Source organism: Primulina tabacum, chromosome 3, assembly GCF_025594145.1.
Source record: "Primulina tabacum isolate GXHZ01 chromosome 3, ASM2559414v2, whole genome shotgun sequence".
Classification (NCBI taxonomy): Eukaryota; Viridiplantae; Streptophyta; class Magnoliopsida; order Lamiales; family Gesneriaceae; genus Primulina; species Primulina tabacum.
In genome coordinates, this window is record NC_134552.1 from 14,375,032 (window position 1) to 14,443,127 (window position 68,096).

At 33.3% G+C, this 68,096-nt stretch overlaps 5 protein-coding genes across 8 annotated transcripts; 2 read left to right on the plus strand and 3 right to left on the minus strand.

Annotated features, from left to right (window-relative positions):
* Positions 1-12,084: 12,084 nt before the first annotated feature.
* On the minus strand, positions 12,085-13,943 carry LOC142540654 (xylan glycosyltransferase MUCI21-like). The gene is made up of 3 exons (XM_075646960.1): positions 13,618-13,943; positions 13,412-13,522; positions 12,085-13,315 (listed from the first exon to the last, which is right to left on the minus strand). The coding sequence occupies exons 1-3, from the start codon at positions 13,736-13,738 to the stop codon at positions 12,156-12,158; spliced, it is 1,392 nt and encodes a 463-aa protein (XP_075503075.1). The 5' UTR covers positions 13,739-13,943; the 3' UTR covers positions 12,085-12,155.
* A 19,674-nt stretch (positions 13,944-33,617) lies between these two features.
* Positions 33,618-34,804, plus strand: LOC142540655 (ethylene-responsive transcription factor 3-like). Its single transcript, XM_075646961.1, has one exon. It carries the CDS (start codon positions 33,861-33,863, stop codon positions 34,542-34,544), a length of 684 nt encoding a protein of 227 aa, XP_075503076.1. The 5' UTR covers positions 33,618-33,860; the 3' UTR covers positions 34,545-34,804.
* Positions 34,805-36,965: 2,161 nt separating this feature from the next.
* LOC142540656 (65-kDa microtubule-associated protein 1-like) lies at positions 36,966-41,937 on the plus strand. The gene is made up of 10 exons (XM_075646962.1): positions 36,966-37,101; positions 37,704-37,785; positions 37,900-38,103; positions 38,301-38,549; positions 38,636-38,851; positions 39,272-39,427; positions 39,516-39,824; positions 40,423-40,510; positions 41,208-41,356; positions 41,449-41,937. Exons 2-10 carry the CDS (start codon positions 37,714-37,716, stop codon positions 41,722-41,724), a joined length of 1,719 nt encoding a protein of 572 aa, XP_075503077.1. The 5' UTR covers positions 36,966-37,101; positions 37,704-37,713; the 3' UTR covers positions 41,725-41,937.
* A 3,850-nt stretch (positions 41,938-45,787) lies between these two features.
* On the minus strand, positions 45,788-47,132 carry LOC142539004 (long-chain-alcohol O-fatty-acyltransferase-like). The gene has a single exon (XM_075644302.1). It carries the CDS (start codon positions 46,935-46,937, stop codon positions 45,861-45,863), a length of 1,077 nt encoding a protein of 358 aa, XP_075500417.1. The 5' UTR covers positions 46,938-47,132; the 3' UTR covers positions 45,788-45,860.
* Positions 47,133-50,049: 2,917 nt separating this feature from the next.
* On the minus strand, positions 50,050-60,485 carry LOC142540657 (protein ENHANCED DOWNY MILDEW 2-like). Of its 4 annotated transcripts, none has more exons than XM_075646966.1 (19): positions 60,321-60,485; positions 59,332-59,744; positions 59,156-59,252; positions 58,627-58,680; positions 58,416-58,537; positions 57,282-57,378; positions 57,072-57,176; positions 56,140-56,387; positions 55,952-56,050; positions 55,673-55,864; positions 55,373-55,499; positions 55,196-55,297; positions 53,696-53,788; positions 52,828-52,869; positions 51,983-52,093; positions 51,306-51,377; positions 51,105-51,223; positions 50,948-51,011; positions 50,050-50,852 (listed from the first exon to the last, which is right to left on the minus strand). In XM_075646966.1, exons 2-19 carry the CDS (start codon positions 59,742-59,744, stop codon positions 50,502-50,504), a joined length of 2,508 nt encoding a protein of 835 aa, XP_075503081.1. In that variant the 5' UTR covers positions 60,321-60,485; the 3' UTR covers positions 50,050-50,501. The 4 variants fall into 4 exon arrangements, with proteins under 4 accessions (XP_075503081.1, XP_075503080.1, XP_075503078.1 ...); XM_075646965.1 differs by having other exon boundaries at positions 59,332-59,747; XM_075646963.1 differs by having other exon boundaries at positions 59,332-59,750.
* Between the last annotated feature and the right edge of the window lie 7,611 nt (positions 60,486-68,096).

The following is a 68,096-nucleotide window of genomic DNA, read 5'->3' on the forward strand; positions in this document are numbered from 1 at the left end:
CACTTTCTCCTTCCCCTTATTTTTATCGTCGGGTCGGATATCCACTCGCCTTTGCCTTTGTGCATCCTCAAGGTTCACGTATTTCTCAGCTCGGCTAAGGAGCTCATCATAGCTTTGAGGGGGTTTCTTGACCAAGGAATTGAAAAACTGTCCCCCGTCGGAGCCCTTGTGTGAAAGCATTTACCAGGGTTTCTGTTGCTGCAGCTGGGACCTCCAAGGCCGCACTGTTGAATCGTCTAATGAAGTCCCTCAGTGAATCTGTATCTCCTTGTTTCAAATTGAACAGGCCCAATGATGTTTTCAAGTATCTCTTACTTGTAGCATACTGGTTTATGAACAGGGTGCTGAATTCTCGGAAGCTGGTAATAGAATGCGGCGGGAGCAGATCAAACCACCTCTGGGCGGGTCCTACCAAGGTGGTAAGGAAGACCCGGCATTTGACCCCATCTGAGTATCGGTGGAGCAAAGCGGAATTATTAAACCTTCCCAGGTGTTCTTTGGGGTCAGTACTTCCATCATAATCCTTAACAGTGGGCTGGCGGAAATTAACGGGGAGGTCCTCATTTAGTATTTCGAGGGAGAGTGGACTTTCCCTATCCAACACGGGAGGTCGGCCTTCCATCTGCCTGCCAAGCCTTCTGACTTCCTCCGATATGGCTTCTAGGTGTTCAGGAGGAGGAGAAGGAGGAGGATTAGGAGGTTGTTGCGGTGGTGGTGATGGGGCTTGATTCCGACGGAGAGCCTCGTCCACAGATCTGTTAATCAACTGGGCCAGTTGGTCTAAGCTAAGGTCAGCCATTCTTCCCCCTTGACCCCCTCTAGGCCCTCGGTTATTGCCTTCGGTACCTCGGTTACCACCTTCATTGACTCGACCCCCTGCGGGGCCTGTTCTTCTGCCTGTTCGTCCCCACATGTCTACGTCTTCTCAGTTGTGTTCCCACAGACGGCGCCAATTGATATTGCTGGAATCGGCGATGCTAGCTGGGAGGTCAGTTCTTCGCTTGGGGAGCTCGGATCAAACCTTGGTACGCTGGCTGGGAGGTCGGCACGTCACCGTTGGGCTCAGATCCAGCACCTCGAAATCAAGAAACACAAACAAGAGTGTTAGAAGGGGGCCGGAAGGTTGTTCCGGCGTAGCCCCTTCGACGCTCAAGTCAGAGAATAGAAAACTGAGAGAGTAATGTATGTGCTGAGAGAATGTGAATATATGAATGAATTTAGAGTTAACGAAACCTGGTATTTATAGGTGAACAGCAGAGTCCTAGTTTTGGTAGGTTTCGATCTTCAGAATCTTCGGAAGATTTGATTAGATCTTTACCCAGATTTGACTTAGATATCGCTAGATTTAATCTAGATTTCTGATGGGCTTTACTTTTCTGGGCTTTGATCTCCGCGGGCTACGCACTTAACATCTGAGGAAGGGCTCTCGTAGGCATGAGCCCATGTGAAGCCAGGACCTTATGGGAGCTCGGCTCGGGAGCTCGGCTAACGCGTCTCCAATCGTCCCGATATCGCCCTGTAGGAGGTCGGCTCGGCTTCTTGTTGGGAGGTCGGCAAGGGAGGTCGGCATGGGACCTCGGCCGCCATCTCTAATCGACGGCCCTGCTGACATGGGAGGTCGGCTGGGATGACCTCCCGGATGACCTCCCGCGGATGACTTCAAGTGCTCCTCTGAGCGTTGGGCTTCCCTCGAGATGGGCTATCGGGAGCGGGCCGAGCCCATCCTCCATCCGGGGGTATCACTCAGATATAAATTAAATCAAAGTTTTGTCTATTGAAATGACACAGCCTTAGGTCATCTAGCCTTCCTAAGGCCAAGCTAATCATATTCGAACTTCAATTCCAGAATTTAGCAAGTGAACTTTCACTGATGGAACTGGAACCTGCAATTCGTAGAACGGTGGAGAAATCAAACCGAAAATGAAGTCAAAAAGTTGGTTGATGTGAGTAGAAAGTGAAAGGATTTCAGTTTGTTATTTCTAACTATAACAATCCTACAAACTTTGTTAATACAAAGTTTGACATATATTTGCATGTTTCGATGAGACTCGAAAAATGTAAACTCTAGTCTTGGGGAGGGGATTTGCGATGCACAAGAATAATATTGATTTGTACATGTAGGATGATCTTCGCGAAGTTCTTGGGGATATCCCAAAAGTCCACTTAAAGATGAAATAAGAGTATTTTAAAGTGTTTTAGCAATATTTTTTTATAATTATTTAGTTGATTCAATTTACATTTTGGATCAAAACTCGTAAACTAAATTCATATATTGATAATCCTTATGATCAATGTTTGAAGACATTTAAAAAGTTTTCTAAAAGTGCAAAACTGCCGATTTTGTTAGTTTCCTTAATTATTTATATACTTGTTTAAAGTTGCAAGTGTCTAAAGTAGGAACGTTGTACCTCTGAGTGTTAGGATTCGTGTGAGACAAGCATTGAGCTACAATAGGTTGGCTTTTGAAATATTAAACACCGAAAAATTAAATCAAGTTTGACTTTTCAAACCAAACGGAAGTCACTCAAAATAATCATCTTAACACTGATGATACTCACGGGAAATTTAGGGTCCAATTCCAGCAAGTGTCACTAGTCCAGACGCAGGTTTCAAAATTGTCCCGAGCCTGAAATCACGAATAAGACCGTTAGAAGGGAACCAGGAAGGTGTCCTGGCGTAGCCCCTTCGACGCTCAAGTCAGAAACTGAGGATATAAGTGGAGAGCAGCTAAGGGTGCTGCTGAAAAATAATATAGTGAATAAATTAGACACGCAAACCTCGTATTTATAGGAGAATACATGGGCCTGTGATGGGACTTCTACCTTGGTTGGGGATGGGCCAGGGGTCCAAAATCTGGTTTGGACCTGATTTTATTGGGCTCATCCATGGGGTATCAACTGAATTAAACAATTGAAAAATATTTAAAAGATATGCGATTTGAATGTATAAAAATCGTTTGGTTCAAGTATTTTTTTCAAACACTTTGTATTAAATAATTTGGCATGTTAAAGACAAAATGTTTCGACTTAAAACTTAAACATTGTCTGGTAAAAACTCCTAGCACATTCTTTTCTTGTAGACTGCAATCTCGCAATTCACATAATTTTTAGTGTCTCTTGTGCCAATACTATAAACATAATATTTAATGTATTTGTGTAAAGATTATCAATCTACTTAACTTTGAAGCTCAAATCTCATATTTATATGTGAACGATTCTGTTTGAAGATTTAATTCATTACAATTTACATTGTGTTTATCTCTCAATTGTATCATCACACTTTGAGTTTACTCTCATTCTAGCTATATTTCTTCAATTAAGTTGATTATGCATTGAATCCCTATCAAAAGCTCTCGTTTGATCTTCAAGGTATTGTATTTATAGCTTCCGATAATGATGTAAATATTTTTTACAAGAATATGACAATTTGAAAAAGTATTGTATGAAATATGACATTGAAATGGTCACATTCGCTTTGCTAACCACTTTTCTCGACCTTTGCTAATTTTGAAAAATGCTGGATTAAGCACTGCTGATTTGTTCTACTAAATTCAGCTCTGCTGATTTGGGTTTGTTGAAGCTCTGCTGACTTGGTTTTGCTGATATGAGTCCTAATGAATTGAGGTCTGCTGAATCCAGATTTGCTGATTTCATTATGTGTAGAACCAACAAGTTCAGCGTAGTTTTTTCATGCTTAAGTTCTGATTCAGATTTCGACTTGTGAACATATTTTCATATCATCATCTTAGCTTCGTAACGCATTTTCAATCATTCCATTCAATAATTGAGCAAAAAATTATTACCAAAATACCAAACTTGCCCATATCAAGCTGATTCCTCCTTTGAAAACATTCAGCTTGCCTAGATAACACATCGTGAAAATACTTCAACTCGTCAGATTTTCAATTTGGCTAAATTTGGCTTCCAATTTTCAACTTGAGCTAGCAACTACACACTTGAGTAAATATGTTAGAAATACAATAATAAATTTTGTTTTCATCAAAATCAAGATTGTTAGTGTTTCAACGACTTAACATTAGAATAAGTCTCACTTAAAAATAATAATAAAAGAAAAAAATAAAATTCATTTGATTTATTGGTATGTTAACAAAATTACTACTGAAAAAGATTCTACAAAATTATTATGAAGCATCATAAATTTAAAATTGCAACTATTATCCTTCTTAAATAATTATTTCACCCTTATTTTTGAACATTTTAGTAGATTTTTCAAAATTTACATAAAAATTGCATAAAATAAAATAGAAACGTATACATAAAAAATAATAATTTATAGTCTTACTGAACAATGAAAATATATCCATATGCCAAAAATCAGCTTATTCAGCAAATGTTGAGGCATAATTAAATAATAGAAAATTAATCGAACAAATAAATAAAAAACCAACCCAAACCGATGATATGACATGGTTTTTAGTGGATCGGTTCGGTTCAAAGTAAATAATAAAAAATCCGAAGCAAACCGATTTTGTAAATATGAACTTTGTCTAAAAATTTATTTTCTATGATTTTGTTATCTTAAAAACTTATTTTTTTGTTCATGAATTTAAAATAGTAAATTAATATAATTTAATAATCATTTCAATTAAAAATCTTGTAAAATACACCCTTAAATAGTGTTTATATAAAAAGTATTGTATATCTCAATGTTTTAAAAAGCCCCTTAAGTTTGAAGCTCGAAAAAAACGCCCCGCTTCGGAGAAAAGCGAAAAAAAATGGTTAAATTGTAGTTTGATCGCATTAAATGTAATTAAAACGTTTAATTAAGTGTGTTTAAACACAGTTAATCACATCTATTTATTTTTAATTTTTTATTTTGAATATATATCTTTTTATTTTAAAATAATAAATTAGGTTTATAATTTAGATGTTTATTTTTTAATTTAAATTATGATTAAGCATGTTTGATAATGATTTGACAAATATTTAGTATTTTTAATGTGATCTAGTTGCAAAAACAAATAAAAATTGCAATTTTGAGATTTTTATGTTTTTATAAATATGAGAATTAATCCATCATGCTTAAATTTATCGTATTTATGTATTATTTTATCTATTTATTGGTTTGAGATAATTACAATTATACTAAAAATAAAAAGCGTTTTTTCCATGCTTAAGCATGTGCTAATCTCGCTTAAGCTTGAAAAGCTTGAAGCTCGACATCCACGCTTCGGGACGCTTCACGCTTTTTAGAACCTTGGTATATCTACAATACAATTTTGTGTATGAGATTGCTAATATTTATGGGCGCATGAACTCCTTTGTACATTTCAATATAATCACACACACTGACACACAGATATATATATATATATATATATATATATATATATAATAGTTGAATCTTATTTTTTATTATTTGTAAAAAAATGGGTAAATAAATAAATAAAATATACAATGTATAATCTACAATAAATTAATTAATTAAATATGGGAAGTAAGCCTTAATTTTGGGATGAGATGGTTTATGTTGACTTAATTTTTGGCCACACACGTCCCAAATACTAGGTCAACGTACGAAGTGGGATATTTTATTGAATTCCCAGTAAAATTAGTGATTATTTATTTTATTTTATTTTATTTTGAATAATTGTATTTTATATTTTATAGGTAGAAAATATATTTTTTTACATGTATTCGGAAGAAAACGAAGAAAAATGTCAATATTTTTTTAAAAAAAATTATAACCAAATATTAGCATAATATTGAAGTTAAAATATTTTTTAAAATGATTTTTGTTAGATATATTTTATGTGCTGTTATTTTCGATTTAGACCTATAATTATTGGATTCCAATAATTTTAATTGGTGTCAGAAATAAACTTTATAAATCTTATAAAGTACATTGACGATGATTTGTAATTCATATGATATCAACTTTCTGCGTTTTGAATAAAGTCTTGAGTTTGTAATCTTATTATAACAATTTTCTCATCCGAACTAAAAAAGTAAAAGAAAATTTCAAGAATAACGACTCTTGATCTCTAAATTTTGAATTTGATATGTACTTTTTTCCCCAAAATTTTTAAGTCTATTAGTCCTACCTAGAAGAAAAGCTACAAATGGTAATTGCAATTTATTCATTTATTTATTTATTTATTTTGCTTTTATCATTAGCTGCAATTGAAAGACTAAAAAGAGAAAAACTACACCAATATTATTTATAAAGTCAAGTTGGTGTGGTGTCCTTTCCACGATCGATAAATAAAACAAATAAATCATTGTAATCAAATTAATCATTAACCTTTAGCTTTTTAGGCTTCCACGTGCAATGTGATGTATTAATCCTAGCTAATTAGGTGTTTAATTCCTCTCACCATCTTCGCTGAGAGTAGGTCTCTTGTGAGACGGTCTCACGAATCTTTATCTGTGAGACGGGTCAATCATACTGATATTCACAATAAAAAATAATACTCTTAGCATAAAAAATAATATTTTTTCATGGATGATTCAAATAAGAGATCCGTCTCACAAAATACGACCCGTGAAACCGTCTCATGTAAATTTTTCCATTCACTAAATACAAGATCTTTTTTTTACATAGTTATATTTATTGGGAAAATTTCTCCATAAATTGTTATATTTGAATTTCTATCTCATTTTTATAATATTAAATAAAATACAAGAGCTAACCGAAACATGGGACCTGCCCACCTCGTTTCTTTGCCCAAGGTAAAATGGAACATTAGTACTTTTTTGTGATACTCTCCCGTACTTTTTTTCTTAACACGAATCAATTTTATTTATATTTATAATAATAAATAATATTTTTATGTATAAAGTAATATTTTTTTTGAATAATCTAAATAAAATATCCATTTCACGACAATTTTTGTGAAATGGTATATCCCTTGCTTGATAGTTTCGTTTTGTATTGAAGAAAAAGGAAAATAAAAAAATAAAAAGAAAAGAAAAAAAGAATGTGATTAACCCACACCTCTGGATTTGGTGATTTACATATATTTTACGAATCAAATATTTTGTATTTAACAAAGAAAAAAAATTATCATGAAACTAAATATAAAAATTATTCTAAACAAACTTACAATTTATATATATATATATATATAAACAAACTTACAATTTATATATATATATATATATAACTAGAAAAGTGCACGTGCGTTGCACGTGAAAACGATTTTATCTGAGATAAAATTAGTTGATATAATAAATAAAAATGAAAATTATATTTTTTATAAATTCATATTAATTACATATATGAAATTTACATGTTTTCACATGTTTATTTTAAATAATTTACTTTTCGTTATATAATTTTTTTGTTATTTCTGTGTATATGTCGATTTTTAATAACAAGTACGGATATCGTCCGATAAAACTTGATATACTACAAATCTACAATAAAAACAATTCTTTAATTAACTTGAACAAAAACTTGAATAAATTAATAAAATAAATTGAAATTAAAATAAAAGGATTAAACAAACACAATTTAAATAATTTAAATTAAAATTAATAAACGACTGTTCGAATATCGGTTAATGTACATATCAATTCTTAAGCAATGTTTTTGAAGGAATTCATTATTTTATCAATATATTATGTCAAATTATATTTAACTAATTCAACAACATACAATAACCAAGTGTCTTTTTGTTATTTAATAATTGCAATTGCAACAATGAATGGTGGATTTCTCTAGCTTTCGTTTTTTAGTCTATGACTATCAGCATGTACTCAATCTCATATATTGTTAGGACCGGCTAGATGTTTAGAGGGGGTGAATGAATGAATACCCTATTAAAATTTCGGTATGATTGGTTTGAGCTAACAAAATACAATCGCTTTATCTCAACTAAGTTGTCAGTTGAGTTACAAGTCAGCAAGGTAAAATATATGTACAGAAAAAGAATTGTGTTCAAAGTTGAACCACATGGATACTAACACGATAATCGGTAGATGCAGTTATCCCAATGCCAAAAAAATTCATGATGTTCAGTAGTTTTTCGTTGATGAAAATATTGTTAGACAACCAATTCAAGCTGATTTTGATAGAGAAAATGGAGAAGAAATGCAGATCCTTTGGAGAATGCATAATCTATAGAGTACAAGCAACAATCAATAATCAATCAACATATTTCAGTCAATGAGACAGAAAATGAACAAAGATCTCAACGATTTAGAAAAAAGAGCAACATGGATGACACATCCTTTGGAGAATGCATAATCTGTAGAATACAAGCAACAATCAATAATCAATCAACATATTTCAGTCAATGAGACAGAAAATGAACAAAGATCTCAACGATTTAGAAAAAAGAGCAACATGGATGACACATCCTTTGGAGAATGCATAATCTGTAGAATACAAGCAACAATCAATAATCAATCAACATATTTCAGTTAATGAAACAGAAAATGAACAAAGATCTCAACGATTTAGAAGAAGAGAAACATGGATGACAAATTATGAGGTAACCGGTAATAATCAAATTGAAGATTAATTTGTTCATTTTGCTCTATTTTCATATTGTGATCCAGTAACTTTCTAAGAAGGTGTCAAAGAATCGAAATATCAAAAGGAAATGGATGCTGAAAATTACATCCATCGATAAAAATAAAACTTGGGAACTCATCGAACATCCAAAAGGTCAAAAAACGATGTGTGAAGTAGATTTACAATATTAAATTGAAAGAAAATGGAAAGCCGACAAATTCAAGGCACCGTTGGTAGCAAAAGATTACAAACAAGAGTTTGGAGTCGGTTATAAAGAAATATTTGCTCAGTTGCAAGACATGATACGATCAGATTGGTAATTGCCTTAGTAGCACAATATTCATGGTCTATCTTTTATTTTGGCTGTGAAATCGGCATTCTTACATGGAGACTTGGAAGAACATATATGTATCCATCAACCTCTTTGTTATATTAAGTTGGAAATGAGAATAAAGTGTATAAATTGAAAAAAACTTTGTATGGGCTAAAGCAAGTCCCACGAGCTTAGTATAGTTCTTTTTTTCGCCCCCATGTTGTAAGGTAAGTTTTCAAAAAAGTCCATGTGAGTATAAACTTTGTACAAAATTGAAGATGAAGGAAAAATCTCATTGTTTGTTTATATGTTAATGATCTTATATTCATTGAAAATGATAGTGTCATGTTTGAAAATTTTAAGAAGTCCATGATGGTTGAGTTTGATATGTCGGATCTTGGCAAGATGCATTATTTTCTTGGTATGAAGTAGTTCAATCTACTTATGAGATTTTTATTTCACAAAAGAAACATGTTCAAAAAGTTTTGTGCAAATTTAATATGAAGAAATGGAATTCTGCAAGTACTCCCATAGAGTATAGTTTGAAGCTAACAAAAAGTTGTGAAGGAAAGAAGATTGACAACACATTTTACAAGCAAATTGTTGGAAGCTTAATGTATTTGACAGCAACAATGTCGAATATTATGTATTCTTTCATTCTCATAAGCAGATACGTTGAGAATCCTATAGAAATGCATTTTTAAGCTGTTAAGAGGATTTTACGATGCCTGCAACGAACACAAGAACTTGGTCTCTACTATAAGAAAGGAGAACAATCAGATTTGATGGATTTTTTTGTGATAGTGATTATGCAGGAGATCGAGATGATAGAAAAAAACTTAAGGATGATTTTTTTTTCTTAGATCAAGCGGTTGTTCCATGCACTTCGAAGAAACAATCAATTGTTACTTTATCAACCACTAAAGCTAAATTTGTTGCATCAACTTCACGTGCATGTCAACTATTTGGTTGAGAAAAATTCTTGAAGAGCTTAAATTCAAGAATCATGATCCTTTTGCAATTTATTATGATAATACTTCAGCCATAAAACTATCTAAGAATCTAGTCCTCCATGGAAGAAGCAAGCTCATTGATGTGAAATATCAATTGTGACCTCACAAATAATGAAACAATTGATCTCATATATTGTAGAAGGAAAACCAAGTAGCTGACATGTTTACCAAGTCCCTGAAACTGCCTGCATTTCATAAACTAAGGGAACTACTTGGTATTAACATACTACAAAACAAATTTGAGGGATGATATTCTTATTAAGCCGATGTTGACCTTATCGGTTTAAGGGAGAGATTATTGAATTGTTAAAAGTTTGTCGAAGTACTTAGTTATATGTCTTGTCAAATAAAGTCTGTTAGTCATTGTTTATTATTAACGTATTACAGAAAATAATTATCTTAGCATATTTGTTATTTCATGGTTTAGTGGTCAAATATTGTTGCTATTTTTATGGTTCTTTCCATATGTGTACTTGCCTATAAAAGGCTCATTGCTGAATAAATAAAATATATAACAAAAAATATAATTCTTCTCTTTATTTGATTTATATATTACTCTGTGAACCACTAACCACAAATTTATATATTCATTTAATTTGAAGTTTAAAAAATACAGTTCAAACCATTTTTGCTTATAAAACGTATATGTTTATTTGGTTTGAAGTTTAAAAAATTAAGTTCGAACTATTTTTTGTTATGAAACATAGAAAATATATCGTACATATAAAAAATATTAATAGTAGTCTACTTTTTCATGTTAAAGAATGCATAATAAAAAAAATATGTAAGAAATATTAATAGTATTCAACTTTTTATTTGAAATAATGCATAATTATGTATCAATTAAATAAATAAATAAACTAACTTAAATTAAAAATATATCAATTATTAACTAATAATGGGGAAAATAATGCATAATGATGTATCAATCTATAAATTAAATAAATTAACTTTATTTAACTTGAAGTTTAAAAAATTAAGTCCGAACCTCTAGCTAAAAATTTATATGTTCATTTAACTTAAATTTAAAAAAATTAAGTCTGAACCACTAACAAAAAAATTATATGTTCATGTAACTTGAGGTTTAAAAAATAAAGTTTTTACCATTTTTGGTTATAAAACGTAAAAAATATATTGTAGGTTTAAAAAATATTAATAATAGTCCAATTTTTAATGTGAAATAATGCATAGTAAAATATATCAATTACTCAAATACAATAAATCACCAACATCTACAAATTTATTTAAGCTAAATTTTTAGATTGAAACCATATGTAAATCAAATATTAGATAACCAACAATGTATGGATGCGTATTATAGATAAATATGAATGGTATAATGACAAATTTATATATTTTAATTAACTTTAAGTTAAACATATTAATATGAATCATTTTTTGTTAAAAGAATAGAAATATATTGTAGGTTTAAATTAAATAATACTAAACTTCAAATTTATATGTTTATTTAACTTGTAGTTTTAAAAATAAAGTCTGAACTATTTTTGGTTATAAAACATATATGTTTATGGTTATAAAACATATATGTTTATTTAACTTGAAGTTTAAAAAATGAAGTCCGAACCGCTAACCAAAAATTTATATGTTCATGTAACTTGAAGTTTAAAAAATTAAGTCTGAACCATTTTTGGTTATAAAACATAAAAAATATATTAAAATAATAGAAAATATATTGTAGGTTTAAAAAATACTAACCACAAATTTATATGTTAAATCAACTTGAAGTTTAAAAAATAAAATTTGAACTATTTTAATTATAAAACATATATGTTTTTTAACTTGAAGTTTAAAAAATTAAGTTCGAACCGCTAACCAAAAATTTATATGTTAATATAATTTGAAGTTTAAAAAAACATAGAAAATATTTGAAGTTTAAAAAATAAAAAATTAAGTCCGGACCGCTAAAAAATAGAAAATATATTGCATGTTTAAAAAATATTAACCACAAATTTATATGTTCATTTAACTTGAAGTTTAAAAAATAAAGTTTGAAATATTTTAGTTACAAAACATATATGTTTTTTTAACTTGAAGTTTAAAAAATTAAGTCCGAACCCATAACAAAAAATTTATATATTATTGTAACTTGAAGTTTAAAAAAATTAAGTCCGAATCATTTTTGATTATAAAGCTTAGAAAATATATTGATGTGAAATAATGCATAGTAAAATGTATTAATTAAACAAATTAGGTAGTTAGATAAGAAAATTGAAAAGTCACATGAATAAATAAATAAGACATTAATTAAGTAATAGTCATATATTTATAATAATATCAGATATTAGATATTTTGGTAACCAAAAATTTCCGAAAATCCTGGTTGATGTTCATCTTCTCACATCCAAATCAGCAACAAGACTAAATGCTTCAACAAGTGTCTGTTTAAACCTCGGAAGATCGAGCCTGACGTTCTGCATATCAAGATACACACTTCTTGCTGCCCTGTACCCACCTTTCCTAAACAAAGATGCCTGATCGGTGAACACCTCATCGTCCCGGCTGTATACTCTCGCCAACGAGCTCTCTTCCGGCTCGATCTTGTAGCGTAAATAATGCACGCCCATTGCACGTGCTGTGTCGCCGTAGTATGTATTCGACGCCCACTCTGTGCCTAAGAGTTCGACCTGAATCATCACTGCCCCGGTGGGCAAGAAAATCTCATTGGTCAAACCTGCACCATGTGCCCCAACCAGAACACTGCAAGAGTTTATCATCTGAACAAATTGATTCATATTCGACACGGTTTTCGATCTTTTAACCAAGATCAGCTCGAATCCCAGTTCTTTGATCAGTTTGATCATTTCTTCTTCATTCAAGAACCGCCTTGTATTAGTACGCGACAGTAGCATTAGTCTTGGTTTTGGTATCTGATCTACATGGCTGAATTTCAAACTGTAAGATTTTCTCAGAAAATCCCTGAAACTAGTCATTGAATACCCCCCTGGAATTTCGCTGGAGTTCAAAGCAAGATTGTCGTGGTATCGTAACCCGATCACGGAGCCTGGAAAACAATGCAAACTGCCGTTTATAGCTGGATTCAGCACCTGGTACCTCGTTAAACCTGACAAGACTTTACCATATTTACTCATGAATTTCGGATTATAATCCTCGAGTACTAGAACCACCCGAGATTCAAACTGTTTCGCTGTAATGAACAGAGGGATGATGATTTCATTCATCTCATGGAACACATTTCCAATGCCTCCGGAAGAAAAAATCACAGCAGGGGAATCGTGGACGAATTCGCAAACCGGTGGTGTGGAGTTGCCAATTTGAAGAACATGAACTGGTGTGATTCCTGGTGGGATACTTTCTTGTCTTGCATGCGGATGGATTACAGTTTCTTGAATCCGATTCGTGGCCGATTGTGTATAGACAGTCATGTTTCTTGTGTCGATTTTCACGAGCTGATTCACTACACAGACTACAGAGTGATATTTTCTGTCACATGCAAAGCCTGTGGTTTCAAGATTTCTTCTATCTTCACCTGCATCAATACATCGAGTGCTCTTTTTCAGCAAATCCCAGATCAAGAAAATCTGGTTTCTTTAAAAAAAAAAAGGAAAGAAGAAGAATCAGGGACCTCTTACTAATCTTGATAAATGAAACCTCATGAATTCTTGATCTTCAGCTGTTTCGTTGATAATCTTATTGCTGACGGAGCTTTGTTCTACACCAGAAAAGTATCGCATCCCTGATAAAATTTGTAAAAATTTCATCAAGTCGATAATGTTTTCAGACTTCAAGAATAAAAATAGAACCAAATTCAACGCAGAATTTTTGGCTTACACCGATCAAAAGGGATATTATTTCCCCAAAAGAAATCAATCCCAACACAAATTAGAGGTAGAGCAAGCAAAAAAATAATTGGAGTGGCACCAAAAATCATTCTTTTTGGCTCCTTCTCCATCTCTCGATGGGTTTGAAACCAGCTCCAAGATTTTATTTTCTGTTATCTGTTCAAGGGAAGGTATTATCGGAACTAAGCAAACAATTATTGGTAAAGTTTTGCCTTAATCCTAAAGGTTATTTTCATACTTTTTAATTAGGCGTAGCATCATTTTCCACTCCAATATTAAATATTCTATTGAATTATTCTACGTAGACTTTGAATCGTGGGAAAGCATCTCTTTGTTATGATGATTTTCTGAAGATGGAAATTAATATATAAATTAGCAGCGTTGGTTTCTTTGCGTATTCTCTTTGTTCTTTCTGGAATATATTTTATCAAACTGAAAACGTGTAATATAGGGTTAGAATAATGGTAAAAAATTGTGTGAGACTGTCTCACGGGTTGTATTTTATGAGACGGATCTTTTATTTGGGTCATCTATGAAAAAGTATTACTTTTTATGTTATGAGTAATACTTTTTATTATGAATATCGATATGATTGACTCGTCTCACAAATAAAGATTCGTAAGACTATCTCACAAGAGACCTACTCTATAATAATTGCGTGCGCGCACACACACAAACACGAGCATCCGCTATTCACAAAACAGAGTCGAGATAATTTTTTTAAAAATTTATTTAATAAAAAATATTATACTATATCTCATCAACATTCCAATTTTTTTTAAAAAAAATTACTAAGATAGTTTTATATATATTTTGGATTTTTAAATGATTATATCAATCATAATATTAAAATTATTATAAAACTTCATAAATTTTAAAAATAACAAATTTTTTTATCATATTATAATTATTACTTATTAAAAAATCTAACGAAAAATCATTTCTAATAGTTTTAATTTATTATAATATCTAAATTTCTTACATCGATATTATACTTAGCACAATTTTTTTAAAAAAAATATATAAACGTATCACATGCAAATGTTACTAGTTTTTATTAAATAAGAGAAGTCTATAGTTATGATTGGTTTTTTAACCAACTGAAATTACTTTTTTTTGAGAAAAACTATTTCCTTAACATCCTCATTTTCATAATAAAGAGTAGGTCTCTTGTGAGACGATCTCACGGATTTTTATCTGTGAAACAGGTCAACTTTACGGATATTCACAATAAAAAGTAATATTTTTTCATGAATGACCCAGATAAGAGATCCGTCTCACAAAATGCGACCTGTGAGATTGTCTCACACAAGTTTTTGCCCATGATAAAACAGAACATAAAAAATAAAAATGTAAAAACAAGATTTTAGACAGATACTTTTTTTACATAAAATTATATTTTCAATTAAAATTAAATATACATTTATACATAATATGCCAAGTGCAATTAAATTGTAACTACTCTTTTTTTTTTTTTTTCGATATGACTCTTTGTTTACTATTTCAAATACTTCTATGAGATTGGTTTATAATTTAATTTTGTAAGACGAATCTGTTATCTGATCTGATTCACGAAAAATATTATTTTTTATGCACGAAGTATTATTTTTCACTATATTATGGACATGATCAACCTATTTCACGAATATAGATAGACCGTCTCATATAAAACTTACTCTTACTTTATAGTATATAGTCCTCACTATGTTATGCTAATACATTGATATCAATCTAACAAAAATGAGCTGAACTCATTTTCTTTCAACTGAGAAGTTGATTTACAAAATAATACTCAAAGTTTAAATTGAGGGGAACAAAGTATTACTGACAAAATTGGAATACAAAAGTAATAAAATGGAGATTTTAAAATTAATATCGAACTTATGTGTAATATAAAATAACCCTTTTATATTATTATGATTTCGGCATAATTTATTTTGAGAAAATTGTATTTTGATCTTATACAATTAGCTTTACAATTTTGATATTTTACGTTCTCAAATATAAGTTTCAGATCGTTATCTTTGTTTTTTTCGACAATGTTAGGTTTTTTTTTTTTTTTTACGTGGTGTTAATGTAACACCTATGCATAGCTCATATAAATATGACGCATGTATTCACATTAATATTTTAGATGAAAAATGATTAAAATTGTCAAAAACTAAAAAATACAAAACTAAACTAAAATTTGATAACCTAAAACAACAGAATATAAAGTGATAAACGTATAAGATCAAAATGCAATTTTCATTTTTATTTTACATGACATGAAAATATAGTATCATAAGTTGTTGGTTCAAATAACACTTGTCGATCAATTAAGTCCCAAATACTATTTTTCCGGCCACAAAAATTAGATAAAAACTTGTGTGAGACGGTCTCATGGGTCGTATTTTATGAGACGGGTCTGTTATTTAGGTCATCCATGAAAAAATATTACTCTTTATGCTAAGAATATTACTTTTTATTGTGAATATCGATAGAATCGACCCATATCACAGATAAAAATTCGTGAGACCGTCTCACAAGAGACATAATCCAAAAACTAACCCAATTTGCAAATATCATGGAGAAAAACTCTGTTGATGACATATTATTCTAAGATAATTTTATAACAACGAAATTATATGTTTACAAGTAGATTATTTAAATCATAAAAATATTTCAACTTGACAATGGGAATTATATTTACACATAAATAACTTCAAAGGTAAATAAATAACTAATTTTAAATAGTTGAAATATCGCGATCAAGTTTCAGGGAAAAAAAGCCAAATTAGGGCACGATTGGCGTTATTCATGTCAACATTCACATGCTTCCTATATTAATTAATTAATTACTACTTTTAAAAGTATATATTAAAGTCGTAACAGCTGTAAGATTCCAGGTTCAAAGAAACTTTCATTAATTAAAATTAAATTATACTAAATTATATATATGCCCGAAATTTAGGAATACTGTGATTCCTATACTTATTGTGAACACTTTAAGTAATTGTATTACCTAACAAACTATAAGCATTAAACGGACCGTGGCCGTTTTTATAAGAAGATGTGTTGGGTGTAATAATTGTTCACGCTGGATGGAGCAATCGAAACATGGCGTTTGAACTATTGTACAGTTAAAAATATTTTAGTTGCTTTGTTACTACAAGCTATAAATTTTGATAAAACAACAAACGCTCTGTCCTAAAATTAGTATCGATTATCATTGATTGCAAATAATGCAATTATTGATATTAAGATTGTTTGGTGCAATAATTGTCTATCTTGGATAGATCAATCGAAACGTGGTGTTTAAACTGTTATACGATTTAAAAGATTTGAATTACCACCCGCTATAACTTTTGGTAAAATAACAAACGTTCTATCTCGTCATCGATGCTTCTTCACACTTACTCATCATGTATCCCACTTGATTAAACTTTCAATGTCCATATTGTATCATATATAAAGATGAAAACGATTTGCATCAGCGTAATTGTGGGATAGTTTAAAGTATAATAAATAAAGATAATTATGAAATTCGTGGAAGCTTAGCAAATAGGATTTGCCATATTGACTTCTCGTTAGCGCTCAACATTTGAAATACTCCGAACAAGTTTGATATAAATATTTTATAATTTAAATTCGAATCTAATCCTAATTATAATTATTAAGAAAAAAACGAGAATTTGCTTATTCCCGTTAAAATATCATATCCTTCTTGTGGCTCGTTTCTGACCTATTATGACTATGTCTGAAAAAATTATTACATCAATGGGGTGGTATAAGGGATTTCTTTCGTTTTTACGTGAATTCGAACTCATATGTCTTTCTAAAAAAAGGAGAGATTCATGTCATTTATTCAAGTGGTGGTGCCCAATTTCTTCCTGAATCCGATGTATTAGAAGAAAATATTTCTAAATAAGAATTTTTTTTCAGCTATTAGATTTTTTTTATTAATATTAATGATTTCTTGACAATTGAATATTTGGTATTGAAAAAGTGGCAAAAACCTGTGTGAGACGATCTCACGGATCGTATTTTGTGAGCCGGATCTCTTATTTAGGTCATCCATGAAAAAATATTACTTTTTGTACTAATAATATTACTTTTTATTGTGAATATCGGTAGGGTTGACCCGTCTCACAAGTAAAGATTCATGAGACCGTCTCACAAGAGATCTACTCTGAAAAAGTTAGAAACGTGATAATTTATCCTATTTCTTTACTTGAAGATGCAAAGCCAATAAGTATTTCATTTATATATAATTATAATTATATATTCTTACTACTTTCTATGATTTTGTATTATATAGATGTTTTTATGTATGTTAAAATATATTTATGCATGTTAAAAATTTTGTGTTGCAAATATTTTTTTTATAAAAATCGGTCCACATACAAATATAACATCATGTTTTATTTAAAATAAGAAAATAAAAAGTATGGATTACGAAAAGAAAAATATAAAAAAAAATTGATTTGAAATAAAACGATATATACATACCATATATGTTAAATATTTCTTCATTTTATATGTTTATATGTATTTTTTTAACATAGAGATATGGTTGAGTAATATTTCAATAATAAAATCTTATTATGAAGTGAATAAAAGAAATATGATAAATCATCAATGCCTCAATCGTTTCATAAATTCTCAATTTCTTATTAGAGTCAATCGCGAAATACCAAAAAAATTAAATAGAAAAAGATACATTGGTTCCATGATATAAAAGAAATGCTATAAAACATATGTTACGGAACTTGATCATTTGTTAATGAGATTTCGAACAAAAAGTTAAATTAATATCTATTTAAATTAACATATATTTTTATGTTAAAATGTTATTTTTATACTGTAAAGCATTGTTGGGTGTGCATGATAAGGAGTGATTGATTTTTAATCATTCACTTATCATGTGTTTGATGTGCATGATTAAGATTGTGATAGGCCCGTCCAGCCTGCACCCGGCCCGTACTGTATGCATTATTATCCTCTTGTTGGTGATTATATAATCTTTTGGAGGAGAAGGGATGATGATTGATTAATTTATATTTTCTTTTAATATCCTAAAGTTTAAAATAATTATAAATTCGAAAAATTTAATAATATTTAAATATAATTTTTAATTTGACTAATATTATAAATAATTTAATTATTATTGATCATATTTTTATTATTGTATTATTTTTAACCATAATATTATAATTGCTATTAACCATTATTTAATATTCAAATTTGTATTAATATTTTAATTATCACAATAAATGTATATTTATGTTATTATCAAAATTTAATTATTTTCTATAATATTAATCGATTTTTTAGTTTTTTTTCGGAAATTGGAATTAATGAAAATTTAATAATTAATATAATATTTTAATTTTATTTATAATTTTTTAAATAAATTAATTCTATAAATTTTATTTATTTATTCAATCATTTTAAGAATATATTACTAATTAATATATGATGATGACATTTTAGTAAATAATTAACAAAAATAATCAAGCAAGTTAAAATCATGTCAAACATCATATAATTATCATAATTTGTTGTTTATCCTTACTTTTTATTTTATAATTACTCTTATTATATATCATTTACTTATCATATCACACGAACCAAACGGTGCCTAAGATTAGATGAGGTCAATCTTTCTCATCTCATTAGAGACATACTATAAATATGTGTGTGTTATCGATATTTGAGCCATAATATAGACAAAATAATATATTTGTGTAAATTTTATAATCCCCAAAATACCCATATTTCTTTACTTAGCTCCCCTGCTTTAATTTTTTGCATGAAAATTTAAATTTATGTAGAAAAATCTTAAAAAATTATTAGAAATTAGAAAATTTTAAATTTAATTTTTTTAAAAAATAAGAGCACTTTAAAAAAAATGTCTTGGATATACCTATCTTTATTTTTTTAATCCTTCTTTATTATTATTTTTTGCATGAAAAATCAAATTTATGTAAAAATATCTAAATATTTATTAAAAATCAGAAAATTTTAAATTTTATTTTTTAACAAGAGTGCTTACATATAAAAAATCAACTGTACATGCACATAACTGTATATATGTGTGTGTGTGTGTGTATTCACTCTCACCCCTCGGCTCTCGTGGGCTTCGAATGTTATCATCTTTCTGGAGACCATTGTTCGGCCTGCACGTGATCGAGGCAATTGGGTATGATTGTTGCATAAATTTTGTGCACATTGAGATGCTGGAAATGTGCGTGGTCTTGCGGAATAAACAGATTTTCACATCATGAATTTCATAATATCATAATACGTGACATAAACAAACATATTTATCGACTTTGAACAACAAACAAGTTCAACTTCGATCTCATCAGCCTAACAAATAAGATAACAATTCGAATAACTACGTAATTCACCAATAAAACTAAAATAATTCAACTTATTTCTAAAATTACAAAAATTGAATTTATTTGCTAAAAATCCAACTTAACAATTAAATGTCAAAACTTTGTCTCAATATTCTCAATAATTCACCAATATGCATTTTGAATTTTTACAATAGCCAAATCACACAGTAAATCCAAAATTCAACTGAAAATATCGAGTTATCCAACAAATCTTTTAAATTTCAAACTTTCAAACAATACGAATTTATTAACTAATTGTCACTTCAACAAATCACAACAACTCCGATAATCAATGTAATAACCATAATTCTCAAATAATTACACAATTTAATTCGATGCTAATCTCTTAGATCGAAAGTTTATACCTCACAAGCGTCCAACACTTGAATCTATAACATAAACTTGATATATAAGTCAATATAACACAACTTAGTCGAAGAAAACAATTTAAATAGACTCAAGTAAAAACTCATACTCACGAACAGAGCTCTGCGGGGGTTGAAACAAGCATAAAAAACATCGATTCATGCCTCAAATCGAAGCTACGGATGCGAGGAACAAAAGCCTTCAAGAATTTTTGTGTTGCGACGTCGGATGGAGAAGTTATGCATATTCTTCTATCGCTGCTATAGTGGTGATTGAAAAAAAGAGTTGATGACGAGTTTCTTTCTTTCTTCTATAATTGGAATAAGAAATGGGTGTATATACATGTTCGTTATATTTAGTTACTAATAATAGTTATGTGTGTCAATTTATCCTCATTTTACATTTATTTTATTATCGTACATTATTTTAACTCAATATGTATTTTTTATCATTAAATCTCCGATATTCAAAAAATATATTTGTGATACTCTTATCTCATGTTGATCATTGATTCATTGTGATACTCTTATCTCATCTTGTTAGACTTAATTTTATTGTGGTGATTAGTATCAAAACCAGCAGTAAATTAGTAATAATATCAACCAGAAGATTATGCAAAACAGTAGCTTTTGAGTTGCTCCTCAACGGCTTAGTATAACAGAAGCAGAACTTAGTCCTACTGGATCAGCACATAACGGATTATTTCTGATCTTAATTAATTGTTACCGTTACTTTATCTAGTACCAAGCATTTATTGCGACATTAATTGCTGTACGAAAACATTTAATTCATCCTGCTAGTTTTAGTATAAAACAAGACTGACTACGTTGAAAGCCTTTTGCAGGATCCTCTTTAGGAAATAAAGCTGTTTCTATCAGAAGTCAAGAGAGCCGTTTTTTATTATAGACGTTGGATTCAAGTTATCTATATATATGGAACAAAACCATTTGGAGAAACGAGCTGATCATTCTTATCTATCCAACAATACATTGAGCAACCGCGAACTTATCTTTATCTTCAAAGCACAAACGTGCAGAAAAGCAGTACACGCTTCATTTAATACATCTGATCTTTGAAGATCATTTTTTACTGCTATTTCTTTATCTCTTCAAGCGAAATCGTTTATCGTATTCTGTAGAAGAGTTTGTAAACTGAAAAAAAGTCTTTTCCAGAACTTCGTTATTTTAAGCTACTTTGTGCTAGTTACTAAGAGTTTCAGTAGGCAAGAGATAAGCCCCGCTGAAGTGGGTGTATACAAGAGTTGTACTGTAAATCCAAAGTCTTTTAGTGATACCTTCTGGAAACAGAAGAAGGGGAGACGTAGAAGAATTAACTTCGAACTTCCAGAAACAACTACTGTTTTATTGCCTACTGATATTGCTGTTTTTCACCTTATTTCATCGGACCGTTTTCGCACTTACTTTAGTGATCTGCTGAACTTACACTCGAACAAGAATAGCTATAATCTCTAACAGGATTATAGCGCCCTTTGCAAAAACTACTATCAAAGGAGGAGAGTTTATTCACCCCCTTCTAAACTCCACACCGATCCCCAACAAGTGGTATCAGAGCAGATTTCTCTTGTTCTGAAAATTTGCAACAGTTATGGCACATTTAGCAAAGTTCTCATGTTCTCAAAAGAAGATTTTGATGATTGGAAGATTCGTATGCAAGCTCACCTTGCAGCCCAAGATGATGACATGTGGTATGTCATCACAGACGGACCATTAAAGATCTTAAAGCCAAATACAGCCATTGCTGTTACTGAGGGTGCACCACAAATGGTTGAAAAATCAAAAAATGAATGAACTGGGGAAGATAAGAAGAAAACTAATCTTGATAATGTCGTGAAGAACATTCCGTATAAAACTCTTGATAAGAACACCTTCAGCAAAATCAAGATGTGTTCTACTGCCAAAGAAATCTGGGAAAAGCTCATTCAGATATGTGAAGGAAATGAATAGACAAAGGAAAATAAACTGTCTGTAGCAATGCAGAAGTTTGAGAATCTAAAGATGAAGGCTGGTGAAACTCTAAATGAGTTTGATGAACGTTTCAGCAGTCTGGTTAATGAACTCGTTGCCCTTGGTAAAGAGCATAGCAACAGAGAAATAGCACTCAAGGTGATGAGAGCTTTACCTAGGGAATGGGATGTCAAAACAATGGTTATGAGAGTTTCTAAAGATCTAAACAAGTTGAAACTACATGACTTGTTCGTCGACTTAAATGCCTATGAGTTCGAGCTAGAAGTGAGAAGTGGAGAAGAGCCCTCAACAAATCTGCCAATCAAGGCCCTTGCTGCTACTACTGCTACTACTTCTACTGCTGCTGCTGCCTGCAGTCATCTCACAAGCAGTACCTGCTACCCTTACTGAGAGTACTTCTGAAAAGACTGCTGAAAAGATCAGTAATGAAGCTATATCTTTATTTGTGAAAAAGTTCTCCAGGTTCATGAAGAAGAATCACCAAGCTTACCAAAACCCTAATCGGAACTTCAAGAAGGATTCACCATCTAGTGATATGGCGTGCTTCAATTGTGGAAAGATTGGTCACTTTATTGCTGACTGTCCAAAGCCCAAGAAAGATGACCAGAAGAAGAAAGAGTACAAAATGAATGACAAAAAGTTCAGAAAAGACCGCAAAGCGATGATTGCTGAAGAAAACAAATCTAAATGGGCGGATTCCAGTTCTGAGTCATCTGACTCAGAAAGTCATTCCAGTGAAAGTGATGCAGAAGATATTAAATGTCTTATGGCAGATGTTGAATCAAACTCGACATCTGAAGAGGTATTCGACTTTGACTATGACGAATTTACACGAACTGATTTAATTAAATCATTGCATGACATGGTAGGGGAGTACTCGAGACTTTCTCAATCATTCGAGGAAATTAAGATTGAAAATCTAAACTTAAAAAATCAAGTCAGTAAATTCACTTGCTTGCAAGAGAATAGCTGCAATGATTTGAAAGTGGGGATGAGTAAGTTGAAAACCGAGAATGAAAGAGTAAAAGCAGATTACCAGACAATGAAATCTGAGAATCAGAAGCTGTCTGTTCTGGTAAATGCTTGGAATAAGTCTTCTGTTTCATTGGAAAAGATGCAAGAATTGCAGAAGCAATCTGGTGACAGAAGTGGTCTCGGATTCAGCAATGATGAAAGCATTTCTGAAACCAGTACCAAACCAGAACTGGAGAAAGGCAAAGGGAAATTCATTCACTTTGTCAAATCTAGCGTGGTATATGAACCTTGAAGTACCAACTGTTCGAGTTGAAAGGAATGTAAATCAGATAAACAGAAGAAAGAATTATGGTCTAGGATATGTTGAACCTAAGGGAAAAGTTCACCAGAGTGCTGGATCCAGTGGAGGATTCAACTCAGGAGGACAACCCCCTATGAAGGTTAAAAACTATCAGTACTATAATTCCAGACCTGTTCAGAAGAGATACAGGCTAGGCAACACAAACAGAAGGGAAAAACAACATCCAAATATGCATACTGTTAGAAATAACAGATCCCCTGCTGCACACACCTCTATGGATACCCGAAGTACAAAATCACCAAAAATTGTACAAATGTGGGTTCCTAAGGGACTAATAAGGCTTGGACCCAAGTAGAATGGGTACCAGATACTAAAATTTGTGTTTGCAGAAACAGATGAAGAAAGCTAAAGTAAGCAGCTCCACATGGTATCTGGACAGTGGATGCTCCAGACACATGACTGGACAAGAAAATCTACTATCAGAAGTAATGAGTTGTACTGGACCAAAGATAACGTTTGGAGACAACTCAAAAGGTAAAACCGTGGGTAAGGGTAAGATTATCCATAGTAACATAACTATCAATGACGTACTACTGGTTGAGAATCTCTGTTATAATTTAATCAGCATTAGTCAACTATGTGATAATGGTTATTCTGTATTTTTTCAGAAGCACACATGCACAGTTAAAGATTCTGCTGAGTCTGCTGTGTTAACTGGAAAGAGAGAAGGCAACACTTACAAAGTCTCATGGAACTTAGATCATGCTACTGTTCCTACATGTTTAGTTGCTTCTCTTACTGATAAGCATTGGCTCTGGCACAAGAGATTGAACCATTTGAATTTCAAGTCAATCAATAATCTCAAGAAGCAGAACATAGTTGATGGTTTGCCTGATATTAATTTTGTTAAGAATCATGTCTGTTCTGCATGTCAGCTTGGAAAACAGATCAGAACCAGCTTCAAGAACAAAGGTAGTAAATCGACTTCAAGATGTTTGGAATTACTGCATATGGACTTATTTGGTCGAATCCCTATCATAAGCTTAGGGGGAATGAAATATACCCTCGTTGTCATTGATGATTTTTCTAGATTCACTTGGGTAATATTCCTTGCTGGAAAAGATCAAACCAGTAGCCTCCTGATCAAGCTTCTGAAAAAGATTCAGAATGAAAAATCCTCTTCTATCATTAAAATCAGAAGTGATCGGGGTACTGAGTTCACTAACAAGACTCTTGAGATTTATTTAGATGAACATGGAATTCATCATGAGTATTCAGCTGCCAGAACACCTCAACAAAACGGAGTAGCTGAGAGGAGAAACAGAACTCTTAAAGAAGCTGCGAGAACAATGCTAGCAGATGCAGATATCTCTCAGCGCTTCAAGGCAGAAGCAATCAACACCGCGTGTTACACACAAAACAGAACAATGGTCAACAAAAGACATAATCAGACTCCTTATGAGATATGGAAAGGGAGTAAGCCTAATGTATCTTATTTTCATGTATTTGGTTGCAAATGTTTTGTGCTTAATAATGGAAAAAATTATTTAACTGCATTTGATTCAAAATCAGATGCTGGACTATTCCTTGGTTACTCTGCTGTGAGCAAAGCTTTTAGAATCTTCAACAATAGAACTCTCAATGTTGAAGAATCGGTTCATGTTGTCTTCGATGAGGACAGCAGTGCTCCTGAAATATCTAATATATCAAATTTGAGTAACAGGATAGACGAGATTCACTTGGAACTGGATAGTGAAGATGATGCAGAAGCAAGTATCAAAGATGTTCAAAATCCAGAACCAGACATTCCATTAGTAGAACCAGAAGCACAAATATCAGACATACCAGTACCAGCAGCTGACATTCCAGTACCTACTACTAATTCAGCTGAGATCAATCCAAACTTATCAAATCAGGAAGAAATCCCTTTAAACCCTTTTATTTGGAGAAAATCTCATCCTCCATCTTTGGTTATTGGAAATCCAACAGCGCCTTTAAGAACCAGAAGGCAAATGATTAATGAATATATGCATACTGCTTTTATTTCTCAGGATGAACCAAAGAAAATTGAAGAAGCTCTTTTGGATCCTAGTTGGATTGAAGCTATGCAAGAAGAACTGAATCAATTGAAAAGAAACGAAGTTTGCTTTCTAGTACCTAGACCATCTCATCAAGCTATCATTGGAACCCGGTGGGTATTCAGAAACAAACTAAATGAAGAAGGCACAGTGATTAGAAACAAAGCAAGATTGGTGGCTCAAGGTTTTAGACAAGAGGAATGAATCGACTATGATGAAACCTACGCGCCAGTAGCAAGGCTCGAAGCCATCAGAATATTTTGGCATTTGCTGCTTTTAAGAGTTTCAAAGTCTATCAAATGGATATGAAGAGTGCTTTTCTAAATGGTCTACTACAAGAAGAAGTCTACGTCGAACAACCTCCAGGTTTTATTGATCATTTTTCACCTCATCATGTATTCAAATTACACAAAGCCTTGTATGGTTTAAAACAGGCACCTAGAGCGTGGTATGACACTATTTCACAATTTCTTATCAATCATGATTTTACAATTGGGATAGTAGACAAAACTTTGTTTACTTTAGTCAAGAATAAACATATTCTATTAGTGCAGATCTATGTTGATGACATCATTTTTGGGTCAACTAACCCCAAATTATGTGCAAAGTTTGCTAAATTGATGCATGATCAATTCGAAATGAGCATGATGAGAGAATTAACATTCTTCTTAGGATTACAGATCAAACAACTTGATACTGGAATTTTCATAAATCAAGCCAAGTATACTAAGGAGCTTCTAAAAAAATTTGGTATGGAAGCATGCTCTGCTACTTCTACTTCAATGAGCTCATCTACCAAACTCGATAAAGATGAAAGTGGAATTCCAGTACAGGTAACTCAGTATCGTGGTCTCATTGGCTCACTGTTGTATCTTACTGCCAGTAGACCTGATATCTTATTTGCTGTTTGCATTTGTGCAAGATTTCAATCTAACCCTAAGCTATCTCATTATATTGTTGCTAAACGTATTCTGAAATACTTAAAGGGAACATAAAATGTCGGTTTATGGTATCCCAATGATTCATCGTTCAATCTTATTGGATATTCAGATGCTGATTATGCAGGTTGCAAACTAGACAGAAAAAGCACAAGTGGTTTTTGTCAATTTCTTGGTGATAGGCTGATCTCCTGGTTTAGCAAAAAGCATACTTCCATAGCTACATCTACTGCAGAAGCAGAATACCTTGCTGCTGGAAGTTGCTGTTCTCAAATACTATGGATGCAACAACAACTTAAAGACTATGGAATTCAGGCCTCTGAATCACCTATCTTATGTGACAATACCAGTGCCATTGCAATCACGCAAAATCCAGTACTTCATTCCAGAACGAAGCACATAGACATCAGACATCATTTCATAAGGGATCATGTGCAGAAGAAGGATATTTGCCTGGAATACATCTCTATTGATTTACAGACAGCAGATATCTTTACAAAACCACTGCCCGAGAATAAGTTTTCTTACTTTCGAAATATATTGGGTTTAATCGACTTAACTTGAGTTTATTTATGTTATCATCTGGTCTTATATTATCAATTTTGTGTGCTGCTACATGCATTCAAGTTGCTTGAGTCCGACATATTGAATTATTATGTTCTTAACAATTGTTATCATACTATGTATAGACAGGTTGCATTTAATGATGAAGAAGTTGAAGAGTTTCAAGTCATACGAACCGTTCTACTGATTTTCACAGATTGAGTTTTTCTTATTCATTTTTTTTATCATCCATTCATTCAATGAAAGCAGTAGATAGACAAAATATGTGAAAATAAATTCTTCTTTCTTTCATAAAACCAGAAGCATTACATTGAGTCTATCTATTACATCTGTTGATATCAGCAGCTTGAAGTACTTTTCTATGTTGCAAAGTACTTCAACAGGAACTTATCTAAGGACTGTTGGAACCCCCCCACTCTCTCTTCGCGTGATCATGGTTCGTGAAGAGGATTATTCATCAACTTAGTCCTAACAAAAACGAACAATCTAACTGATTATTCGTATTAATAAACTAAGGATTTTCTTCCTAGTCTTCATATATTGAAAAAGGATGTCTTCAAACATCTGCTTACGAGAGACTGGAAGTTGTCTTTGGAATTCCTCTGCTGATTCTGACTCTGGAGAAGACTCCGAGAGATCACTTGCACTTATAATTTGTTTTGGTTTGCTGAAAGAGTGAATGATTTAATTTGTGAATTTGCAGGTATTTTTATAGAGTCTTTGAGAAGCTGAAGAGACGACGATCTGACTACACGAATACCAAGATTGATCTACTATTTCCCAGAAATCATATCATTGCATTTATTAATTGCATAAATTTAGGGGAAACAGTATCGTTTGTCAGTCTGTCATTTTTAGACCCTGTCAGAAGCAGAAAGGATTTTGTCTTTTTCATAAAACAAGTGTCTACTGGTTTTTGTATTAATCTGCTGGAAATATTTCAGCATCTTATGACTTCCAGTAGATATTATCATAAAACGACAAATCCTCTTCTGGTCTTTTTCAGTAACCATCTGGACAGCCTGCTCTTTTTATTACTTTTCAAATTTTGAAATAATTAGTGTCTCTCTGACACACTCTGCATGGCTTTTCAAATACTCAACCGTAAACATGTTGACACGTGTCCTTGTGTTTACATTGACGGCTGTACATTTTCTTAACCGCCTTTTTCATCTCTTTTCACTTTTTACGCTTCCAGTATTATGATTATTGCCTACTGCTTTCTCTTGCTATCATCTTTTCTTCGAATCCTCATTACTTACAGGAATGGCCGGAGCTTACATCTTGAATGCTTACCAGGTTAACTTCGCATCTGTCCTTACTATCAAGGATGAGAATCTTCTCAAGATGTTTCAAACCATTGAGAAATCGGGACTCAGAAAATTCTTGGAAGCACCTGCTGTCATATATAAAACTGCTCTTCTGGAATTTTTTGCTAAAGCGACTGTAGAAGAAGGGAAAATCGTGTACTCCCAGGGCGATGCATCTATCTCTATCGATGCTGCTGTGCTTGGATCAACCTACTTTCTCCCTTGTTCAGGAATCAATGAACTTTCTGGAATTTCCAAGGAGGAAATGTCTACTGCTTTACTGAACTTCTCAGCTTCTGGAGAAGAATTGTCTCCATCCTGTTTCAAGAATCTTCTGAAAATGGAGTACCAAGTACTTGCTGATACTGTGGCTAAGGCACTTCTTGTGAAAGCCGGTACTTTTGATCGACTATCGAAAGAAAAGGTTCAAGTGATGGTCGCCATCACTTCTGGATACCAGGTGGATTGGAGTCGTTTTCTGTTCAAGATAATGAAGGAAATGGTGGTTAGAAGGAGTTCTGGTTTTGCTGTGCAGATCAACCAAATGCTCAAGGATGCTGGTTTTGCTCTTACTTCTGATTTGGACGCATCGTATGTCACCATGGCGGATGCTGATAACGGGCTTGCGTTAAGACCAAAGCCAACTGTGGCTGAATTTATTGCTCTGAAAAAGGAAGTGGGAGATGCTCAAGCTGAGGGCCTAGCAACTCAGAAGAAAATTAAAAGAAAGAGAGTGGTAATCTCTACTGATTCTGACAAAACAATGTCTGAGGAGTCTGCTGCTCCTATTCAACCATCTCTGCCACCCACTCCCCATAAAAAGAAAGCTCGCACAGTTCTTCGGATCAAGAAGACAACAGCCCTTTCTGAGCTGGAAACTGTTCTGATAAGGCAAGTGTTCCCAAAAGCCGTTCCTTCTGCATGACCAACTGCCTCTGTCTCACTATCGACTACTACTTATGTTCCAACAACATCTACTGCTTCAACTTTCAGACCCGTGTCTGGAATTGTTATTCGTGAATCAACTGCCGGGTCTTCTGCTTTTCGATCCGTGTTGTCTGCCTCTTCATCAGGAAAAGGAAAGGGAAAACTTATTGAAGAACCAAATTTTCAAGCTGCCAAATCATCTGTCTCTATTGGTATTGATCTCCATCTAGAAGAAATTGAGAACTTTGCAAATGAACAAATGGAATTCTTTAATGAATAGCACAAGGTTCGGGTTTTCTACCCCCTCATGTTTTTCAGAACACAAGGTTCTTTTGGAAGGCTGGTAAAATATGAGAGAAAGGTCTTTGAATTTGCAAAGACAGAAAATTTGATTGAAGCGATGCGCCGTCGCAGCTTCATTTTCCAGCAGATTATACCACAAAAGCTGGAATCAATTTTAAAGACTCTTAAGTCTAATTTTGATGCACTGTTTCCCACTGCTGCTCACGATCAAGAAGTGATTCTTGTATTGACGGAACTTCTGAGAATAATGGATGAGCAACTTAGTGCTCAAGAACAGAATTTTGGAAAGACTGAACTATATTCAGTAGGCCTTATTCCAGATCTTGAACATATTCAGCCAGTTGAGGAACAATCTATAGCTCCTACAAATGCTATGGTTTCCAGTACTCCTGCATTAAACACGATGCCTACTCAGTCTTCTTCTCTTGTATCTGTTCGTGAATTGGCTTCAGTAGATGAAGTCATTCAATCTTTCACTCGAAACACTTCTGCGGCACCAGATACAACTCCAGTTGATGAATCTTTTCACCCAACAGTTCAACAAGCAGATCAACTACAGGAAGAATTGCATGCTGCCCAGTCTCCTTCATTTCCAAATTTGGAGATTTTCTCCACTAAACATCAAGAGGAGATGACCGTGATCTTGAACGCTCCGATTCAACCTTCCGACCAGTTGGAAGCCATGGAATTCGGTCAACAAATAGAAAGCACACCTCCTGAATCGTCTGCTGTTTTTAAACAAACTGGCGTTGAAACCATTGCTGCTAAGCAATCTGTTGTTGATGAAGGTGTCTCTACTGCTCCATCTGCTGCTGACGAAACTATTGCAACCCAAATTCCTTCTACTGCTTCAGAAGATATTTCTGCTGAACCTGATCGTTCTACTGCTCTGCTGGACACGATTCCTCCTGCTGCTTCTCAACAGTTTCCAATCTTTACTGCATTGGTTGTTTCTGCTTCTGACAGTGCTGCTCAATTTGCCCATCTTGCTGAAATCAAGCAGCGTATGCTCACCAGCACCCCATCTCCGGAACCAGAAATATTTAACATGGAATTTGAGATAGAAACACTGCAAAGAAATCTCAACAATCTGTCGGAATTGGTGAAGCAATTATCGCGTGAACATGCCTCAGAAGTGAGTGGCGCACAGTTTTTCCGAAACCGTGTCTCTAAAGAAATATCTCGCACAATGAAATCTGTTAGCAAATTACAAGCTGAGGCAATTGTTTTCAGACAGGCTGTTTCAAGAAGTCAAGGTGCAATCATGCTCGGTCAAACTGAAATTCTTCAACGACTCACCGACCATGACGATAGTATTCGCTCAGTTTATACGTCAATAGAGTTACTGGATGCCAAGATTGAGTCTCAATCTCTTAACACTCTCAGTGAGCAAGTATCTCATCCTCCACCACATCTGGAAATGCTCATCGATGGGATCGTGACTCTATCTAGACGTATGGACTACCTAATTGCTCAAGTCATGGCCGCTGATGCCAAAAAAGGGGAAACAGAAGGCATGATGGAAGCTCAATCAAGAAGGACAGAAGGAAATCAAGCAGAACCATCCAACAGAAATCAAGATCCTCAAGATGAAGATACTCAGTTCCGAGATATTGGAACAGATGACTAAATTTCTTGCTGTTTCTCAAAACTCTGTTTGAACTATTTATTTACTTTTTAATCATCTGGTTTTAGTTGCTATATGCTTCATTATTCATGGTTACTAACTTCCAGGTTTTGGCATCACCGTAAAGGGGAAAATTGTTAGACTTAATTTTATTGTGGTGATGAATATCAAAACCAGTAGTAATAATACCAACCAGAAGATTATGCAAAACAGTAGCTTTTGAGTTGCTCCTCAACGGCTTAGTATAACAGAAGCAGAACTTAGTCTTACTGGATCAGCACTTAACGGATTCTTTCTGATCTTAATTAATTGTTACAGTTACTTTATCTAGTACCAAGCATTTATTGCGACATTAATTGTTGTACGAAAACATTTAATTCATCATGCTAGTTTTAGTATAAAACAAGACTGACTACGTTGAAAGCCTTTTGCAGGATCCTCTTTAGGAAATAAAGCTGTTTCTATCAGAAGTCAAGAGAGCCGTTTTTTATTATAGACGTTGGATTCAAGTTATCTATATATATGGAACAAAACCATTTGGAGAAACGAGCTGATCATTCTTATCTATCCAACAATACATTGAGCAACCGCGAACTTATCTTTATCTTCAAAGCTCAAACGTGCAGAAAAGCAGTACACGCTTCATTTAATACATCTGATCTTTGAAGATCATTTTGTACTGCTATTTCTTTATCTCTTCAAGCGAAATCGTTTATCATATTCTGTAGAAGAGTTTGTAAACTGGAAAAGAGTCTTTTCCAGAACTTCGTTATTTTAAGCTACTTTGTGCTAGTTACTAAGAGTTTCATTAGGCAAGAGATAAGCTTTGCTGAAGTGGGTGTGTACAAGAGTTGTACTGTAAATCCAAAGTCTTTTAGTGATACCTTCTGGAAACAGAAGAAGGGGAGACGTAGAAGATTTTATCTTCGAACTTCCAGAAACAACTACTGTTTTATTGCCTACCGATATTGCTGTTTTTCACCTTATTTCATCGGATCGTTTCCGCACTTACTTTAGTGATCTGCTGAACTTACACTCGAACAAGAATAGCCATAATCTCTAACAGGATCATAGCGCCCTTTGCAAAAACTACTATCAAATGAGGAGAGTTTATTCACCCCCCTCTAAACTCCGCACCGATCCCCAACACATCTTGATTAAGATTGAAAATTAAAAATGATTTAAAGTTTATAATCGACTTTTATAATAACTTGTGTTAACTATTTTCGTAAAACGGAGACGATTACAAAGTAGTTTATATAGAAACACACAGCACGGTCGTGGAACAACGAGCCTGAGCTCGGGCCGTGACATAATGATATTAGATTCGGTCACCAGCAAGAACAACGTGAAATAAGTGTTATACAACAAGAATCTAGTGCTCAGACCCTCTAGATTCCTGATGGATCGAGGGATTAAGCCGCGACAGAGACGTCGTGTTTTGAATGAGAGATGATTGTAATACATTTGTTCCATATCGGTTATAATGAAAGTTAAGAATGATTTATTATGACTTATAAAAAACTCATAGAGTAACTTGAGTCGATTATTTCTATAAATCGAGAACGAATACAAAGTAGATGTTATAAAAATCCATTATACGGTCGAAGAGACATGGACCTGAGCCCATCCGTCGTCATCCTCATACTAGAGACCATGAGTAGCCTTTACGCTATGCCCTCGAATACGGTTCGATACACGCAAGTGCGCGTACATGTGTATGTGCCAATATACAAGCCCAAACCGCATAAAATAACGTGAATAAAGTATATTTAATCAATTTACTTGCTGCAAAAATTGGGAAGAGGGTAACATACAAATATAATTAATAATTTATTAACATATATAAGTTAAAAGGCTTTTTGTTGGGAACCAAGATTTTGGGACTTTATTTTTTGCGAAAAATCGTAAAATAAATTCAAAAAAAATATTAATATACTATGAAAATCGAGTAGGTCTCTATTGAGACGGTCTCACGCATATTTATCTGTGAGACGGGTCAACCATATCGATATTCACAATAAAAAATAATACTTTTAGCATAAAAAGTAATAATTTTTCATGGATGACTCAAATAAGAGATTTATCTCACAAAATACGATCCGTAAAACCGTCTCACACAAATTTTTGGTATAAAAATTTCCCTAAATGTTATTTTTCAACAAAAAAATAACCGTGGCAAAAATAATATTTTCAAAAGACCAAAATAAAAATGAAAACGTAGCTATCCAAGTGCGTGGATGAAATAAAAAGTTGGGAAATCCATCGATGCGAGTGCCAATGTAGACTTCTACGAGATGCAGCAATGGTGGGAAATTAAATTAAAATCAAATATAAAAATAATTCCTTTTCCCCTTTCACACACGGTGGAGCGCTGATTATTATTGCAATCAGATCTCTCTTGTTTCTTTATGAGCTCTGTTTGATCTGTAGAAATCGATAATTTTTGTGGGTTTTCTTTCGTTTTGAGCCATGCCGAGAGGGAGAGTTGCTGCAAGGCAGGCGGCGGCGGATGGTGGACAAGCTAATGGATCTGGAGGATCTAAGGAGATCAGATTCCGTGGTGTTAGAAAGAGGCCTTGGGGAAGGTTTGCGGCGGAGATCAGGGACCCTTGGAAGAAGACCCGTGTGTGGCTCGGAACCTTTGATTCTGCTGAGGATGCCGCTCGGGCTTACGACGCCGCCGCGCTTTCTCTCCGCGGGCCGAAGGCGAGGACGAACTTCGGCCTGCCAGATAACGGCAATGGTTACCCTGATTTCAATCCTCAAAACCCTATTCTAGCTCGAATCGATGCGAACCCTAACGATCCTTTCTCGAATTCACGGTTCTACCCTCGGGAGCACCAGATAATTGCGCAGCAGAGGCCCACCTCCAGCGGGATGAGCAGCACCGTGGAGTCGTTCAGTGGGCCCCGCCAGCTGCCCCCGCCGCCGCCTCGGTTTGTACAGCGCAGAAGGAATCCTTCATTGCCGCCGATGGCTCCAGATGATTGTCATAGCGATTGTGATTCCTCATCCTCGGTTGTTGATGACGCCGGATGTGACATAATTTCCTCTTGTAAAAAGCCCCTGCCTTTCGACCTTAACATGCTGCCGCCCGTGGATGCCTCCGCAGCAGACATCGACGAGGTTTATTGCACAGCTCTCCGGCTCTGAGCTATACCCGACAACGAAGATCTTGTCTTGTGGAAGAAACCCAATGGGTTTAAATTAAATTACCGAATTTTCTTTTATTTTTTTCCTTTTTTTACTTGGGAAAAAACGAAAAAAGAAAGAGAAAATATGAGAGAAAAATGCTTGTAGAAAAGTGGTGAAGATCAAGATGTTGTATTCTTTAGGTGTCGTCTTCTATGAGTATCTGTTGTTTGAAGATAATTTACATGTTTTAATCCTATAAACTTCAATTTTATGATCCATATGCATAGAAGATAGTACGGTGTGTTTTCATTGTTGTTCAATGATATTGTCAATTTTTTATGTTGTCTTATATATGGATAAAAATCCTTCGTATTTGAAGCTCAATTTTGTGAGCATATGGCTACGTGAAGAATCGATTTTGATCTGTTCTCGTGCGGGCCTTGTGGCGTTTTTTTATATATTGGTGTAACAAGACTAGTTGCCTATTTGTGAGGTAAAACTCCAGTCTATGCGCACACACTCATATGTCTAATCTGGTTTCATGTTGGATGTAATCGGGGTTCTAGAGTTTGCGTAATCATCTAGATGTATATGTCATATGCTCTGACTTTGCGATGGTGAGTTGAAATTTAGGTTATACAACCTTGCAAGCTCATTATCATTGTTCAAATCATCAATCTGCATTATTCATCTTGTTGTCTGGAACCTTATGCTTTCCTTGAGACTATCTCAATCCAGTTTCAAGCGCAGGGATTGACGGCGAAGAGTTGCATACTTTTCCTTTCTTTTTATGCATTACACTTATGTTCTGGTCACATCTTTTATTAGAATTGCAACGCCTTTTACATTGTGTTTGTGCCTATTTTAGCAAAGTATAACAAAAGAGGTTCCAACAGAATTGGTGCATCTATGTTCACTTGGTTTTTGTATCACTTTAATCGACTGTTTTTTTTTATCTTATCAATTATTATTCATCAATATGCTGTGACAACCTTATATTTGTTCATTAGATCTAGTGAACTACATGTGTATGTGTTAGGTGTTTCCAGAGATTAAATTGATCGATATAGTGACATTTTTGTAAATGATAGGCTATTGACGTCTTGCCATTGGTTTCTCGTTTGTCTATAGTGGATCTGAAATCTAAATCAATGCATTTACCTTAAGTTCCCTTGTGTTTACTTTTTCTTTCTTTCAAGGCATCAAATGGTTTGTGAATCCATTTAATCAATGTGTTGGTTGCCGGGATGTCCGTTGAGAGGATGACAGTTCCTTTAGGAAGAGAGAAGAAGATAGCTTACACTCTTATAAGTTTTGTGGCATGCTTAATTATTCATGGCATTCTCTGATTCTTTCTAGTATTCGTGGGTACGACAATTGTACTTCACTTTAATGTTTTCTATTCGTCAACAGCTTTGCTCTTGATCTATGCTCCAAACAGCAGACTAAGACTTCCAAAATCTCACCTTGGCACAATAAAACGATCAGGCTCATTTCTAAAGAGCGATAGTCCCTCATTAACTATCAGCTCTGTTTCCAGGTTTGTGGATCTTGTTTCTTCATGTAATGGTATATGACTTTTATTATATATTGAAGCCACACAATTGAATGACGATTCACGGTTCTTAGAATTTGAATTATTTGCATTTCATTGGATCTTCCTATATTATAACTATAAAATATATAATTTATTTAATTATCAAAGTGACACTACGGAGAACTCCGACCTTCTAAAACTCGAGTGACAAAGCAAACTCGTTCGCCAACTGTCAATTCTATTTGAGGAAAAAATGGTTAAAATTCTTCAAATGTCAAAGATAAAATCAAGGAGCATCCGACACATATAAAGATTACATTCTATCCGAATATTTATCGATATTTTATTTGAGTCATCTATGAAAAAATATTACTTTTTATGATAAAAAATATTACTTTTTATGATAAAAAATATTACTTTTTATTGTGAATATCAGTAGGGTTGACCCGTCTCACAGATAAAGATTCGTGAGATTGTATCACAAGAGACCTACTCGAGGTAAAATTCTTCAAATGTCAAAATAAAATCAAGGAGCATCCGACACTTGGAGTAAGTGAGTGATTAAAGTTTATTGTTTGATATTCTTATCAATATTTTTACGAATGAAAGTGCCGTACAAAGTTATTCAGTACGATTTAATTAGTTAGTGTAAGTTATAGACTACTGCTCGAATATTTATTAACATACTCGTTAAAAAAAATGTTACATATCTCATCGTTATACAAAAATCATTAATATTTGTAAGTCTTAATAATTAATGATAATAATTTGGAAATATATATGTATGTATATAATGTTGCAATTTGCAAAAATAATAGCTAATAATAATTTTGATTGAAAAATAATAATAATAATTTTGATTAAAATAATAATAATAATATAGCTGGATGATAGGAGGACATCTTCCCTTTATATCTTGTGACCTCGGTCATCTGGTGCCAGTCTTCAACTCATTCCTTTCACTGGGACAAAAATAAAGCAAGCATACTCAGATCTCACTCGAAATCCGCATAGAGCCGACCCTTTTAGTACAATCCGGTAAGCATTGGTCTTCGTCGTTGTTTTTTTCTTGAGTTTTAGTGGAGAAGTTGAGTAATGCCGTGTGCTATTCAGTGTGCGATTTACTTCGCTGTGAAAATCTCTTTTTTTTCGTCAGAAATGGTTTATTATGGAGATCTGTGTGTTTTGAAGTTTCCTGTGACTTATTATTTTTTGTGGTGAAATGTAGATTGCGGTGTTTCTGAATTTATGTATTTTTTGTGTCAACGTGGGGTTTTTGTGTTGTTGCTTGATAGTGAGTGGGTTTTTTTTTTTTTTTTTGCTGAAATGTCGTTCCAAGTTGGATTGAATTGTGTTTAAAGCATTAATTTGATATCCTTCTATTTGTAGCTTTATCTCGATGAAGTAAAGATCAAATCACGTTTCTTGAGTTTTATGTTAAGTTGTGGGTTGAGTTGGAGCTAGAGTTCCTCTGGATTTCATTTCAGTGCGAGAATTATTTTTGTTCATAATGGGCGTGAAGTTTAAATTGCATTTCTTTTTATTATGGCTGTATTGTTCTTGTTTGTGCGCGATGAATCTTTTATGCAAAACAATGAGACTGATGATGTAGTATAATTCTTTATGATGTTTTCTTTTAGCCATAGTATAATGGCAGCAGTAGAAGCTGAAAATTACCTGCATGGACAAATTACTTGTGGATCTTTACTACAACAGTTGCAGGTAATGTATCTTCAAATTGTTGATAATGCAGTGTTAGTACTCTGTTTTCAGCAGTTTCTTACATCACTGAAATTGTCACCATGCTTACGGATACAGTACGTGTTTTTAATGTAGCAAATATGGGATGAAGTTGGTGAAGGCGATGAGGAACGAGACCAAATTCTCCTTCAGATAGATCAAGAGTGTTTGGATGTATACAAGAAAAAGGTAGATCAAGCCGTGAAATCCAGGGCACAACTTCTGCATTCATTGGCAAATGCAAGAGTTGAACTCACTAACCTCCTATTTGCACTTGGAGAGGAAACTTACATTGGAATAGTAAGTATTTGCCGTTCAATTTTCGTGCATTCTAGAAGTGATAATCATGCAAAAACAGCTTGAAGTCTTTATCCAAGCAGCATATAGGTATTGTGTACAGGCATCTTATCAGTTATTATTATAATGGTTTTTAAATTTATTTCCTTCAAAGACATCAGTTATTATGATAATGCTTTTTATATTTATTTTTTTTGCAGCCTGAGAAGACATCAGGAAATATAAAAGAACAACTTGCAGCTATACACCCTGCACTGGAAAAACTATTAAAACAGAAGGATGAGAGAAGAAAAGAGTTTGCTGATGTTCATTCTCACATACAAAAGATATGTGCAGAAATTGATGGATCTTGTGACCAGGCGGAGAGTCCAGCAGTTGAAGAATCTGATCTTTCTGTGAAGAAACTAAATGGATTTCAAGCTCAGCTTCAAGATCTTCAGAAAGAAAAGGTGAAGTTATGAATTTTGGCAGATTATTTATTAAGTATTTTTTCTGATTTAGCAATTAAAAGATTTCTTTTTGTTTAATCTTGAAGAGCGAGAGGTTACACAAGGTTCTTGAATATGTGAGCACTATACATGATCTCTGTGTTGTCCTTGGGATGGACTTCCTTAGCACCGTCACTGAAGTTCACCCAAGCCTAAACGATGCTACAGGTGTACAGTCAAAGAGCATAAGCAATGACACATTATCTAGGTTGGCCAAGACTGTCTTAGCACTGAAGGAAGATAAGAAGCAGAGATTAAAGAAGGTAATCACAAGAGCTCCCAGCTGATTGCTGCGAGATAAATCCATACAAATGCTGGCTTTTCCAACACTGTTAATTATATCTAATTGCGTTCAATTTCGCAAAGAATGGCACTGATTTGAGGATTGCACTTACTGAGACCTGAAGAACTTGGAATTTTTCCAGGTTTTGTCGATAATATAACTAAAATAAAGTAAAATTAAATGAATAAAACATCATACAGAGTACATTATGATGCACACTAGAATGCAAACATCGGTAAGTCAAATCATATTTTCAATTTTCGCATCCATTTTACTCTCCGAGTTGCATGCTTCTACTTCAAAAGGTGTTGCTCTATTGTGATGTTTTGTTCCAGAGCAAAGAGCTCTATATGCTACGTTATTTAACTCTGCCTGTCTTTTCACTTGCCCATCATTACAGCTTCAAGAATTAGCATCTCAACTAGTTGATCTTTGGAATTTGATGGACACACACCAAGAAGAACGTTGCCTATTTGATCATGTTACTTACAATATTTCAGCATCAGTGGATGAAGTTACTATTCCTGGTGCTCTTGCTTTGGACCTCATTGATCAGGTACCTCGAGTATCCCGTGAAAAATTAATCTACATAATCTGTAAAAACTATTTTGTAATTTGTTGATGTGGCTTTTGTACTTTTAAAGGCTGAAGTGGAAGTTGAGAGGCTTGATCAGCTGAAAGCTAGCAGAATGAAGGAAATCTCTTTCAAGAGGCAGGCCGAACTTGAGGATATCTTTTCCGGTGCTCATATAGAAATTGATGCTGAGGCTGCCCGTGAAAAAATATTGGCACTCATTGAAGGTAACATCGAACCTGTCGAGTTATTGGCTGAGATGGATAATCAGATTGTTAAAGCAAAAGAAGAAGCTCTGAGCAGAAAGGATATACTGGAAAAGGTTGAGAAATGGATGTCTTCTTGTGAAGAAGAAAGCTGGCTCGAAGATTACTATCGGGTAACTAGATTTATGTCTTTCCATCATGAACTCCTGATGCTTGCGGCAATATTTCACTAAGGTGTCTCTCAGGATCATAACATTGAGACAACACACACACGTTACATATTTTGCAAATTTCCAATCACAACTTTTCCTAATTCATTTTTCCAGATTATAAATTTACTGAGCAACTTGTTTCTCCTCTTTTGCAAATTTTCAATCTCAATTTGTTTTTCTTTTTAATTTATTTTGTGACTTTGAAGTGCTTCTATTTTCATGGTTGCAATTCGATTAATGGAAGTCCATGATTTCAAATCCCTTGGACTTGTATGGGTGCACATAATTAAAGTGAATTTAAGTTAAGCAACTTCAATAGTAATTGTGGTGGATTTCAAATACATGTTGGGCATGATTTGAAATTCATTCTTCAAATTCTTCCCCGAATCAAATCCTTTTTTCCAAATCAGATTCATCAATCCAACCGCAACCTAGTTGAATTCTGTTAATTAATTGAATTCTGCATGCTGTCAAAATTCTGATGGAGATATTACCTCTTGTTTACTTGTGATTACAAGGGGACTAGTGTTCTAATGTGCCACTGATATTGGTGAAACAGGATGAAAACAGATATAATTCCAGCAGAGGTTCACACTTAAATCTGAAAAGGGCTGAAAAGGCACGGATCGTGGTCAATAAAATTCCAGGTATATGCCTGAATATGCATATGTGACTGGTGCATCATTTAACATCGTGATCCTTATTTTTAAAATTGATTCTCCATGAGGTTTCCATCTATATTTATTTCTAGTAAAACGAGAATATAAAACCAGGTTACTGAGTGTGGAGCTTGTCGAAATTTTAGATTTCAGTAATATTGAACTTAAAATATCAATCCTGATGTCTAAGAAATAGAAACAAGTACCCCAGTCAGATAAAGCATTTTACGATGTGGCATGGAGCAATAAAAACCTATCCCAACGGGTAGAGCATATACCTCCAGTGCCTTCATTCCATTGTTTGGCATGATATTTTATTTCGCTATGTTTGATCTTTCCCAGGAAGTTTTCAGCTCTGTGGTTTCAGATTGTTTAGAATTTTTAATTTAGTTGTGCAAAAAATAAATTTGTTAAGAACTATAAGCATCTCATGGAATGTGGCGCACATACGCCACAAGCCACTTAATTCAAGAGATGAGACCTATTTAGATCAAACAGGAAAAAGTGGGAGGTACTTGACCTATCGATGTTATCAGAATATTAAGCATTCATGTCTCTTCATTTGTAAGTAAACTGAATGTCATTTTATAGAAAGCGGTTATATTTTGCTTGATTCATTTTGAAATAACTTCCAGAAAAGTTCTTTAATACTATTCAGTAGTGACTTGTTTTGGTACTTGTCCAGCTCTTGTTGACAGCTTAGTTGCTAAAACTCGTGCATGGGAACAAGATCGCGGCATAACCTTTACTTACGATGGTGTTCCTCTCCTTGCGATGCTAGATGAGTATGTGTTGCTCAGACATGACAGAGAAGAGGAGAAGAAGAGGTTGAGGGTGAGTCCGTCTTCCATCTTCAGTACAATAATCCTTACGCATGCCATTTTTTGAACAGTTTTAATTATCAGTGTTTATTCACATTCATACAGGATCAGAAAAAGTTCGGCAAACAACCTAACACGGAACAAGAAACTGTATTCGGTTCAACACCAAGCCCAGCTCGACAGCTTACTACGAAGAAAGTTGTTGCTCCCCGAGTCAATGGTGCAACTGGCAGAAGGCTTTCTCTCAACACCAACCAAAATGGGTCGCGATCTGTGAATAGAGATGGGAAGAGAGACACCAGGCCAATCGCCCCTGTGAACTATGTCGCCATATCAAAAGAGGATGTTTCTGGGACCGAACACATACCCAGCACACCATAAGTGCCGAGGACGCAACATCCCATTAATCTGGGACACCAAACACGTTCCTAGCACTTGGAAAGTGTTCGAAACTCAAAGAATTGTTCATCCATGTATCTGTTGTGCAATACCTTGTTGTTCACTTGCTAGAGTAATGAAAAGTAGAGGATACTTGTTGAATGGAGACTTTTGAGTGATGTGTCAAAGGTAGAGATCGGAAAAGATGTTACCCTTTTCATTGGGAATGTGCACTCATTTTGCAAATTGGTTTATGCATTTTTTTCATTGATGAAAATTAATCGGGGCATACCAGCAAAAGAACAAACATCCAAGCAAAGAGCATAGATTAAAATCATGAGTTTGAAGTTGTTTAATTTAAATTTCTATAATCCGAAGACAGACTTTTTTCTTTTTCTTTTTTCTTTTCCCCGAACACACGCAAAGATACAAGCAAAAATTTGGGTGAGACGATCTCACGGGTCTTATTTTGTGAGACAGTCATCTATGAAAAAGTATTATTTTTTATGTTAATAGTATTTTTTTATTGTGAATATCGGTAATGTTGATCCGTCAAATAAAAATTCGTGAGATCGTTTGCCTACTCAAATATATATTACTCTATTTTCGTATAAAAATTAGTAATTGGTTTGTACGTAGTTCAGTACATTTCAAGCCGTAAAAGAAGAAGGAAGAAGGTACAATTCCGGTGGGAGTAAATGAATTTTGGAAATCAAGTGTCACCGTCACGACCCTGACAACTGGTCGAAAGACTTAATACGCCAACCACTATTTCTCTTTATTTATTTATGACTTGATATTTATGTTCTATTTTGTCTATATTTTATTTCATATGTAAAAAATATCAAATTTATTTATAAATAAATTGTAAATAACAAAAAATAGATAATAAATATCAACTTCTTATTTATTAATTTAAACTGTTATATCCATTTATTTATTTTTTGTTTATCTATTTTCTTGTGTGTATAAAATGACGTTTAAATTGTGAATTTTGACGTGTGTCTTTATCATCTTTTACAAATTTATTTTAAAAATATATATGTATCTTTTATATATTTATTTTCTTTGTATATGCATTTAAATTCATTTAAATTATTTTAATATAATAAACATACCATTTTAACAGACTATTTTTTAAAAAAAAATTCTATGATAGATGTGAGCGATTTAAGGCTATAATAACATGTTTTCGTTAAGAGTATGTATTTTGTGAGACGGTAAACCCTACCGATATTCACAATAAAAAAATAATATTCTTAGCATAAAAAGTAATAATTTTTCATGGATGATCCAAATAAGAGATCTGTATCACAAAATACGAACTGTGAGACCGTCTCACATAAGTTTTTAACTTTCGTTAATTGTTGTTCTTAAAATCTAATTTGATTTTCTAGACTCATAAAAGGTAATAGATTTTTGGGATAATCCATAATTATATCTCAATATTTGCTCTTATTCTCAATTCTCTCTCAAATTTTGCGTGTACAAATTATATCATTTAAGTTTTAGATCGTATATCAAATTCTTCCAACAATTAGTTCAACGTTAACAGTTGATGACTAAAAAAAGTGAGTTTAATTATGAGTGAAATTAGTAATTATGGATGTTGGTCGGTAATCTGTATACATATAAAAGCAGAGTTTTTGCAAAAAATAGTAATTTTCCCGCCAAAATGTCATTTCTAAAAAAAGAAAGATTTACATGAATATTGACACATGTGTAATGCAATAAATGATCACTTCAATTATTGTTTGCATTAATTACATCAATTCATTTAATTCAATTTTGAATTCAGTTAATTTTTATATTAATTCAAATTTAATTTATGTATTATATGTTTTTTATTTTTTTTACTCAAATTAAAACTAAAATATATTAAAAACATAAAATATATTAAAAATTTTGCATTGATTATATCAATCAATTTAATTAAAAACTGTAAAAATAAATTTAAAATATAAATGATTACAATATTCAGTATCACTCATGACATAAATTATTCAAAAATAAATTTTTCTATTTTAAGTAATTTCATGCCCAAATTACTTGCTAAGAAATACAATATTTTATTAGTTTATTTAAATTTTTTAAAAATAAAATTGGTTGAATATAAAAGTTATCACTGCAACAAGGTTTTCCAATGAATATTAATTTATCATTTAATAATCATAAATTTTTTTATCTCACATATATATTATTTTGAAATTACCTTAATTTGAAAGAATTAATGCGTTGTAGTTTTCTTCCAAAACTATATGTATATTGTATATCTTGAATTGTCTTCTTAAAAATTCAAATAAGAGAGCACAAAAAAATTAAAAGAGATATATTCAAAAGTGTTTCAAATGGACATTAAATTACTCTCAATAAACATGTATATTACCCTCAATAGTCATAAATGTTCGACAATCAATGCATCCAATTCGAGATTTCAATAATTTGAAAGAGTTAATGTATGATATAATTTTGTCAAAAGCATACAATGTATAATTTTTGTCCATTGAGATGTCTTATTTGAATTTTAAATTATAAATAATGCAATATTGCATATTATATTAGAAGTCAATTTTACTCTATTTATCTTACTAAATTTATTACTCCAAAATTGAATTCTGAAATGACTCTTCTTTTCAGCACCATATATGAGTTGAATCCTTCCAAGATGTAATGTTCGTTTAAATTTAAATTTGTTCGTTGTTATGAACTACCTATATATTGAAACAACGAGACATTAAATTTAAAATCTGTCTTTCATGATCGAGAGTAAAAAATATTATTCATGTATTTGTACAAAATTTTAATTATTACGTATTACTAATGCGATAATTTTCTTCTGTATTACAAAATTCACGGATACATGATAGTATAAAATTTCCCGTAATGGAAATGATTAAACCAATTCTAAAGAAAGTAAGCATCTTATTAGAAGACACGTTATAAAATTTATTGACATTGTTTTGAAATACATAATAAATGTGAATTAAATAACTTTTCTGATTTATGCATAATTTACTTAGGATCATATGTTTCATTTTTCTTTCTGAATAATAGGTTGTGTATATCATGAAGATATTTTGTAAATAAAATCACAATCCATTTAGATAAAGATATTGATGAAATAATTTTTGTTATAATTCAAATGTGTCAAACACGTGTCATGTCACAAAATTGTCTGTGAATGTGGATTTAAACGAAATTACTGAATTTTTAAAAATTATTTCTCATTAATTTTATTGAATGTGATTTAAAAATATTTTTTTATCATATGTTAAAAAATAATAATATATAACTTCTCGAAAATTTAAAAATTAAATATGTATTAAGGTTGGTGGTCGACATCAATACATTAAACATGATAAACATCATGTCATTGCCTTATGCTAACACAATCTAAAATTTTGATATATGATAGTGATTATTAGCCAAAAAAATTAATCGACATGCGTTGTATTTAAGAATTTTTTTTAAATAAGCGAAAAAATAGTTTTTATTTTTACTTTTTATAATTATATTATTTTTTTCAATTTAAATATCTATTCATTTTTCACTAATTTTTAATAATATCATCCAGTGCATCGCACGAGTTAAATACTAGTTTGGGAGAAAATAATAAAGTTATGTGATCCTCATGTACGATGACCAAACTTTAACATTGAACTTCTTTGACAAAAACTTATGTGAGACGGTCTCACGTATCGTATTTTGTGAGACATATATCTTATTTGGGTCATCCACGAAAAAGTTTTATATTTTATGCTAAGAATATTACTTTTTATTGCGAATATCGGTAGGATTGACCCGTCTCATATATAAAGATTCATGAAACTATGTCACAAGGACTTACTCAATATTTTACATGGAAACGTAACTAAATCCAGTCAAATCAAATATTAATGTCATATTTAAATTATCCAAGTTTAGATATATGTTTTAAAGAACACCTATTGGTTTTTAGGGGTGGAAAATATAAAATGTTTTTACTATTTTTATATATTTTTCCTTTTGGTTGATCTATGATAGTTATATTCATGCTTTAATTTGGATATCATTATTTCCATTTCGAACTCAATTATTTTCACCACAAAATATATATAATATATATTTAACTTTATTATACGGAAATTGTAAATACCAAATTAAAATTTAAGCGTAGAGATTATAGGCTGTCCCCAGTTCCCAATAAGACCAAACAAAATGTAGTACTCATCATAGGCTCTTCGGTCCAACCCATTCCTAATCATCTGCGGGAAGAGCAACCCACCACCAGTCACCACCACAAACACCACCGTAAGCGGCCCCGAAACCATCCTGTGCAACCGCCACTCGCCGGCCAGGGCGGCCTTCTTCGCTGCCACCTCGACAACCAAACAGAACCCTTGCAAGACGAAGAACCATGTCACCTCCCACGTGGGACTGGCACGTGACAAGTAATAGTATATCGCCTCGTGCATCAGACCGGACACCGTAAAGGTCGCCAGCATCGCAGGCGGTAGGGCCCACCTGTTGCCCAATACACCCGCAGAGATACGGCGGACGGGATGGTACACGGTGGGGCGCATAATAGCGGGGACCATGAGATTCCACCTCCGGCTCCAGAAATCTTGAAGCGATGTGGCCAAGTTAGGCTCGTTGAACTGCGGCTCGAGTTCTAATCCAAGAATGGCTCGCACTGGCGCCGCAGTAATGGCGAGAAGTATCTCCATGCTGAGGTAAAGATGGAAACTGTAAAGAGCCAATATCGCGTATTGATGGAAGAAGTCCCTGTACTTGTATATGCAAACGTCAGCAGCCAAAAGTAAGCCTTTGACGGCAAAGATTGCCGCTTTCTTCCATTTCTTGAGATTTGAGTATGATGTGGGAGATGGGTTCTGTTTGGTTGAGGTTTTCGTTTTGATTGGTAAGAGAGCTATGGAGATGAAATGGAGGAGAGAAAGAGGTGGGTTTGCAGATAAAGGGCCTTGATCAAAAGAGAAGAGGAGGAGCTTGAAGTTACCCAGCCAAACAAGGTAGAAAATGGTGGGTGCGGCGAGGTGGATGGAGGAGAGGTGGGTGGGGAGAATGGTGAAGAGGTAGATGATGGGTAGGATGGAGAGGAGGCGGGCGGCGCCGCCTGGGATTCTGGCGGGGATCTGGTGGCAGAAAATCAGAGACGTGGTTGCTGTTAGCCATACCTTGATGAAGCCGTGAATCTCTGAATCAAAGTTCATCGACATTGTTTTGATTTTTGAGTTGGTAGTGGTGCAGCTAGAGATCTACGTCCTTTGGATTTTGGCTACGATCTGCATGAAGTTTGATCTGTAAATAATTTGATCTCTCTGGAGATTCAAATCACTGGAGTTGATACTAATTTTCTTCACTACTTTTCCCAGAATGAATTCTGTAATTTACCACCTTAAAAACGATAGAGGACTGTCTCTTATACCCCACTAGCATTTCACCCGATGCACAGTGTTGTTTTATATAATTAACGATTAAAATTAGTAAATATTAATTTTTGAATAATTATTAAAATAATTAATATAATATAATGAATATATTTAAATTTTAAATATTATTATAAAAAGTTATCATATCAAAATATTTATGTGATTTGAGATAACACTCAAATAATGATAACAATATTCTGTCATTAAATTGATTTATTTATTTTATTTACTTGAAGCTGTTATAATAAATAAAAAATAAAAAATATTTTAAAAATCATATATCATTCGTTTATCAAAATTTTAAATAATAATTAAATATTTTTTTGAAAATTAAATTATTATGTCACTTATTTTGATGAATAAATTTATTTAATTTTTGAAAATGTTAAAAATATTTAAATTAAATTTTCATTGAGTTACAGTATATTAGAGTTCTATTAAGATATATAATAATAATAATATTCCACAGGCAGTTAATATACCAAAAACTAATAGCATTTTTTAAAATAGTTGAAAAACTTAATATTATATTAAAATTTGATATTTTATTTAATATGATATAGAGTAGTAAAAATTAACTCTATAAAAATAACACACAACTTAAAAACATAATTGGAATTAAATAGAATGATATAATCAATGCAAATACTTAAATATAGTTTATCTTTTCAAAGAACATCAAATTTAAATTTAAATTTTAAAAAATAAATTGAAAAAAAATCACATTTCATTACATATTTTTTTCTTATTGTTTCAAATATTTAATATGATAGGTCAATATATTAATAATTATCAACTATTTTTCTTTAATAGCATATTAGTGTTGGCGAAAACTCTAAACTATGTTTATATATATATGACATTATTTGAGAATAATTTTCACTTATTTCATGATCGGACGCTTGATTATTTCATACATACGTGAACCCCATAAAATAAAGAAAATATAAATAATATATCTATATCAAAAAAATAAAATATATGAAAAAAATTGTAGCTTCTTGGTAATGAAAATAATAAGTTACATTTAAATTGATATAAAAATAATAAAATTCAAATTTGAATTACTAAAAGAATTGATATAATCAATGCAAATAATAATTGAAGCTATCATTTATTGCAGTACACTTATTTCGAGATTCATTATATCTATATCTTTCTTTTTTTAGCATTGTCATTTTGGCGGAAACTTGTTATTTTAAGCAAAACTCTGCTTTTATATATATATAGATATAGATTTCTCCCAAAATTTGATAACTTTATTTTTTATATTTAATTTTATAAATATAATCTTTAATTTACAATTTCAATTTTTTTTTCGAAAAATATTGATATAACGTGAAACATGTCGCACATTAGCGGTAGTAGGTGTTACGCTAGAGTCACTCATTTCTCCCATAGGAAAATAGACAAAATATATAAATAGTACTGTTTAGTTCGTGGTATGAGATAAATAGTACAAAGTTAAGTAATATTTTTTAATAATAAAATATATAAAAATAATAGTGATAATGTTTGAAGGAGACAGTATAAAAACGGAAGTATAATTTCTTTTTTCCTTTGAATAATTTCTTCAATTTAAATTTGTAATTGAAAGAATTTATTTAATAATGGTAATTCGGGTTGATATTTATTTAGTAATAATTTATTAACCATATTGATAAGATATTGATAGATACTTTTATTTAAGTATTAAAAAGGTTCAATAAATATTTGCCAAACATATCCGAGCATGTGATCGGTTTAGTAGCAACGGTTGTGTCAAAACAGATGAATGTATAAAAAAAAACTCTTGTGCGAGTGGTCAATTTTTTAGATATATATTCTATTTAATAATTTATAAAATATTATTTTTTATGTAAAAAATAATATTTTTTATTTTGTAATTTTCAAATATCACACATATAATTTTTTAAGTTAAAAATTACTTAACACTACTAACTATGTTATTTTGTCATCTAGGTTTCAATTTCACTAATTTTAAAAAAAATGTGCCTAATTAATAAAAAAGATATTACATGTATAATGATTGAATGTTACTATTGCATGATACACTCATTTATTTTCCATTCAAAATTGATATGAAATTAAATATAAGTTAGTTTAAATTAATTGATAGTATACTTAGATATTTTATTTGTCTAAGAAAGTGTGGCGTTCAATAATTTTTTTATTGAATGTGTAATCTTAAATTACACCAGTTAAAGATGCTCACGCGTTGCATTTATTATTATTATTTTTAATTTGATCGCATAATAATAAGCAATTAATACAAAATTATTTTCAATTTAGAAGAGTTGTTTGATTTATAAGGGAAGTTTTGTTTAAATTTTTTCTATGTAAAATATGGAGTGACTTGGAGAGTTTAGTAGAATAAGAAGGGTAATTATAGAATTAAATATTTTGGTGTCATCTAAGGTAGTTACTCTAAAGGTCTCATACTTAATAATACAGTATATATAATCATAAAATTGAGGGTCAAATTATAATATAATTGACAATATCTTAATAAAAATATTTGACCTTGTTAAAAAAATGTTTTTTGAATGAGAAAATTACATTGATGATATTTCAATGAACTTTCACTCAATAGTTTATAAACCAGCAAAGGGCTTATAAAAATGTCTGATGCTAAGATTCCAAATTCCATAAGAAATTTTGGATTCCTGAATCTCTCACCCCAACTCAAAATAAAAAAAAGAAGTTCATAAATTAGTTTCTGAGATTTTTTTATGGTGTATCTAATGAAATTTTTTGAGAAGTAATGATATATTCTGTAATTCTTTTTATGATGAAACCAGAAATTTGGCGTCAACAGGTGATTTAGCGCTCTGAGAGATTAAGTTCAAAATTTTAAAAAGATTTCATGTATGAATCTCGCTGAAGTGAAATCATACTAAAAGTAAAAAAAAAAAAAAAAAAATTTGTTTACGATACTCGTTATTTGTTAATGGATGTGCTAAAATGTTAGTTATTTCAGAAGATGAAAATCTATTCTAAATGTCTACATAATCACAGAAACTACTGAAAGCCTGACAAAAAAACACGGCCAATGCAATCTATTCTTCTAGCCAGCCAGCAGAATTCTGTGGAGGAAAGGGGAGACAAGGGCCTGAAGCAAAGCCTAATGGACGGAATCGAATTTGAGGATTTGGTTCTTTAGAGCCATTTGTTAAGGATGCTTTCGACGGGATACTATCACTGCTCCTTGCGATTTTCCCATTTGGTGAAGAAGGGTCAGATATAGAATGACTGCTAGAGGAATTTGAACGATCCTCATCCGAGACCATATTACTTGGTGGTGTTTTCCTTTTCACTCCACTAAACATATTTGGATTCTCCCTCAGTAGATCATTCTCGCAGGCCAAGGCTCGGTTCTTCTCCCCAGCCACTGCCGCTGCTGTAGCTGATGCAATCTTCCTTTGTAGTCAACATGGTCTCTTGTTCCAGGGTTTGTTGTATATTATCTACGAGATTAACTTCACCAAAGTTCACAAGACAATCATCAACATGCGCCAAGTCTTGCTTTTCGTTTGACTCTGGATTCGTTTGAGTTTCAGACAAGTGCCCATGCTGTTTAGCAATAGCTTTGTGTTTTTGGGTCCAATCCGGACTACTCCAAAGATGAAGTATCGGTGCATTCACATTCAAATCCTCAAGTTGTTCTCCACTCACATCGACAGATCCAGGTATATAAAATGACTGAAACACAAAGGCAAAGCACATCATGGATCGCCAGAGATGAAGTCTAGAGTGGGGTGCAGTGGAACTTCAAAACAAAGAAAAGAAGCACTTACATTGCCCATAAACATTTTATCATCCTCCCAAATCAAATCGTACGGAAAGTCCTTATTACCTAACCTAAAAGATGGAAAGGAAACAAAATTGGTTTTTGGTTAGTACTTCGTTCTTTATTTGATTTTTTGAAGAAACAGTGCAAATTTCAAAACGTACCGCTGCGTCCCCCGAGGAGTAATAAGGATCAGAAGCTTGGGCTTAAACTCGAGAGCTTTCTTAATAAATTCATCATCAAGGTCTCCATCAGTTCCAGAAGGCGGATGCAACCCCATGATCTATTGAAACAACAGAATCAATCAGAAGTAAATAATTCGATTGAGACATGAAATTGGTTGATGCAGAAAGAGCAGTTCTTACCAACCGTGACCCTTCTAGTATCACATCCGGTCTTACTTCCATCCAATCCTTTCTTTCAAAGTTGAAATCATTCTGTAAAACCAGGGAGATAAACGGAAACATATCTCAATATCTTTTAATTGTATTCTGAAAGTAGTTTTTAATATCGTTTATAAAACAAGTGTTATGAACTAAAAACCTGCAAAAAAAAATTCATTTCCATGACTAGATACCTAAGACTACGAGTAATGAACTATGCAAGAAATCTAATAGTAAAAGCATTATGAAATCAATTCATTGGGCTATACTGTGCAGCATGCGAAGAAAGTGATCTCTGGATGATATTTAGTATTTGGCATTATATACAGTGACGAAATATATATGTGTTGTTGACGTGTTGTAGATAATGGATGTCCTACTATAGTTAATCAAAATGCCTTCGGGGCAAGGTGGTTTTCTTAGAAAGAAATAATGTTGTTCAAGAGAAAAAATCAACTAGTAATAGCAAGTTTTGGTACTGAAGATAAGCAAGCACAATATTTATGACAAAAAGTTTTGCGACCAAACACGCCAAATAGGCATATTCTGGGTCTTATTAACCAGATAAAGAAAAAGAGACATCCAGAAATTGTTTCTATGACTAAACTTCTATTCTACAGTGATTTAAAATACCAAAGAAATGGAATAGAGGTATTGACCTTAGCTTGTAAAATGTCATAGTTTTTAAATGAGCAGCTCTTTCCCACTTCATTCAGCTTCTTCTTCATAAAGCAGCTAAAGTCGTTTGACCCGCAACAAAAATCAACAACCTAATCACATGAATAAAATAATTCAGCTGACGTACAACGATCGAGAGTCTGAGACATTTGGTGGTATATAATCACATTTCCGTCTAAGAAAGTGTTTGACTAAACTTATTTAACATACTTTATATACTCTTACATCTTATAAGCTGTTTTAAAAGCTTATAAGTTGTAAGATCTTATTTTATTTAAAAATAAGTTAAAATGTTTGGACATACTTATTTTAAACAACTTAAAGATGTTTGTCTTTGATATTATATGATCTTTTTATTGTCAAAATTACAAAAAAAATATAATACTATGAGTTAATGTAAGTAGTTATATACATATAGTTATGTATATATATGAAAATAGTTTTATATTTAATATTTTTAAAAACAAATCTATTTTTATCTTTATATTTAGAAAAATTCACGTTCTTCGTAGAAAAAAAATTTAATATTATTTTTAATGTATGTAAATAAAATGTTGATTAAAAAATTATAGTTAATAATTTACTCAATAAAATATTAACGTTTTAGTATTTTATATCCTAATAAAAAGATAGAACAAAACCGGATTTTAAATTTGATAGAAAATAAACTGATAAAACAACAGAATGTTCAAATGCATGCTAAGCCGCCCAAGAAAGAACAAATAAAGAAATAACATGAGTAAAGGATAGTGGAAGAAATAGAACAAGGAAACAAAAATAAATCCACCTAATGGCACAAGGTATAAAGAATGATTTAGGTTTTTACCATGTCACCATCTTGAACATACCAATGAAGCTTATTAACTATCTGCAGGATAAGCTCAGACCGTCAATATGTAGTAAAGAAACCAAAATAGGATGATCACAAATATTGTGCAATAAAAAATACATTAATACATCAGCTAACAAAAGCATAACATTAACCTATCCGTCATGGTGATCAGGTTGCAGGTGGATAAGACAGGGTAAAATGTTTAATACATAATAATGTCTTCTAGCCCCAAAAATCATAAATAAAAAAAAATCGCCCTGAAAGGCATACTCAAACTTTTGTCATGTTGAAATTATAGTTTTACTGAGAAAAAATAATGACGCTCAACTTTAGATTATTGAGAAAAAATAATGACGCTCAACTGTGAGTTATAGTACCCAACCTAAGAGGTTCTGGTATATGATAGTTCATTGTATATTTTGGTCTATATGGTTAGAAAGAAATACAAGAATTTTTGAAAAAAAGTCGGAGTCAGTGGATGAAGTCTGGGAGAAAATAAAACTCAGAGTCGCGAGTTGGTCGACAATATTGTCAGAGTATAAACATCTTTGTATCTCAGATTTAGTTAGGGATTAGAAATATGTATGGTCGTGATTATAACGTTGTAATCTTGGTTTTATTTCCTTTATATCGTGCAGATTGCTTATCTGCTAATTGTACACTTTAATTAACATTATAATAAATTCTGTTTCCTATAAAAAAAAGTACTAAGCTGAGTGCTACTACGAATACAATCGAGTTTTAATTATAAGAAGTGCAAGGGAAGTATCTGAAAGAAAAAAGAATTATAGCTAGCCCATAAGAACTATTCCTATCACCGCAAATTTATCTTCTCAAAAAGGCTAAGGAAGATGGGACTGACTTCTTTCAATTTTTCCATTTTGGTGAAATGGCGACCAAAGGATGTGTAGTTCATGCCATCTAGAAATGGAGCAAGATATATTTTCATCTTGTTCTGCAGAAAGCAAGTAGCTAAATCAGTAAAACACGAGGCCTATAGTACATAATTCGGTGTTCCCAGAATTAGACATGCCACTTCTATAACATGTGCCAGAAACTTTTGGCTGAGATAATTAGCATCAATGATATTTAGCCATCCAAGTCACAGCATGATTTCGAAAATTGTCTGCCTTCTTTGATCTTTGGGAAGTATGGGCCCAAATGACAGAACATGCATTTATTGGCTATAAAGCTCAAGCAACCAAACAGTTGGATGATTTAAGTCCGGTAACAAATAGGTCAGCGATATTAGATCCACAAAATTGTCCTCGCAACCATCATAGAATCTATTGGTTAGATCTCTTAACTGCATGTTATGTTGCCAGCAACTTGCTTTCTATTGCATCATTGATTCCAGTCATAGTAAATTGGAAATGTGGCAGGCGAGGGCTTTTCGTTAGAAACATGGTAATCGTTTGCATTCTAGATACCATTAACTATTTCGTAAGAATGTTATTAACATAAGAAACCATATTCTCTGTCCTAAGTAAACTGCATCTCAACAGGGTTTGAGTCAGAGTAGCATTTCCGTTTCATGTGCAAATATTTATTCTCTTCGCACACAATCTCACAGATATTTAGTAGCCACAATCTTACCAACCTTTACCTACAAGCTAAACTTTATAAACCTTCACAAAAGCACAAGACTTTTTTCTTTCAAATTCAGGTATGACTGAAAAGGAACACAACACCCATCCACAAAATAGCCAAAAAAAATTTACCCAAATTTTCCCGTCCTAGGATTCACATGCTCTCCGAGAATGAAGCAGTAATAAGACCAAATTCCCATGAATTTATATCTTTGTTACTAGCACATTGACATGGCTCAAATATTTTTCTCTCCATAATTTGGTTGATTAAGTATTTCACATCTTGGCAAAATACTCTCATCAGTAGGCTCTGGTGAAATCCAAAAGTGAGTAGCCCCAACAAAAACCCCAAGCTACCTCATCCTCCCCCAATCTTCATCAAAGAAGCTAATACAAGTTTTAATTCATCAGAAACTGGAACTTTTCCTGAAATAAACGTTCCTGCCCTCTTTCCATTGCAAAAAAACAGCTTACTGAGTTTCCCTGAGTATAGCTTCTCCTATTTTACATATCATCCAAATACACTGCAACTTCCTTGAATGAGATCCTAATTCTACAAACACAGAGATTCATAATGTCAATCAAACATGACCCATTTTCAGAAAGTCCTATAGGAATTGGGGCGGCCCAGGAGTGAGAGCACAAGAGTGGTTTGATTCATTAACTTGACATAAATCCACCAGATACAATCATACAAACAAGAGCATAAAGAAAACATGAAAAGGAAATATCAAAGCAACAAGCTAAAAGCCTAAAACCGTAAAACAAATTACCTTCCAGTTCATAACTTGGAATAGAATATCAGTACCACAAAAAGTTTTGGCATCATGAACACTGCCTCCTCCCTCCAATTTTTGCAGCGCAGCACGTACAGCCTGCCAAGACACGAGTGTTCAACTTTAAATGAAATTGGAAAAAACAGAGGCTACCCAAAGAACTTGAGCACATACCTCAACAGAACACTCCACCTTCCCCGAGGTGAAGTCCACGGAAAATGGTGAGGATTGTGCTTTATGCTTTTCTATTAATTTTTCAAGTGTTACTGAGGATGAAGCATTTTTCATCACAGTCAATATTCTGCATTAAGAGGGAAAAAGAACACTTTATGATATTGTGCACGAGTGTGAGGCGGAATAATTGAAAACCCATGGGTGCTTATGTATTTGAATCCCAAACTAAAGGAGCTATGGGAATGGGATGGTTTGTGAGAGAGGGAGAGAGGTAACCACAGGTAAGAAAAAGCACATCACCTTTTCTTTTTATCAGCATAGAGATTCAATGAATTGTCTGCCACCTTCACAATGGGCCCAAGCTCAACATTTCGAGTATTCTCCAATTCATCACCAACACTTTGTCCCCTTGCAGACTCCACTGGTTCAGACACTGGGAATTTTATGTGGTTTTTGACCGGTGTGGATGTTTTTAAGTCTATATCATGTTTTCTGATGGGAAGACACAATTTTCGGAATAAAAAATCTTTATATTAAAGCACATTAACTCAGCTAAGGGCTAAGGCTTAGGATACTCACAAGCAGTAAATTAGTATTCGATTGTTAGGAATAAGCCCCTCCCAAGCCCTTTGAACAATGCCTTTGCTCAAATCCACATCCTTTTCAAACACAATTTTTCTAGTTGATGCACAAGAAACTTGAGCAATCAAACCATGATAACAGGATAAAAAATAATATCAATGAATTTGCTAAGAAAATAGGAGCACCTTGGCAAACATTTTCGGTGGTATGAGCGAGGGCAACGGCGACAAATGGCAAACCGCAAATCACCAACTGCACTCACTTCTAGTTCCTTGCACCTGTAACATATGTGTCGAGGGCATGCAAACTGTTTGCCCCCAGCTATCTTTTTCCTGTGCTCTTCTGCAGCAGCCTCATCTCCGGGATGAAGAAGTTTTGCAACACAATGTGGATGGTAAAAGTGACCGCAAGCTCCATTAACACAACGAAAGACCTGTAAATGTCCAGCAAAACATCTAACTTATTTACTGATGCCAATCTATGGCAACAGATGTGATAATCTAAGGTATAAAACAAACTTAGGGTGTGTTGGGATAGTAAGACAGAAAATTGCAAGTCATTATAAACTGATTGCACTTGTTTTGATATTATTGAGTTATATGACTTTCCATTTCTTCACTCGCCATTTTGAGCTTTTGTGAAGATAATTATAATGGATTATTAATTCACCGACACTGGAGTCCTGTCAAATCATACTCAAATATTATCTTTAGATGCAAATCTATTCATCCAAATTCAATGTTAACAACTAAGGTTGTATCATTTGTAAGATTCCGATAAAGAGTCCAAAACTTACTTCCAAAAGGAGTCGGGCAGATATAAAACATCCATGTGGTAACTTCCAAGGGATACGAAATAGAAGTGAGAAAGCCGCGAAGTAAGTTAGTTTCTAACTACACAAGTCACTAAAGTAAGATAGAGTTAACGGTGTTGGACAGGTACAGTTAACCAGAAGGTGTTCATCAAGCTTCATCAAAGTCCAACTACAGGCTGAGTCCAAAACTCATAATTTGCTCTGTGCATATACTAAAAATATCCATTTTCACATAACCATAACAAATAACAAGATGCATCTTGTGAAAACCTGAAGCTCTATCAGTATAAAAGGAACACGAACCTCAGCTCCAGATAATTCATCGGAAGATCCCAAATTCCCACAGCCGAAGCACTGATGTTGCTTAAGCTCGCAATTTTTACAATAAAATTCAACTTTTTCAATCGCCTAAATAGAAAATACAGAGCTTTAAGACACACCAAAAAAATTTAAGGTAAATAAAACTTAGAGAAGGAGTGAAGGAGGTCGGAAACAAACAAGCAGAAATCGTACTTCATAGTCTGCCTCAGAGTAACCTAGAGATGGACACGATGAATCAGCACCATCTTCCACAGTTGGATGGAATGACCTAAGGCACTTCCCTTCACAACTGATTTAAAAAAAATGAAGAACAAGAAAGATTAAAAACAAGATAAAACAAATAGATTTCTAAAACAAAAAAAGAAGTAAAACATGGTGATAGTACAAAGGTCACGAGTAACAACATTTAACGAATAAAAGACAATTAAAATGCAATCTAGGAGTGATTGCATCTTTATTTCATGTTATAAGAAGAAAATGATGAAAAGAATTTGCTGAACGAGAAACATTTCTAATAAAAAAACTCTCTTTCTAGAGAAACAACAGTTGGCAATATGCTGATGGGTGCATGCACACGATCTCCTCAAAAACCACCCAATTCAATCTCTAAGGTTAGCAGAAAATTTTACATTTGCAGAAGGATTAACATTTTGCTGATGGTTTGTACACTTTATCATCTCAAAAACTAAGATAATAGTATACATTTAAATAATCAATAAAATCAAATAACTGGAAAAGCCCATACAGAATGAGTGCATGTAATATTAAAAGTGCAAACCATGGCTACAGTAGTAAAATGTTACTACTTGTGAAAACAAAATATTGATAAAAAATACAAATTAAATTCGTCAATACATGCACATGTCCAGGAAGTCACCCACTCAGGATTTCATCTTGGGCTCCACGGCAATAAAGCATTCACATGCTATCATTTACTTGCAATTAGCATTCAATGATTTTTCAAAAAAGGGGAAAGATGTATTCTTCCTGTAAATTACAGGCCCCACCCAGAAAGTCTTTCTTTCAGTTTGGTTTCTGAAAGTAATACTACTTGTTTCTGAATTTCAGTTGGGGAGAAAGAGAATCCAAAACTGTTTGGCCACCTTTTTTTATGAAGTATAGACTATAGAGTATTGCCATGTTATTTTTTTATTTAATCCCATTGGCCATCGCATATTTTCCGCTTTCCCATAAACCTGAACAAACTATGCAGTTCTAGCTCTCCTCCATTTATGGCAGTATAGATAACTTAGATCACTAGATACAGACAAGTGTAAAACAATGTCTGTAGCACAATGATGTCAGACCGAAGGAGATACAACATACATGAGCAGTCTTCCACCATTATCACAAATTGCACAAACATCATCTTCCCCCGACTCATTGTCATCGTTTTTACCAACCTCATCTTTAACAACGCAAGCACGCTTTGGAGGAATGTGGGATCGCTGGAAAGCAAAGAATTTCTAGAAGTCAATAATTTTTATAAATCAAGTTGCGATTGGCATAGAGACAAGATGATAAGCAAAAGCACAACCTTGATAGAAGGTTTCATCTTCCTGGGCTTCTCCTTGAGAAATGCAACTAAATGCTGTTTGATTAAAACATTTACAATGGAAAAGGATTAGACCAGAAATGGAAAGTCAGTTTATCAACAAACAAACAATTCTGAACATCTTTACAGCAATCTTCCAGAACCAAAAAGATAGTGAATTGCCAATTTTAATTCCCAGTTTCATGCCTCATGAATCTATCTATCTATCCACACACACACACACACACACACACACACACACAAATATATAAGATGGAAAAATTCTAACATCAAGTCCACGAGATTGAGTAGATTATGGGAGTAACTTTAACCTCAAAAACCTTCAAGATGACCACTAACTTACTCTCAACTCCATGCCACGTAAAAAAAAAAATCCATGCCACGATTAACTTTTTTTAAATTCTTGAAAAAAATGGGAACTTTAAATGATAACACAAGCCTTGGTGATATTGCAACAGATTGGATCACTGAATATTTGCTTTCTATGATAGAGTCTAACCAGAGAACAAACCTCGCATTTTGCCAATGTTTCATCCCTCTTCACAGTTTCTGTAATTAAAGAGAAGTGATCTACCAGATCATCCACAGAAGGCTGACACACGGATATGCTAAAATCGAATGAAAAGGTGAGAAAAGAGTTGAAAGGTAAAGATACATCAAACATGCAGCAATTTCCATGTTAAAAACCTGAGCATGTTTGATAAATGATCCCACAACGCCCTCCAAGATTTTTTTGGATTCCATTTCATAAAGTGCAGGGTATGCACAGTGATCAAGATTTTCCTGACGTACTTTGCATATGACTTCCTAGGTTTCAAAAGCTTGATCCAGTAACCTTGTTTAGAAAACACACAGATCGTGGGTTTCTCAAATGAAATATCAAACCTCCAAGCTATAACCTGCTTATTGTAGATGTTTCGAATTCGACTATCAGTCGTCCCACGTAAAAAAAAATTCTTTTGGTTTCTGCTGGGAGTCTCAACATCATTCCAATAGAGAGGTAACTTATCAAATGAAATGGGAGCATCCTTATCAACAACAAATTCATAGTCTGACACACTGCATGGCACTGTTTTATCCGCTTCATCTGGAGGTGCCATCTACTTCTTCAAAATGCCCAAAAAAATCAATTTTTTAGACAACTCCAGTATATTTCCATAATAACACAGTAAAAAACAACAAAAAACGACAATTAATTCTGAGCAGCCCAGAGGGATTAATAATTGTCGAGTTAATTTTGCAATGCCAGTAACTTCAGATATTGAATTGCTCGTAATTTTTTTCCCGAATGAATTCTTCATCTGGTGCTATCAGAATGTATTTTTTCCAGTTCTTTCAAACACCCCCTCCCCAAAGGACTAAAAAAAAAGCAGAACAAAAAAAAAAAAACCAAGAAGAAAACAGATTACTGATATAACGTATCCGCACATCTTTCTTCAACCTATCTATTCTTTAATTTCTCCTTTCGAACCAAATAAAAAAATAGAAACCAGAGATTATTATCAAAAACCCACTCAAATTTTTTAAACCAATATCTGGTAGAATGTAACAGTCCCTTCAAGATTCCATCTTCTCCAAATTTCCACGCAATTCACTGGAAAAATCACTGCGCCACACCCAGTTTGACGAACAATAAATCTAAACACAGAACATCGTTTAGAACATCGAATTATTACCGTATAAAGTAAACGATCACCAAAAATCGTCCAGGATATTAGGCAATTAAAGGAACCCAGGTTCTCCACAATCTGCCACTGTTTAAATACTACAAGCTTCCGAGGCCTTAATCTGGCAGGATTCTTCCAAGGGGAACATTGAGTTCGGTTCGTAAAGTTTTAACTTTATTCGATCATCAATTTTTTATTATATTATTTTTATTGTAGGCAAAAACTTGTATGATACGGTCTCCTATTTTGTGAGACAGATATCTTGTTGGATCATTAATGAAAAATTATTATTTTTTTATTGTGAACATCGATATAGTTGACCGTCTCACAGATAAAAATTCGTGAGATCGTCACAAGAGACCTACTCTTTATTTTATACCAAAATATCTAAATTATATTTTTTATTCATATATTTTCCAAATTTATATCGATATGACTAATTTGATTTTAAAAAAATATACTTTGTGCTTTCGAACAAATAAGATGTGAAATTGATTTTCCATAAATAATCTTGACTAATAAATACACTTTAAAGATAACAATTAACAACACCTCAATTTAATGATTTATACTATTTGAATTTGATTGGTGTAAAATAAATAATTAATGGTTTGATAGATATAAATTAATAATATTATTTGATTTTATTTGATTGATAAATAATAGTTTGTTTGATTTCATTGATTAAATTTGAGATAACATTATAAATTATCATTTTGTCTTTTTAATAATTAAAAAATATTAATAATACTATTTATTAAAAATAATATTTTAATTTAAATACAATGATTTGATTGATGTAAAATAAATAATTAATTGCTTGATTGATGTAAGATTAATAGGCAAAAACTTGTGTGAAACGATATCACAGGTCGTATTTTGTATAACAAATCTCTTATTTGAGTCATCCATGAAAAAGTATTATTTTTTATGCTAAAAGTATAACTTTTTATTGTGAATATCGGTAGAGTTGACATGTCTCACATATAAAGATTTGTGAGAACCTACTCAGATGAATAATATTATTTGATTTGATTTATATATAACAGCTTGTTTGATTTGATCGATTGAATTTGAGACAAGATGATAAATTATCATTTTATTATTTTAATAATAAAAAATTAAAAAAATTATGTAGGGGTAATATTATAATTTAAATTCAAAGACTTGATTAATGTGAGATAAATAATTAGTAAATATATAAATAATATGACAAAATAAACATGAGATATGATAAATAAATTACCAATTAATTAATAACATGTTACTTGAAACGGTCCTCGATTGATTTTTCATCGGCTTTGTGTTTCTTCATTGTCGACCCAAGTAACTCACATCTTCCACCTATTCTATAAATGTTCATAGCAAAGATGGTGATAAATTTAACCAACAAACAGCATGAGTAGTTCTTTTGTGATATGATATCGCAAATATTTATCTGTGAGACATGTCAATCCTACCGATATTCACAATAAAAAGTAATAGTTTTAGCATAAAAAGTGATATTTTTTCATTGATGACCCAAATAAGAGATATGTCTTACAAAATACGACCCATGAAACCGTCTCACACAAGTTTTTGTCTTAAATCATAGAATTAGTTTTGTAATTTTCTAAACTATTATATCAATTCTTCTAAGAATAATATTGAAAAAAAAGCACTCCAAACACAATATTTAATTCATTTGTTAATTTTTTCACATTGTTTTATATTCAAAATGGGTACATTTATATATATAAAAAGTTTTCTAAATTTATAATATTTGTTTTTTTTAATGTTAATTTGTTGGTTCCACGTGCGGAATTTGAGATAATAAAACCAAAAAAAAAAGAATAAACTGGATACCGAGATTTACGTGGAAAACCCCTAAAAATTATTAGGGTAAAAACCACAGGCAAGATGAAATGAATTCCACTATAATATTTTGTGGTGTACAACTCACTCACTGTGTTTCCAAAGACAACACACACTCTCTTAATACAGGAGAACAAACACCTCACAAATATTATAGAACTAAGCACTCAAATGCTTATAAGATGAGAGAAAACTCGAAGAAGGGATGATTTCAGAATGAAGAAGAGAGCTCTATTTATAGAGTCCCTTGTCCGTGTGAATACGCGTTAAAAAACGCGTATTCATATTTCCGTCTGAAAATTTGAACCAACCAATGAATTATTGTTGACCAATTAATGCACACTGCCGACATTTCTCCCACTTGGAGATTTGATTGAGAATCAAACATATCTCCACACATCCTTTCAATCTTGTCATTCCCTGCTGCTTACGTTTCCGCTAGACCACTTGAGGATCTACACCACTCAAACTTTTCAATGTTCACTGGCTTGGTCAGAACATCAGCTATGTTGTCCTCGTATGGATCTTCTGCATATTCACGCTTCCTTCTTCTACTACTTCCTGTACAAAGTGAAATTGTACTCCAATGTGTTTAGTCATGGAATGAAAGGCTGTATTCCTTGCGATGTGTAAGTCACTCTGATTGTCACAAAACAAAAGAACATTATCTTGTTTGTGTCTCATCTCCTCCAATAACCTTTTAATCCATATTGTCTCCTTGCAACCTTGAGTAGCTGCCATGTATTCAGCCTCTGTTGTAGATAACGCCACAACTGTCTGCAGTTTTGAAACCCAGCTTACTGCTCCCCTCGCAAGTGTAAACACATAACCAGTAGTAGATTTTCTCTTATCAGGATCACCTGCATAATCTGAATCGACATAGCCCATGAGTGTAAAATCTGATCCCTTATAACATAATGCAGCATACGAGTTACCCTTAATGTATCTAAGGATCCTCTTGACAGTGCTTGTAATAGCCAAGCCTGGTGTACGGTACGGTTTAAGATTTCGTATGATTATTGACTATTTGGTTGAGTTTTAGTATAGTGTGATGTTAAGAGTTGTGTTTATGGGTCATAGTATTGTTGGTTATTATTGTTTTGTGGCATTGTTGATATTAGTTGTTGTGTAGTTGTATTGTATCAGCGTTTCGATTCGATCTTTGTTGCATAGAGTTGGTTGTTGGATGCAGAGGGGACCGCACCCGCGGTCATATAGGTACCGCACCCGCGGTCTCATGTTCAGAATTGTGATGTTTTTCCAGTAGCTTCACCGCATCCGCGGTCCATAGTGCAGCGCACCCGCGGTGGATTGGCCGAGACCAGAGCGCACCCGCGGTCTTTTATGGAGCGCACCTGCGGTCGACATTTTCAGATTTTTGGTTGAGTTGCCGAGGGCACACCGCACCCGCGGTGCATGAACAGTAGAAGCGTGTTTTGAGATTTAAGTGAGTTAAATGGATGAGTGGGCTTAATTTCTCTCATTTCCTTCCCCTCATTCTCGATTTTTCTCTCCTTGGAGGCTAGGGTTTCTTCATTTCCTTCAATTCTTTTCTTTAATCCAAGCTTCTTGTTGGTTATTTGTTGAGAGATCAAGGTTATTTTGGGATCAAGGAAGCTAAGGTAAGCTTTTGGTGTTATTTATTCTTGGTTTTGGTGTGAGAGATGATATGGGTTTGTGATGGTGTTGATTCTATGGCTTTTATGGTATTGTTGTTGGATTATTGGGTTATTGATGGTGTTATATATGGTTTATTGTTGTAGGATTTCAACTAATGGATTATATTCAAGGGTTTTAATTGGTAGTAAGTGGAATTTCATTCCTTGTGCTCACATGATAATATATGTATTGTGTTACAATGTTTTAACATGTTATTCCCTTCCATTTTATTCATATTATGTATTGATATACTTGATTGTATAGTAGAGGCAATTGAATGTCTCAATTGTAAAAAAGGGAATACAAGAGATAGAGTATGCAAAGTGTTTGATAAAATGCCCAAGAGAGAGTTCAAATGTTTTATGGATTGATAGATACATAGTCAGAGATTGCATGCAATTAGTTGATCAACGATCATAGGCTTATATCCCTCAGAGTTGTCGATTTATATCGATGTGATATAGGTGCAGAGATAGAGATACTATATAGATATCAATCCAACAGAGAAAAGAGAAATACCATCGTTATTGTTATTCATACTATGATATTCATGTTTCAGAGTCGATGGTATTTAATGTTTTCAAAGTCATGTTTTTCAGAGTATGCTATGTATCCATTGCTATGTAAGAGTTCCACTTGCTGAGTTTTATACTCATTTCAGTTATTTCATGTGATGCAGATAAGAGCGACGGGCCGGGACGTTGATTGTGGGCCGGAGTTATATGCATATAGAGAAGGAAGGAAGAAGTCATTTTGACATGATCACAAAAATGATAGTTTGTATTTTGTTGTATCATTTGATTGATCATGTATATACTTTTGAATTTATATGAAATGTATTTTGAATCTTTCCTCCATTTTGAAGAAAATATTTTAAATTCCGCTGCTATTTTATTAAACGGATCAGAGGTGTTACAGTGCTCCAATGCTCTCGTCCAGGATTCGCCATATACCGACTAACTGCTCTCACTGCTTGAGCAATGTCCAGTCTTGTACATATCATGGCGAACATCAAACTTCCCACTGCTGATGCATATGGTACTCGAGACATCTCCATCCTCTCTGCTTCACTGCTAGGACACATCTTGGAGGATAACTTAAAGTTAACAAGAAGAGGGGTCGAAATTGGCTTACTATCTTGCATGTTGAAGCGTTGCAAGATTTTCTTCAAATAATTTTTCTGGAAAAGCCAAATCTTTCTGTTACTTATGTCTCGATGAACTTGTATCCCTAGAATCTTGTTTGCTGGTCTCAAGTCCTTCATATCAAATTCCCTAGCTAACTGTGCCTTCAATCCTTGGACCTGATCTTTGTTGGGGCCTGCTACCAACATGTCGTCCACATACAAAAGCAAAATGATATAATCATCACTAGACCTCTTGAAATATGTACAAGGATCTGCACTCAGTCTGTTGTATCCAATGCTCATGATATAAGAATCAAATCTCTTGTACCAACACCTCGGCGCCTGTTTGAGACCGTACAGAGATTTGTTCAACCTGCAAATCAAGTTCTCTTTGCCTTTTTCCGCAAAATCTTCTGGCTGGAGCATATAGATTTCTTCTTCAAGATCTCCATGAAGAAATGCCATTTTTACATCTAGCTATTCTAGATGTAGGTCAAACACTGCACACAATGCCTAGCACCACTCTGACTGTTGAAAGCCGAACCACAGGAGAAAATATCTCATTGAAGTCAATGTCTTCTTTCTGAGCATACCCTTTTACCACCAACCTAGCATGATATCGTTCCACTTGGTTATTGCCATCACGCTTGATCTTATAGACCCATCTGTTTCCAATGGCTTTCCTCCCTCGTGGTAGTGTAACAAGATCCCAAGTTTTATTCTTGTCTAATGCCTCCAATTCTTCTTGCATTGCTATCATCCACAAGGATACATCCGAGCTTTGAATAGCCTCGTGGAAACTCGATGGCTCACCATCATCTGATAATAGACAATATGCAATATTGCTTTCAGTGACATAATCTGAAAGTCAAACTGGTGGTCTTCTATCTCGAGTTGACTGCCTCGCATTGGAAACCTCAGACTCAACATGTTCTTGTTCTTCGTGCTCTAGTACTGCTTCACAAGAAACTTGACCTTCGTCTGTCTTATTTTCCACCTGAAATATAGTAGTTTCTGAATTCGGTGTGCCTTTGTCACCCTTTACTTTATCTTCCTCGAAGATAACATCCCTGCTGATGACAAACTTGTGGACAGTAGGATCTCACAAGCGAAACTCCTTTACTCCATCAGCATAACCCAAGAAGATACACTTTCTGGATTTCGAATCCAACTTCAATCTTTCTTGCTCATTGTACAGAATGTACACAGGACTTTCAAATATATGCAAATGAGAATAATCTGTCGGCTTCCCGATCCACATCTCCATCAGAGTCTTCAAATAAATCGCCACTGAAAGAGAACGATTGATAATATAACAAGTGGTTTTGAGTGCTTCTGCCCAAAATGACTTGTCTAGACCCGCAGTCCTCAACATAGCTCTTGTTCTGTCCAACAAGGTTCTATTCATCCGCTCCGCCACTCCATTCTGTTGAGGTGTGTAAGCCATCGTGAACTGTCTTTTGATGCCCTCATGTTGACAATATGCATCAAATTCATCACTGGTATATTCTCCTCCATTGTCAGTCCTCAGACACTTGATTTTCTTTTCAGAATCAAGTTCAACCCGCGCTTTGAAATCTTTGAAGACTTGGAAAACATCTGATTTCTTCTTGATTGGATACACCCAACATCTCCTAGAGAAATCGTCAATGAACGAGACAAAGTATCTCGCTCCTCCTAGGGATACAACCGGTGCTTGCCAAAAATCCGAATGAATCAGCTCCAATATACTTTTGCTTCTGGCAGTAGAAGTGCCAAAATTTAATCTGTGTTGTTTACTGGTAATACAATGCTCACAAAAGGTAGTGACACTTTTGTAAGTCCTGACAGCAGCTTCCGTTCTGAGAGAATTTTCAACCCTCGTTCTGACATATGCCCGAGCTTTCTATGCCATAACACTGTTAATTCTTCTCCTGAACCAATTGATGCAATCGTTAGTTCTGCATCTTTGTGTATTTCTCCCAAAAGTACATATAGATTTGCAGCAACCTTTTCTGCCTTCATAACCACAAGCGCACCCTTCACAATTTTCATGATCCCTTTCTCGATACGTGTTTTGCACCCGATGTCATCCAATTGCCCCAAGGACAAAAGATTTTTCGTCAGTCCCTTCACATGTCGTGCCTTCTGTATGGTGCGAATGGTGCCATCAAACATCTTTATTTTGATAGTACCGACCCCAGCGATTTTCAAGGCATTATCATTTTCTATGAATACAGATCCTCCTGAGACTGGTTCATAATGATCAAACCATTTTCTCCGAGACGTCATGTGCCACGTCGCACCTGAATCCATAATCCATGTGTCACAAAATTTGTGCCTGCCTTCCGCAACAGTTGCTGCTTCGCTGAATAATATTTCACCACTGCCTGAAGTACTGGCCACATTTCCTTGAGAGCTTTTATCGATACTCGTACACTCTTTCTTGAAGTGCCATTTACCGCCTACATTTAAAGCAGTAAATATTTTTCTTCTTACTTCTCGACTTTGATCTACCCCGTCTTTGGCTCCCACTGGAGTCACGAATCATAAATCTTCCTCTTATCATTGGTAAAGCCTCTGTCTGCTTCGAAGTTACCAACCTATCTTCCTTATTCTTGCGCCGGCTTTCTTCTCCGAGAACCGCAGTTAAGACATCGTCGAATCTTAGAAAGCCCATAAGAATATTGTTGGTAATCTTGATGATAAGTTGATCATATGAATCTGGTAGACTTTGAAGTAGAAGCTCCGCACGTTCATTTTCCCCTATTTTATGCCACATGGAAGTGAGTTGGGCAAATAGAGTATTTAGTGTGTTGATATGGTCGGTCATCGATGAGGATTCCGCCATCCGAAGAGTATAAAGCCTTCTCTTTAGGAAAATCATGTTGTGTAGGGACTTGACCTCGTACATCTTTGTCAGAGTATCCCATATAACTTTTGCTGTTTTTATCTCAGAGATACTCGACAATACTTCGTCTGCTATAGCCAAGTGTAAATTGGCAACAACATTGTCATTCATCTCATTCCACTTTCCATCGTCTTTAATTTCCACCGGTCTATCTCCAATAGCCGCCAAGCAATTCTCCTTTCTTAAAACTGCTTGTATCTTTATTTTCCACAGCATAAAATTGCTTCCGTTGAACTTTGCTATCTCGTACCTTCCC

Excerpts from the sequence above, each read along its gene's own strand:
- LOC142540654 (XM_075646960.1), bottom strand. The coding sequence starts at position 13,738 with ATGGAGAAGGAGCCAAAAAGAATGATTTTTGGTGCCACTCCAATTATT. Across the intron at positions 13,523-13,617 it reads TAATATCCCTTTTGATCGGT|GGATGCGATACTTTTCTGGT; the intron begins GTAAGCCAAAAA and ends AAATTTTATCAG. Across the intron at positions 13,316-13,411 it reads TTTATCAAGATTAGTAAGAG|GTGAAGATAGAAGAAATCTT; the intron begins GTCCCTGATTCT and ends GTATTGATGCAG.
- LOC142540655 (XM_075646961.1), top strand. The coding sequence starts at position 33,861 with ATGCCGAGAGGGAGAGTTGCTGCAAGGCAGGCGGCGGCGGATGGTGGA.
- LOC142540656 (XM_075646962.1), top strand. The coding sequence starts at position 37,714 with ATGGCAGCAGTAGAAGCTGAAAATTACCTGCATGGACAAATTACTTGT. Across the intron at positions 38,852-39,271 it reads AGAAGCAGAGATTAAAGAAG|CTTCAAGAATTAGCATCTCA; the intron begins GTAATCACAAGA and ends CCATCATTACAG. Across the intron at positions 39,825-40,422 it reads GGCTCGAAGATTACTATCGG|GATGAAAACAGATATAATTC; the intron begins GTAACTAGATTT and ends TTGGTGAAACAG.
- LOC142539004 (XM_075644302.1), bottom strand. The coding sequence starts at position 46,937 with ATGTCGATGAACTTTGATTCAGAGATTCACGGCTTCATCAAGGTATGG.
- LOC142540657 (XM_075646966.1), bottom strand. The coding sequence starts at position 59,744 with ATGGCACCTCCAGATGAAGCGGATAAAACAGTGCCATGCAGTGTGTCA. Across the intron at positions 52,094-52,827 it reads ATGTTCAAGATGGTGACATG|GTTGTTGATTTTTGTTGCGG; the intron begins GTAAAAACCTAA and ends TCATGTGATTAG. Across the intron at positions 51,224-51,305 it reads TACTAGAAGGGTCACGGTTG|ATCATGGGGTTGCATCCGCC; the intron begins GTAAGAACTGCT and ends TTGTTTCAATAG.